General features: G+C 38.7%; 1 protein-coding gene across 1 annotated transcript; it reads right to left on the bottom strand.

Annotated features, from left to right (window-relative positions):
- Positions 1-43,203: 43,203 nt before the first annotated feature.
- On the bottom strand, positions 43,204-48,652 carry LOC111897692 (uncharacterized). The gene is made up of 16 exons (XM_023893640.3): positions 47,776-48,652; positions 47,582-47,668; positions 47,290-47,494; positions 47,062-47,194; positions 46,825-46,917; positions 46,657-46,738; positions 46,503-46,562; positions 46,187-46,239; positions 45,931-46,097; positions 45,559-45,848; positions 44,344-44,646; positions 44,199-44,266; positions 44,063-44,119; positions 43,884-43,977; positions 43,661-43,801; positions 43,204-43,585 (listed from the first exon to the last, which is right to left on the bottom strand). Exons 1-16 carry the CDS (start codon positions 48,379-48,381, stop codon positions 43,505-43,507), a joined length of 2,520 nt encoding a protein of 839 aa, XP_023749408.1. The 5' UTR covers positions 48,382-48,652; the 3' UTR covers positions 43,204-43,504.
- Between the last annotated feature and the right edge of the window lie 23,437 nt (positions 48,653-72,089).

The following is a 72,089-nucleotide window of genomic DNA, read 5'->3' as shown; positions in this document are numbered from 1 at the left end:
TGGTAAATTTTGGACTTGTGTTGAAAGGAATTTTGTAGAGCAGGGGCTGTAGTGTAAATATTGGACTTTATCTGAATTAAATTATGAAGTCAGGAGCCAAACTTGTAAAAATGTGTCAAACTTTCATATGGATCGGGACTTAAGCCGCTTCTTTCCCTCTCCCCCTTCATTTTGAACGCAACCATTCCCAAACCCTAACCCTAGACATCTATAGCAGCCGCCATCCTTATACCTCCCTCCAGCCGCTGCCGTTCGCCACCCTTTCCATCCCGACCAACCAAGACCGCCGACGACACCCTCTTTGGTCGGGGATACCGAAGACCAACGGAGAATCAGCCGATCCAGGAGCGATTACCATCGGGGTCATTCTTCCAGGGGAGGTGCGACCACCACAGTGAAGAAAAAGGTTGAGAATGAGGGAATCATTTTCAGCCAATCATTTAATTATCCTCTAAACATAAAGGACACGGTGGCAAACTTGTAAATATGATATAATAGCCTTCAATCACAAATACGTAAGTGTAGAGAATTAGATAACAGTTGAAATTTATTCTAATCGATCATTTATCATCCAAATTTCTCCTCCAACCTTCAACAATCATCCAGATTTCTTCAATTAAATCATTGATCAACGTCATCCTGTGTTAATCAATCATCGATCTTCGTCAATAACACATTTATCAACACCATTCAACAGTTGATAACAAAAATTCGTTTTTTGCTCTTTCAATCCAACCTTCAATTCTGCTTGAATACGAACATATCTTCAACATCTACAATAAATTATACTCTCAGCATCATTAGAACAACATCATCGATAATCAACAAAAAATTCAATTCGTATCATTCATTCAACATCAATCATCAAATAAAACATCAAAATTAAGGTTAGAAAAAGATCAAATCATTTTTTTGTTTGAAAATTTTCATATATTTCTCTACCAATCTACTATTTTGTAAGATTTAAATAGTTAAAGTATCATATTTATCACATTTTTAAAAAAGTTAACTTGTATGCACTCCAACTGTTTGATGAAATGCATAAACTAAATTATCACGTTATATTTACATATGAATATGTTTTCTCACCTGAATCAATATGTGATTATTAAAACACAAAACAAATATGCAAGTCTGTATGTTATTCATATATGAATAACATATAAAAATTATATATATTTCTGAAAACACCTTGTAATATTCATATATGAATATACTGTGCAATATTCACATATGAATATATCAACTATTATTCATAAGTGGAAATACGATCTAATATTCTAAAGTGAATATACTATGTACTATTCTCATGTGATATACCATGTAATATTATATAATATTCACATATGAAAATATCATATAATATTCATAAGTAAATATACCATCTAACATTTACAAGTGAATATACTATGTAATATTCACAAGTGAATGCATCGTCTAATATTTAAATATGAATATACTATGTTTATTATATGCTATATTCACATATGAATGATACTAATTTGTAAAAAAAAATTAATCATACTTTTTATTCATAAGTGAATAACGATGTACTGTAGTAAGGAGCGTATTCGTTTTTATTCACTTATGATATATATGTCTATTTATAGAGAATAAAAAATTATGAATTTTGATATATTTAAAATTATTTTTCGATAAAAATAATTCCTTAAAAAATAAAAAAATAAAGATTAGCATAGTTTAAGGAAACATGTTTTGTTGGAAAACACATGTGCATTATTTTCCCATTTCTGCCGGTACGTTGGAGGCTTTTGCAGCAAAAATAAATGATTGGCTGAGAATGATTCCTCTATTCTCAACCTTTTTTATTTTCTCAATTGAACTTACCTATATATATATATATATATATATATATATATATATATATATATATATATATATATATATATATATATATTATGCACACTAGTATGTCTTGGAATAGACAAAATGGGAACCTACTTAGCAAGGGTAACTGCTTAAATGGAAATAAGAATGGAGAAGTTAGATTAAGAACACTTAATAATTTCATCATCTTTACGGATGCATTGTCCAAATTCCTAAGCCCTGCAAACAAAATTGAACATTTCCTTTGTCTCTCTTGAAGTAATGTATTGTGAAGATCCGTTCACTTAACGGAGGATAGAAGAAAAATATGAGACATCATGAAATTAGATATTTTTAACAATCACCATAACATACAACCTTAGTTATTAAATAGGGGAAATGACACAAATGTCCTACGATGTTTCTAGGGTTGATCAATTTAGTCCCAAAAATAATTTTGTTGTTTTATGAGAGAACAGACTCATTTTTTTCTGGTCGATTACGTCTTTTTTCAAGTTTTGAAGGGGTAAGACGGTTACCCCTATTCCAGCTCATATATTGTGCTCCGTGTGTATTGCCTCTCATCTCAACCTAGAAAAGTTCTTCTTGGAGCTTGGGCACCTCACTAAATCGTTATCACATCTTAGTGGTCTTTTATTGATCTTAATGGATGTCTGTTTATCTTAATCATTGTTTGTTGGACTCAATGTCCGGGCCTCTAAACGGGTTTTGGATGTGGATCATTACCTTGATTATGACATTAGATCGTTGGGGGCCTAGAGGGAGGGGATTTGCTTTGATGATAAAGAATTAGGGTTGGAAATCTTAAAGCATAAGCATTTCATATCTTGATACATAAATTTTGGTTTGATTTTAACTTGATTATTTAATTTCATTCAAAAGTTTACTTCGGATTTAGTCACTGGAATTCTCAAGCCCAACGTTACTATTTTAACATGTATTCAGAGTAGAAAATAGATGCTTGGCTTAGTGGATTTTAGAAGGTCATGTTACTTAGTGATTATTCCTTGTTTTTTGTTTTAATATAATTGTATATTCTCGTATATTAAAAATATTCAACTTGGATGAGCTTTTGGGACCTAATTTATGCGACAATTATTTTTAAAATATCAAATGTTATTAAAAGATAACGTACTTAACCCTACCTCGTATTTGTAACTTATAAACATGTGATACATACTTGCTCTAGAGGGTAGGGAGCAGTATCTTGGAGTTACTAGGATGTGACAACCCAAAAATTTCCGTTAGTTTTAACGTCGAAATTAATTACGTCAAAAATTAGCCAAATTTATCCCGAAAATATTTTTGACCGGATTTAAACCCGTTGGAATATTTTAAATAATATTCGTCAAGCGAACCAAAATTAAGGCGGTATAATTTTAAAATTTGCCGTGATAAACGATAGTCGTGAAAAACCCTGTTCGCGGTTGGTGTCAGGTGAACCCCCAACCAGGCCATAAACTCCACCCTATATAAGGGTTGAGTGGTTTTCATTCCTACCTTTTTCTCACCTTAGACATTTTCTCTCTCTACTTTCTCTCTCTACAAACCGGGTTTTGGTCAAAAATCGCCCCTTAGAGCTTCAAATCGGTAAGTTAACCTCCCTAGCTTGTTGTTTATCTCATCTAGCTTGCAAATTCGTGGCTTAAACATCCAGAAACCCCAAGAACAAGAGTTTACGGTCTTGGGAGCATCCCGAAACCGTAAACCCCTTGGAAGAGGGTTTTGGTGCCCAAAAACCCTTCCAAACCACTCCTAGAGCTTAGATACGACTTGTGGACTTGCACACACGAACTTAGAACACCAAAACCTTGCATTTTGGGGAGTAAACATGATTTTACGGTCTAAGAGCATCCTTAGACCGTAAACCCATCTTCAAGGGCCATAAACCCCTTTTTGAGTGTTAAACTACACCTTAAACACCTCCAAAGGCTTCCATGAGTGCCTAGAGCCTTGTAATCCTTCGTTTGATGCACTTAAAACATGATTCATGGACTAACATGAGTTTACTGCTGTAAACTCATGTGTTTAAGGTAGTAAACTCCCCAAAGAACACCTCCTTAGACCGTAAACACCTTTCCAAGGTGTTTAAGTGCCTTTAACACCTTCCTATGCTCATATAAGTGACCAGAAACTTGCGTGCATGAGTTAGAGCCACCAAACAACAAATGAAATGGACAAACATGAGTTTACGACTGTAAACTCATGTGTTTATGGCCGTAAACTCCCAAGGGAGTGGTCCAAGGACCGTAAACTCCAAAAGGTGTCCATTTCAAGTCCTAATCATTTCTTTAGCCCTTGATTCGACTCTAGCATGATTCTATGAGTGAGATAAGACCTTTAAACATCCCATGACACCACTACCATGAGTTTACGGTCGTAAATTCGTGGGGGAAATGGTCTTGAAACCGTAAACACTCATAAGGGCCATCATTTGAAGAGTAAACTCCAATGTGAGTCCATACACACCTTATATGCAACCCTCGGTACTCTTAGCACTTGTAGCAAAGTGTTTTTATATAGTGGGACTTCATTTCTTGCTTAATTAGCTATTAAATGACTAATTAGATACTTAAATGTATCATTACATTTTAAATAGGATTCGCGTGTGTGGTCAAGTCCTCACTTGACACTTAGCATCGTATACCGGCACCTTCGTCCGATCCACTTACAACAGGTGAGTTCATACCCCTGAATTAACCTTTTAAACGTTTTTACATGCTTTTATAGGGGGGGGGGGAATACAAGTTAAAACATGCTAGTTATCATATCAATCATATGTGATTGATAACCCGCATGCACAAGGATTTATTACACTGTCAGCTGTTTTACCAAGTATGGTACTATAAATGGTTTTCCAAAACGTCTTTACTTGTTTAAATCTTTTCTCAAATTGACTCTCGCGCTGTATGTTTTACTTCAAAACCAGTTACAACAGTATTTGAAACAAAGGTTTTCCTTTACTTATATTGTATTATCAAAGTTATATTCAAAACTTGTTTATGAAAGATTTTCAAGGATTTCTAAAGGTCTTCAAACTTATTTTACAAAAGGATACCAAGTCATGATTTTCTTAAGTGTAAAGGCTTTCCAAAGTTTTCATCAAAGTTTTCTTCCATGCTTCTATGCTTATACTTCGTTAAATGCTACTACTTCGTTAAGTAATTCTACTTCGTTAAACGCTTTTACTTCGTTAAGTACTTATACTTCGTTAAATGCTACTACTTCGTTAAGTACTTCTACTTCGTTAAACGCTTCTACTTCGTTAACTACTTCTACTTCGTTAAATGCTACTACTTCGTTAAGTGCTTCTACTTCGCTAAACGCTTCTACTTCGTTAAATGCATGCCTGTACTTGTATAATTATATAAATAATGTTTAAAGGACTTAGGAAGGCTAGTTCGCCCTATTTCCTTTTCCTCGTTTGGATGTGGTCTGGTGGGATAGGATATCCGTCCGAAGGTCGTTTAATCATTAATTATATATCATGTATACATGTATAGACATAAAGGTTTACATCGATTAGTTCATTTCCCCTTGGGTAGCAAGGGCATCCTCCCACTCGTCACTCATAGATCAGAGACACTATTAACTATTATAGGAATAGTTAGGAAGCTCTATTCACTCTTTCTAGCACGAGAATTCCAAAGGAGTCAGTTCAGTTGTGAGTCTCTATCGTTAGTCCAACACTTACATCAGAATTCACTATACGAGAGGCATCTTCAAGACACGGATCTCCCCGTTGTCGAGTTGGTAACCAGAGTCTCCTGTAGGGAGAGCGGGCATTGTGTGTATAGATCTATACGGGATTGACACCCCCGCACCCTGAATGCTAGCTACAGTCCACGGCCTACCAAGCCAAGGGGTGACAAATGTCAGATTCATTCCGACGCTTGCAGGGCGTCAAGTACTCTAGTGTCAATCAGTATGGTTACGAGTAGCTCCATGTTTACCTTATAATTCATGGCCTTAAGGTAACGAGAATTAACACTGTATTTCTGAAACAACACTCTTAGGATCACTCTTTGTTTTAGACCTTGCTAGCTGTATCTTTCATTTGATACTGTCTGGGGTCTGTGTTTCTTTGTTTTAGACCTTGCTAGTTGTATCCTTCATTTGATACTATCTGGGGTCTGTGTTTCTTTGTTTTAAACCTTGCTAGCTGTATCTTTCATTTGATACTGTTCGGGGTCTGTGTTTCTTTGTTTTAGACCTTTGCTAGCTGTATCTTTCATTTGATACTGTCTGGGGTTTGTGTTTCTTTGTTTTAGACCTTGCTAGCCATATCGTACATTTGATACCGTCTGGGGTCTGTGTTTCCTTATGTTAGACTGAGCTAGGAGTATCATTCAGTCGATACTCTCCTGGAGTCTATGATTTCTTTTGTCTTAGTCAGCAGTATTTTCTGCTGAGGCATATGTTATTTTTCCCTAATGTTTATACTAGTGATATTCTCCTACTTCCTTTAAAATCAAATACCGTATTTTGGTAATGATAGTATTTCAGGGAAAATTTCTCTCTAAAAACATAACACTGTCGAGTCTTGGTAGAAGATTGCTTTTAATTAGAAAATATGGGATTTTCTGGAAAGGACTCTAATACACTGTAGACTCTAAACTACTACTTTTTATAAAGTTATTTTTGAATAAAATGCTTACTTACACAAATGACACTAAATACTTATGAACTCACCAGCATTTATAAAAATGCTGATACTTGCTTTCAAAATAACTTGTATTCTCAGGTCAGCATTAGATAGGTACATCCCAGGAGCTTTTGTGGAGACAGCCTAGTACCGAGCTGCACCTATATTATTACTTGTATTACTTCGATGTTGCTTTGAAATGTAACTTATGTAAAACTATTACTATTAATGCAATGGTTGTTGTACTTTGATTACTATACTGCACATGTTGTGATACTTGACATGACGTCATCCACCCCAGAACGTTTCCGCCGTTCCGGTTTTGGGGTGTGACACTAGAGGTACCTCTTTCCCATTTTACCATGACTCCCTCCTCTCAAATGACCAATTAAGAACAACCCTCATATAAGTTGCTTGGTTGATGTAATAAATTGTGTTATATTGATATTTTAAATGTATTGAAAATAGCTTGTTTGCCACTTATAGTGTTAAAAACATTCACAATTATCGACCTATGTTTTGCATAAAGCAACCGACACATCATTTTTTAACCAACTTTAACCACTTAAATGCACTTTAATGGTAAATCTCTTTCAAAAATCCCCTATCCTAATAAATAAGTATCTATATTGCCACGTGGCTTCTCCTTACGCCCCTTTCCACCTTATTTTCCCGCCCGGTCTATTAAAGTGATATTTCGAAATTATCGTTCTGGCCTTTTATGTTCTTGAATTTCATATTTCATATTTCAATAAATCACGAAAAATCAGTAATCTATCTTGTAAATCTTCAATCAGCCTCAAATCTCGGTCATTTGGTTCGCTCTTATTTGGATTTCAAAATCCCTCCTTCACTCCCTTTCGGTTGCAAAATAAATAGAATCACCTTGTAAAATCATCCTCACATTTAAATCCCAAGATTCTCAATTCCGGAGGTGCAAGCTTCTTCTAATTCCTCCAAACACTAACTTTGTGCCTGTCTTTAACGATGTGTGTGTGTTTCCTGTATCATCCTCACATTCTAACTTATTGCAGTTTTGTAAAAGCTTATTTTTTGATTGTTTAAAACCCTAGGTTTGTGTATTCTGATTCAGAAAAACATGGGATCATAGGGATATGTTCTTGGGAGATTTTTTATTGTCTCCTTCAGGCTTTAGTGTTCTATGGTTTATGTGTTTCAGCCAATTGTTTTCAAAATGTTTTTTTTATATCGAGATATAGCTGGTCTCTATTTTAACTTTTTAATTTGACAATATCATCGAATGTTTGCAGAGATAAAATGAGGGAACATGATCCTAACCATCTAAGGAGGATGGGCAATCCTCCATGACACTTCACAATGGATTCATTGCTATAAATATACTATTGAAGGGTTAAGTCCTGTTGGTAGGGGTGCCAAAGTGATGTTCTACTTCAATTCATCCCCCACTGCATCTTCTTTACATTCTCCATATCTATTGTCCTCATCAGGAAGAAGACATCCTTGATATACACCTAAGGAAAAAAGTGAGCAGTTGCATACTAGATGTTTGGTGAAATGACTAAGTGAAGTTATCCTTCATGTTTTGCCCCTATCTCCAAACTAATAAAATCATGGTTGAAACATATCTCTACAGATTAGAAACCAAGATCTTTCCAAGGTAACTTTTACAATTTATGTATATTTTTATTTTTAATAAAGCGGTATGCGGTGATGATGGATTAGTGAGTTAATTTTTGTAAAAAAGAAAGTCATCACTTGGGTAGGTTAAAGTAAGATTTTGTAGATCAAATCGTCGCCCTCTCTTCTCTCTGTTAATCCTTGGAAGCTTCAAGGGGTATATTAGAGCTACAATGGTGAAACACATTTTCTGATCATCATCACTTCAAGTTTAGGTAATGTAAACAATTATAAAAGATATTATCATTCATTGTAATATAAAAGACTTGATCTTGATTTAACTATTGTATCTATTGTGACTAAAATGCAGATGGCTATTGAAAGTGATGAGATTAAAACTTAATCTTGAAGATCGATTAGATCTTAAACAGGTAAAATAAAGATTAAAAAGCAAGAACACGAAAACAATAAACAACTCAAGAATGAATCAAACGTGTCGAATGATTATAAAACAACCCTCAAAAGAGCTCGATCAAGAACATCAACTGTAGAGGGTTAAAAGGTTTACAGGAACGATGAAGAAAATCAAAGCTATCGTAATTCTCTCTATTGTATTCTAGATCGTTAACCTAATATGCATGCAAGCATATTCTTATATAGTAAACCTAACAGCTCACGGTTGGACAGGCCCAAACCGGAGTACAAAATAATTGGACTTTTAACCGAGCCCAATGACGCAATACTAAACGAATCTGCAACCCAACAATCTCCCCCTTTGCGTCAATTGGAGCGAGATCTTCACTTTTTACTTGGGACAATAGCAGCGGCAGGTACCTTCTTCTTTACAGTCTGAAACAGACGAGAGATAAGAGCAAGTATCGTTTGTCTGAATCTGATGTACCATTGAATCATATCGTTGAAGTATTTGATATCATCCGCTGTGTTCTCTTTACACCGATGGATGATCGACAACACATGCTCTAGAGAAGCAGTGGTATAAAGATGTTTATCCGCTAAGGCAAAGAGACATTTCTGTCCTTCTGCTCTAGTGAACATGATCGAATTACGCCTCGGGTCAATCTTGCCCATCTTCATCTGATTGAGATCACTGGCCGATCCAACAGGAGAGATCTTCAGTTTCTTCTTGAAGACTGTGGCTATCTCCTGATCCATCAAGGCGACCTCCATGATGTAACAAACTATCATCCTTTTGAGATGGTCTATAATCGGACCATATTCAGCTTCATTCGTCAAAAGGATGTTATGCAGAACGATCCAATCATGGGGGTTGAGGTTCGGTAGATCTGCTAAGGATATAAGATGTTCGGTTCTTGCAGACCCTCTGATCACCCTGAACCGAACGTTGATGAATCTCCCTTCGGTATATGGCTTCAAAACCCGAACATTAACGATCTTCTGAGCGCTCCATGTTTGGTACTGTGGTTGAGCAGCCTTCAGATAGAATTCGATTAACTCCCGATCAACCTCAGGATTAGGATGAGGGACTTCAAAAATGTTGGAGAAGGCGTGGAAGATAAACGCCTTTCGGGTCAAGGGCATATCAAACTGCGAATCGACAGAATTGTAGCAGTCGAAGGAGATCACCGGTTCGAGCCATATGATGCTTGGAGTATCGATAGCCTCCTTTATCATTCTCTCTCGAGTCCAAGCAGGGAAAAGAGTCTTCTTGCTCTCGAGGAGATCGTGGGCTTCTTTCTTCTTGCGTTCGGCTTCTTCAGCTTCTCGCGCCACACGAATGTTGTCATTTTCAACATTGTGACTATTTTTGCGTTTCAGCAAGTCAGCAATGGTTTCTTTATCATCTTCATCTTCTTCCTCAGCTATCTTCTTTCCTTTATCCTTCACACCCGAACCCGAAGTTTGACCAGTAGGAGGAGGTTCGGTTGTGTGAGCAGCTTTTGAGGAAAGAGGTGGTTTCGATCTGGACTTCACTTCTCCCCCTTGTTTCGGATTGGACATGAAACTAGGTAGCCCTTCAATTTTGCTGAGAAGGTCCAGGGCAGGAGCAAGTTTTTCAGCAAGGGTTCGCCTCACCGAATGATTGAGAATCGGATCGTGTGCTTCCAGGATGTTGGATAGGGCAGAGTGTACATCCGAAACACATGTTTTGATAACCTCCCGTTCGGATCGAAGAGCTTCAATCTGTTGTTGAGAATTGGAAAGCTGAGCGCTCTTGACCTTGAGGGCGGTGGTTTTACTAGCAAGAACGTACATTAACGAGTTTTCGGCAGCAAGATCCTCTTGAAGTTTAGAGAGGCGCTCGTCAATGGAGGCACGAAGGGCCGAGTTGTCGTCGCTGATGGATTGGCGAAGGGTAGCGAACGACTTCAACTCCGTTGAGACGAACGTGGCCAATTGTTGAACGATTGGTTCCAACGTTGTCTTTGTTGCATCTGCGCTCTCCTGTAAGGACTTTAACAGGGAAGAGGCTTCAGAGAATAGTTTATCGACTTTTGCGGTCGCTGCCTCACAAGCTTTTGTGGAGGAAACAATTGCTGCAGTGGCAGAGGCAACAAAATCATGTTGAGCCCTTGAAAAGGCATCAACGATCTTCTGAAGAGCGGCTTCAGAGAGAGAGGATTGTGAGTTGGAGGATGAAGCAATAAGCATATCAACCTTCTCATGCAGCTCCTTAAGATGTTTCTTTGTTACTGGAGCTTCCTCATCGTCGTCGCTTTGGACCTGAAACGGACTAAAGTAGACCGAATTGAAGGTCATATTTTCCCCTCCAAGGAAAGGGTTATCTCCATCAGAGGCATGATCTGGAGATGTTGGGGGTGGTGAAGCTGGGGGTGTTGTGGTATGTGTAGGTTCAGGTTGAGTGTTGGTGGGGGTAGTTTCGGGTGGTGGTTGAGTGTGGATAGGTTCGGTTGATGGTTGAGTTTCGGTTGTATGAGGAGGTTCGGTTACAGGTGGTGTTTCGGTTGCATCGGTATGAACCCTCGTATCAGATACGTTGGTTGTAACCTTTGCAGTTGTTGTTGTTGTTGTATCAGTGAAAATGGGTGGTGGTATAGGGAAAGAGGTTTTAGAAATGGTGGTAGAGGGGTTTATGGTGGGAATGGAAGTAGGGATTGTTTGAGTATGAGAGGGAATTGGTGAGACATGGATTTCCATGTCTGGGGTAGGTGATCGGGGTGGGGTGTTGCCTCTTGGAGGGGTTTTGCCTCTTTGAGAGCCGTCCGAATCCGAACTCTCACCTTCTGATTCACTCGAAGAGGAAGCTATTATGAGCTTGCGCTTCCGTTGAGTCTTCCGCCTCTTCGGCTGCGGGGATTGTGCAACTTTGGTTGGTTTCCGCTTCCTGGGAGAAGGACCTTTAGCCCCTTTGGTCACTTGCTTCCCTTTATCTGCCTTTTTGCCTCTATGAACAGGCTTATCAGCCTCATGGATGGATTTGAGCATTTCCTGTGTGAGTGCCCTAGGTCCAGACGCCTTGAACTCCTTAATAGTCCTGATGATCCTGTTGTCAGATGGAACATCGCCGTACATGGTCTCCGGAATTGAGCCAATGAAAGAGAACTTGGATGCATCTGAGACGATAATCTTCGTGGTATGAAAAGTACCGATCGAAGACATCGATGCACCGGCAGCAGTGGGGACATCGAACTTATCCATCGCCCACTTGGTGATGAGAGTCCAGAGCCGTGCATACGACACCTCAGAATGTCGTGAAGAAGAAGAGAGGCTCTGGATGAGTTGTTACCAGAGAACAACCCCATAGTCAAGATTGACACCGTTGTAGACGCCATACATGATCGACAAGAAGAGTCGACTGGAGCCGTCGGATCCTGAGCTCCGTTTAGATAAGCCCTTGAAGAGGACCATGAACATGCCGTTCCACTGTGGCGGCAAGCATGATTTTTTAAATTTCGCGACGGAGGTGAGCGCCTCCGTGTACCCCATATTGTAAAACATATTGTAGAGATGCCCAATCGGAATCGTCTCCGGATTAATCCTTGAAGGGTCAGCAGCAAACCCTAGCAATGCGCCAAATCATTGCCTTGAAATGGAGGTCTTGTGATCAGAAACCTCGAAGAAAACCCTATCGACTGCTTTATCGTAATGTTCAGTCGCATACACCTGCGATAGGAGCTCCATGGGCACAGACTCAACCCTAGAAAGTGCAGGAGCGATTGGTGAGTACTTCAGGCACTCGATGATCGGAAACATGTAGGAATCGTACGCCTGAGGGGTTAGGTCAATCACCAAACACTGCTGAGGGCGAATGGGAAGGATGTGTGAGGTGGCATGGACTGAGGATGATTCTGCCATTGTTGAAGTTGGGAAGAAGAAGATGAACAGTAAAGGCTTTAGGGAATGTTTGCTCTCTTGGAAATTCGGATGCAGTAAAGAGGTAAATGGGAGAGGAGACTGCCTTTTATAGTGGGTGAAAGGAGAGAGAAAAATCTGTTCAAATCTTCGATCGAAATACGAAAGGGTTTCCCGGAATGATAGATGCGTGACAGTTAAGGCATGCGATGATCATGTAGGAGAGAGAGTGTCAGATTCCTTGTAACACGCCGCCCAACAAGCGCCGTTTATGAAGAAACCGTTTCAAATCCACACGCGCCTTTATGTGCCAGAGAGGAACCGCTTGAAATTCGCACACGCGTCCATTATGTCAGTTAAAGAATGGGCGTTTCAAATTCGCATGCGTCCCTTTTTACCGCCGTTTGAAATTCAATCCATTTATCTTCCGCCTAAGTCAGCAACCCTTTCATCTTATCCGTGTAACGGCATCTTTTGAAGGATACTCCCACGTGGATGATTTTTGACCACGTCTTAATAATTAACCACCAATGCAATAAGACAACCTGTAATTATTAGTACAAGAATTTCGGAAATCAAAGATTTTCGTGCTAAGAGTGTAAAGAGAAAAGAAATAAAGCAACTCTGTTTAGGAATAAATGTGATGTCAATAATGACACAAAACAAATGATCCCGGGCACGAATCTCTTCCTTCAAGGTCAAGAGAGACCTTAAAGTGTTGATGTGGTTTCCCGTTGAATGACGATCAAACATTTATTAATAAATGTTGAAAGGCTTCTTTTAATTAGGCTACTTAAGGGTGGCTTTCGCTTTGATGCAACAATTCTAATCTTGAAATAAGAAAGAAAGTGAACAAAGTACTTGTGAGACCGGTGTAGTCTGTTGAACAAGTAGGTAGAAATTAATTTTAAAGTGGCTTGGAAGATATGAAATCTCAACACAAAAAATGTAAAAGTGGATCCCAAGGGAAGAAATGTTATGGTGTTTAACAATTTCATAGGAATGACACAAAATAAAAATTTGAGATTTCATCAAGATACATCCGTCAATTCTTTGGTGAAAACTTGAGCAAATTAATTGTTCACCGTCAATTCAGATTTGGTTTTGAATTTTGGGTTTCACTCAGCTCGTAGTGGCACGGAACTAAGATCATAAACACAGTTGTTGTGTAACCATAAACCTCAGTGGTAATATCTGAGAGTCTCAAGGGTTACGTTGATGAAACGAATGTAATGGAGAAATGTAATGGAGATGATGTAAGAAATTAAAGTACCTCAGCTGCAAAAATAAGGACCAAGCAGAAAACTCTTATCTCATATGAGAAGAGAGTGAGGTAGCTCACGATTAGAATAAATGTGGCAGCCTAATTGGGAAGACAAGGTTTGTTTATACCAGGTCATTAAGGCTATTATTCAAAATCTTATGAGGCTTGGGACACATACAACAGCATGCTTCTAGGGACACTTAACTAATCCATCAATTTTTATCCCCATAGACGAACAAACACACACAAAAAAAAATAAAAAAATATATTTTTGGAATTTTTGATATATAAAAAAATAAAATAAAATAAATAAAAAAGTAAGCAAGAAAAAAAAAAATAAGACTTAGAAAGATTAAAAAAAACTTTGGAAAAAATTAGTAACCGAACCCGAACGTTCGGTTGGTTTCGGTTGAGAACAATTTTGAAAAACCGAACCCGAGCATTCGGTTTGTTTCGGTTTTGGAAAATTTTGAAAAACCAAACCCGAACCTTCGGTAGGTTTCGGTTTTGGAAAATTTTGAAAAACCGAACCCGAACCTTCGGTAGGTTTCGGTTTTGGAAAATTTTGAAAACCAAGGAATTGAGGCTAGTAATAAGAAAATACTTTTGACAATAAGATAAATGACTTTGTACATGAAATTTACAAGCAAGAAAACTACCTTTGTGGTGATGAGTGAGTCAGAGGATTTAACCGAACCTGAACGTTCGGTCAATTTCGCTTCTTACGTTTGAGGTTGAGAGGTAGTTTGAGGTACTGACTCTGATTCCATCATACCTAGCCCTTGTAGAATTCTGTTGAATGATGCTTCAGGAAGAGCTTTGGTAAAGACGTCAGTCAGTTGATCAGTGGTTCGAACAAAGTGTACTTCAACGTTTCCATCTTCCACATGATCTTTGATGAAGTGATACCGCAGTGCTATGTGTTTGGTTTTGGAGTGTTGCACTGGGTTATGACAGATCCTAATGGCACTTTCAGAGTCACAATATAGTGGGATCTTCTTCATATTGAGTCCATAGTCTCGAAGTTGACTCTGGATCCAAATCACTTGAGAGGTACAGGATGCAGCGGCTATGTATTCAGCTTCGACAGTAGACAACGACACGCACGTTTGTTTCTTTGATTGCCAGCTAACCAACTTCCCGTCAAGGAATTAACAGCCGCCAGTGGTGCTTTTTCTGTCGAGTCCACATCCTCCAAGGTCTGCATCTGAGTAGGCTTGAACGAAGAAGCCTGAGTTGGAAGGATACCATAGACCTAAGGAGGCAGTTCGCTTGAGATATCGTAAAATGTTCTTCACTGCAAGCATGTGAGGTTCGCGTGGGTTTACCTGAAATCTAGCACAGTAACACACAGAAAACATGATGTCAGGCCTGCTAGCTGTGAGATACATCAGTGAGCCTATCATTTGACGATAGAGCGTGATATCAACAGCCGGTTTGTCCAGGGATGGAGTTAGCTTGGTGCCGAATGCCATTGGGACTTTGACTTTGGAATCTCCCATCATACCAAACTTTGCTAGGAGAGTCTTCGTGTAAGCTTCCTGATTAATAAAGATGCCTTCGGGTCCCTGTCTAATATTTAAGCCAAGGAAAAAGTTAATAGGACCCATTGAGCTCATTTCAAATTTAGTCTCCATCAGCTTTCTGAATTCAGCTGTTAAGCTGGGATTCGTTGAGCCAAAGATGATATCATCGACGTAAATTTGAACGATCATAAGGTGGTTACCTTCCTTTTTGCGAAAGAAGGTTGGGTCAACTGAACCTTGTTTGAATTTAGACATCTTTAAGAATTTAGTTAGCGTTTCATACCAGGCTCTCGGAGCTTGTTTCAATCCGTATACAGCTTTATCCAGAATGTAGCAATGATTTGGATATTTTTCATTCACGAACCCAGGAGGTTGCTCCACATACACTGTTTCTTCGAGTTCTCCATTAAGAAATGCGCACTTGACGTCCATTTGGAAAACTTCAAAGTTTTTGTGGGCAACATAGGCAAGGAATATTCTGACAGATTCAAGCCTAGCTACAGGAGCGAAAGTCTCTTCATAATCAATCCCTTCCTCTTGACAATATCCTTTCACTACTAGACGAGCTTTGTTCCTTATGACGTTTCCTTCCTTGTCCATTTTGTTCCTAAAGACCCATTTGAGACCAACAACCGAGGCTTCTGGAGGAGTTGGAATGAGACGCCAGACTTTGTTCCTTTCAAATTCGTTCAGTTCGTCTTGCATTGCTTGAACCCAATCGGAGTGATCAAGAGCAGTGTTAACTATCTTCGGTTCAACTTTTGATACGAATGAGTTAAACATGCAAAATTCAACTTTGGAAAATAAGGATGTCTGTTTTGCCTTGAGTTGTGATCGGGTTAGAACCTTTTCAGAAACATCACCAACAACTTGAGAGATAGGATGATCTCTGGTCCATTTGGTGAGGGGAGGGTAGTTTGGATCAAAGGTTGGATCCAGTTCAGCATTGATCATTTCTTCTGGCTCGGATTGGCTTTCGTAGTCGAATGACATATCAACTTGCTCCCCCTCAATAGATGAGCTTTCAGGAATACTTTGAGAAACTTGAGATTCAGAGGTTTCTTGTGGTGCTGGGCTTTCAGGCGTTGATGCACCTTCGGATGGTGAAGCACTTTCGGTTGGTGAAGTGCTTTCGGTTGGCAAAGTGCTTGGCTCCCCCTCAACTTGTGAGCTTGGCTGGGATGATGATGGTGGATTCTCCCCCTCGACTGAAGCATTGGGTGATGGAGGTTCGTCAGAGTTTGATCCTCCTTCATTTATTCTCCTGGCAGCTTCTTCGACAATTTGCCTCAAGTGATCTACTTTATTATCTGAGGCGCCTGCTTCTGAGAGAGTAGCTTTCTCTGGTTCGTCGAATAGCTCCAGAACCTTCTCGTATAGATTAGCGATCGAGACCGTAACCTGGCCAGTTTGAGGAAAGATTTCCCCTGCAGTGTTTTCATTGGCCTTTAGCCTTTTGACATAGCTTTCATCGAAGGTCACGTAGTAAGTCTCTTCAATTTTCTTTGAACGCTTGTTTAAAACCCTGTACGTTTTAGAAGTGAGAGAATAGCCCAGAAAGATTCCCTCGTCGGCTTTGACATCGAACTTGTTGCGGTGTTCCTTAGAGTTAAAGATGAAACACCGTGAACCGAACACGTGGAAAAATTTCACATTGGGCTTCCTGTTGTTGAGAATTTCATAAGGTGTGAGCGTGAACCGTTTGTTGAGATATGACCTGTTCTGTGTAAAACAAGCAGCAGAAATAGCATCAGCCCAAAAATAAAGAGGTAAGGAAGCGAAACTTAGCATGGTTCGTGCAGCTTCACACAAAGATCGGTTTCGTCTTTCAACAATTCCGTTCTGTTGAGGTGTGTAGGGAGCTGAGAAGTTATGGCTTATCCCCTTTTCTGTCAGGAATTCTTCAAATTCTCTATTTTTGAATTCCAGACCATTGTCGCTCCTGATGTTGCGAACGACCTTCTTCAGCTGTACTTCAATCTGCTTGATAAACACCTTTAGCTTGTGAGTCGCTTCAGATTTAAGCTTTAGAAAGAACACCCATGTAAAACGCGAAAAGTCATCAACAATAACAAGAATATACTTGCTACCACCAATGCTTTCGATTGATGAAGGACCACACAAATCAACATGAAGTAATTCAAGTGGTTCAACAACTTTAGTGTTAATTATAGATGGATGACTTTGACGACTCTGCTTCCCCATTTCGCATGCAGCACACAAATGATCTCTATCATACTTGAGCAGTGGAAGACCTCGAACATGACCTCCAGTGACAAGTTTGTTGATGTATTTAAAGTTGAGATGAGAGAGTCTTCGGTGCCACAACCAGCTTTCGTCAGATTGTGCTTTTGATAACAGACATATAGCTGGGTTTCCTTTTATAGGTTTGAGGTTTAGAGGAAACATTTCACCCTTACGCTCCGATTTGAGAATAACTTTCTTTGTCTTCTTCTCAATAATTTCAGAACCTTCATCGTCGAATGAGACTTTGAGACCGGTACCTCCAACGAGCTGAGATACACTGATGAGGTTGTGTTGTAGTCCTTCCACGTATGCCACCTTCCTTATAGTGAAATCACCATTGGTAATCATTCCATAGCCTTTTATGGTACCGAAGGAGTTATTTCCAAATTTGACGTTTCCACCATTTGAAAGAGACCGGTATTCCCTGAGCTCTTCTTTCCTCCCTGTCATGTGATGCGAGCAGCCACTATCAATGTACCATTCTTCGTCAAACTACTCATCACTGATAACCTGCAAAAGTTAAGCAGATTTAGGAACCCAAAGTTTCTTGGGTCCACGTGAGCCTTTCACAGGTACAGGAATAGTAAGAGAGATGTTAACAAGATATGTTCGTTTTATTAGTGTTGTTTCATCTTTCTTTTTTATGGTAAAAACTTTGATTTTATTAGGATTAGGTGTGTTCGGTTTAGACTCAGATTTAGACACTGAAACCTTCTGTTTCCCTTTTTGTTCAGCTGAAGATTGAGATTTTTGAGAAGGAACAGAATGGAATTTAGAACGAGGTGGAGAGGAATTGGAAGAATTAGAAGAATTAGATGAGTGAGAATGAGAAGGCTTAGATTGAGATGACTTCTTGGCTGGAGACTCTAGGTGACCCTTTTGTTTTTGATCATTGGTGGGACTGACCTTAGAGTTTTGATCTCTTTTGATTTCAGAACTGAGCCTTTGCTTTCGGTTGGTTTCGTTCTCTGAACCGAACCTTTGCTTTTGGTTGGAGTTATTCTTAGAACCGAACCTTTGCTTTCGGTTGGTTTCGTTCTCTGAACCGAAACTTTGCTTTCGGTTGGTTTCGTTCTCTGAACCGAACCTTTGCTTTCGGTTGGAATTATTCTCAGAACCGAACCTTTGCTTTCGGTTATTGTGGCTCTCGTGCATTTCACCAGGATTTTTCTCATACTTCAGGTTCTTGTCTTGATGTGAAAAATAAGCATTCTGGGATTGCCAGAACTTTTTTCTTTCAGAGAGATTCTTCCTGTATCTCTGATTCCTTTGACGTTTCTGATTTCTCATCTACTTCGGTTGATGATGGATGTTGGCTTTCATTTTTGGTTTCTCTTTGGTTGGTTCACTTTCAATTGAGGAAGTTTCACTAGATGGAGTATCTTCTTTTGCCGGACTTCCATTTTCCTGAGGAATGTCAGTATCTTCTTTTGCCGGACTTCCATTTTCCTAAGGAATGTCTTTCGTACCACTAGTACTTGGCACATCAAAATTATCTGGCTTGTTCAAGGGTTCTGGTATGTATCTACCTTTACTTTTCCATGAGGTCCTTTCTGATAACCCTACCGTTTCATCAGCATTATCGATTGGAGCGGACCAGAAAAACTCATCGCAGCCATCAGCATTGTCTTCGTTTACAATTGCTGTGAGTTCAGCAGTCTGATGTTCGATTACTCCTGTGACCTTGTATACTTGATTTGGAGAGGTCCTAACCTTTTGATACACAACGGCCTTCTCCGCTAGGATCGAGGACTTTTGTTGGGACAATCGAGCGAACTCCACTGAATTTTCTGAAATTAGATTCTTGTGGTTTTCAGGTTCGCTTTTCACAAATTCTGAGCAGTCAACCGTGTCCTCTACAGAAATTTCACTCATATTGTCATCCTCATTGAGCTCAGATGCATTGTCAACATCAATTTTGTTTTCTGAGCTCAAGTTGGAGTTTAAGGAGTCAAATTTTTGTATGGTTTCGGTTCTCAGTTTCAGTCTATCATTTTCATCCAAAAGGTTTTTAAGCATGTCCTTATGGTCCTTGGATTTAATGAAAGATTCTATTTTGTCCAGTCCATACATATAGGTCGGATTAACGTCCTCAGATGATATCACACTCTCACAATTATACGCTTCAGCATCAATTTCATCCTCCTTAAACTCAAGGAAGGGCAAAATCATGCGATGAATCTTTTGTCCTATTTCACAATCCAAATGAAGCTGAGTAATATTAGAGTAAAGACGTTTAGCAATCAGACAAAAAACATTTCGCTGTTTCAACAACTTTAAATTGTCTCTTTGTAAATAAATGTTTTCATCTTTTATTTTGACTAATTCCGACTCCTTCAATTCGATCCACATGCGCCGTTCCTCACTCTTCGAAGACACCCTGCTTAATTGATCAGTTAGGTTAGAATTGGTGACCCGAGTTTGAGTTAAACTACTATCTAGATGAGAAATTCTTGAATTAACACTTTTTAGTTCTTTTTCATATGAGCACTGTGGAACTTTAAATGAAACAAAAACCGATTGTACCTTCTTGATCAGTTCATCGAGCTCGTTGAACTGCATGCTGAACGGTTTGGTTGTAAAGCACATATCCTGCTGCTCCTTCGGTTCATTGCTTCCACCATCAGTGTTGTATCCCCTCATCTGAGATACGTCAGACACCATCAAGCACCTTCCTCCACTGCTTTCCTCTTTTGCCACACAAGCTTTTCCATGAGACGGCTTCCTCACTTCATCGTCTTCAGAATCGGTTGACCAAACCTCCACGCCACCGAACTCGTCATCAACAACTGAACCCTGCACAATTAGAGCATTCATAGAAGGGTTAGCGGTAGATTTCTTCTTCCTTATCTCATCAAGCTTTTTCTGCAGCAAAACTTCCTCATCCTTTTCAGCCATCTTTTTGAGGACACAATCCTTTGCATAGTGGTTCTTTCCCCCATAATAGTAGCAGCTTACTCCAGAATCACCTTCTGCCTTCGGTTCCTTCTTAGACTCTTCAACCTTCGGTTCATCTTTAACCTTTTCTGAGCTGTAACTCCCCTGCCAGTTTCGGTTTTTGTTGTTGGGGAATCTCTTCTTGATGAACCTCTTGGGGTTAGACACCATCATAGCATAATCTTCAGACGTGAGGTCATAATCCTCCAAGTTGAGGTCTTCGTCCTCCATTACAGCTTTACTTTTGGACAGGAGGGCCAACGAACCTAGGCTTGAAACCACATTCTTTTCCTGCAACACAATCTTCTCCTGAGATTTGAGAATACCCACCAGTTTCGCCAATGAATATGATTTAAATTGCTCGTGGGCTTTTACAGTGGACACAACTGCCCTCCACTCTGATCTGAGACCATTTAAGAACGTAAAATTCTGCTCAATAAGCTTCCTTTCAATGTCATGTTTGATCATCTTGCTAAGAAGATGATTGAAGCGGTCGAACGTTTGGGTCACGGATTCATCGGCACCTTGCCTGAATTCACCAAACTCAGACAAGAGTAAGGTTTGAATTGAGTGTTCAAGATCCTCGTCTGTAGAGTACAATTCACGTAGCTTGTCCCAAATCTACTTTGCCGTCGTGCATGAACTCACCAGCCTAAAAGTGTCGGACTGAAGGGCGAATCTGATCAATCTTAGCGCCTTGATATTGCACTGGAATTTATCTTTTTCATCTTGCGCAATATCTTTAACATCCTTCAGAAGATCATTATACTCCTTTTGAGTTTTAATAATCCTTGAAGTTGCAGAGTGAGAAAACGGTCCATTAACAATTGCTTCCCAGATGAGGTATCCATTATCCTCAGATCCTATAACATAGTCTTCAAAGTGATGCGCCCAGACTTCATAATCGTGGGTGTATAGGATGGGAATCTTCGTTGTTGATCCGATGCTGTTTGAAATATTGATGGGATTCGATTGCGACTCGTCCATAATGATCGAATAACCTGTTCAAAGATCAGACTTGTAATAAATCAGATTAGGGCAAAACAATAAATATCAAGATACGTCAATAATGAGATGACGGCTCAATAAATATCAGTAATTGCGAAAAACCCTAATTGAAACCTTTTTCACATAAAAGAAGTGTATCGATTACACAGCCTCCTGCTCTGATACCAATTGATGAGATTAAAACTTAATCTTGAAGATCGATTAGATCTTAAACAGGTAAAATAAAGATTAAACAGCAAGAACACGAAAACAATAAACAACTCAAGAATGAATCAAACGTGTCGAATGATTATAAAACAACCCTCAGAAGAGCTCGATCAAGAACATCAACTGTAGAGGGTTAAAAGGTTTACAGGAACGATGAAGAAAATCAAATCTATCGTAATTCTCTCTATTGTATTCTAGATCGTTAACCTAATATGCATGCAAGCATATTCTTATATAGTAAACCTAACAGCTCACGGTAGGACAGGCCCAAACCGGAGTACAAAATAATTGGACTTTTAACTGAGCCCAATGACGCAATACTAAACGAATCTGCAACCCAACAAAAAGTAATACATTTAAGTTTTTGAGTAGGTGGAGTGGCTTCGTACAAATTTCAAATAAAATGAAATATAGTTTGAAAGCATTATACTAATTAAAGCATACTAAATAAATCATCTTTTTGATCCGATTGAAATTGTTGAGTTTTTAGTAATTTGAAATATTAATAATCTGGGTATTACATACAATTAATGATTAATTTTTCCAAACACTGCCTAAAGGTTTGTTTTCTTTGCAAATTTGTTTTATTTTTATCTATTTTTGATTATTGATATGTTTGTGTATGAATGCATGCATCTATGTCGAGACAATATATAATTTGGTTCGGTTGGAATTGATAACAGAGACTTTGAATTGGACCATAGACTTTCAATGCGAAGTGTTTACATATTTTAGTTAAATTTGTAACATCCATAAATATTACGCCAAATTTAAACATTTTCAATCATAAATAAAAAAACCGTGAAGCATCGTTTACAAAATGTTTTCAAATCATTTTCCATCAGAGTGTCCCAAAAAATCATAACATAAGGACGAGGAGCGGTACGGTCACGCCTTCGCTTTTCCATGGACTCCTGAAGTACCTGAAACAACAAACTGAAAACTGTAAGCCCGAGGGCTTAGTGAGCTACCCCCAAAATACCAATACCACACTGACAATACCATATCAGTAATAATCAACCAATCATCATGCATACCAGTCCATCAGCCTGATTGGACCACCCTACCGGGCCTACAGTCTGTCTGAATCTATCCCGAGCCTTCGGCATGACTGGTCCGCCACGTGGGCCTACAGTCTCCCCGGACCGCTCAAAGGATATGTTGGCCTTCAGCACAAAGCAGGACCGCCTCAACCCAACCAACAAGCAAATAACCATGTGCGCATAACTATCATATACTGGCATATACAAACATCAAGCATATCTATCTCACTAATCATAATCATAGAATTCTCCTGTAACTAGAGTACCAACCTATCAGGTCACTAACACACCAATCCCTACGGATCATAAAAGCATAACATACTATCTACCTCGATTCCGAACTAACAAATCATAACCACTGAAACGACCCAAAAATACGACCCAAAAATTTTTGTTTTTAATATAATCAAAACTGTAATCAGAGCATCATATAATAAAACCATACGTGATGTATTCCAAAACATAATAAAATACTGTACGGAAAAACTGTATCATACTACATCAGATCAAAACATCTAAATCAATCCCAGGCTAAAGCTGAGGCGGTGGTGTGTGCGATGCCATCATCCCGAGCTCTTCCCTTTGCTTGCAGAAGTACCTGAAACCCAAACTGAAACTGTAAGCACGAAGCTTAGTGAGCTCCCCCAAATTACCACATACCATACAATAATATATCAAGCACATACGAGGCCTTGCCCCCTCCATCGGACCGAAGTCCGAAGCTGACTGACGAGGACCTTATCCCCTACATCGAACCGAAGTCCGAAGCTGACATCGGACCGGAGTCCGAAGCTAACTGGGACCTTGTCCCCTACATCGAACCGAAGTCCGAAGCTGACATCGGACCGAAGTCCGAAGCTAACTGGGACCTTGTCCCCTACATCGGACCAAAGTCCGAAGCTGACATCGGACCGGAGCCCGAAGCTGACTGATCATAGCATAACATATCACTAACATGAACACACATACCCTTGTTCGAGCCACGAAGGCATCAAACATGCTAACTACTGCATCGGATAACATCCGGATACTACTGCTAGCTAAACGGGTCGGCATTGTGGCCTTAGACCCGTTCCTACTGAAAGGAAACTCACCTCGTAATCTGGCGGCTGAGTGTGTGTCTCTGAAAGCTACCGGCTGCTGCTCCTGAATCTCCTCGGCTACAAGCCCATGAACACACTCAATCAAATACTAAACACTGCACTTGGGGTAAAATGACTCTTTTACCCTTGGCCAAAGTCAACTTACTTTTGGGGCTGACTCGCCGAGTTGGGCCATCCAACTCGCCGAGTCCTATTCTCACTTCTCAGTTCTACATGCTGCTACTCGTCGAGTGTGGCATCGACTCGACGAGTACCCTCTTGATCCAAGAACTCTGACAATCTTCATCCGACTCGCCGAGCCGTATGAACAAACTCGACGAGTTGTTCATGATCCTAAGAAGATTGCCTTGGACTCGCCGAGTTGTATGAACAACTCGCCGAGTCCCTCCATCACTGAGTCTACCCTCAACTCGCTGAGTCCACACTCTAACTCACTGGATTCACTCGACACTGGTCAAAATGAAGGACTCGGGAACTCGCGACCCAACTCGCCGAGTCGTTCTTCCCGACTCGCCGAGTTGCCGCCATGCAACTGATTTTTACTCGATTTTGTTTGAATCCAACACATACAATAGATAGATCTGAGTCCCATAAGCTGCTTTACCACGTAAAGTTTCCAACTTTACGTGCACAACCTCATGAATAAGGGAAATAAGGCTAAAAGATGCATAAAATGGGTAGATCTATGATTATTATGCAAAGTAACTCCAAAAAGACAGTAGATCTGGGCTCTACAACACCCCAATATTCAGATCCAAAGGTATTTCGACTTATTAAGACATTCATGCAAACATAAGGCTTTGAACAACAACAAATAACTCTTAGAAGAGCTCTAATGGAAGATTAAAACATATGACAAGAAGGGAACTCCGAAAATACCTCAATAAACTCAGATTTGCCCTTGGATCTTTGCAATACAACTCGTTTCCTTGCTTCTTTCTTCTTCTCCTTCTTCACACCTTCACAAAATGGCACCAAATCACTTATAAGCTCTCAAGGGGGATTAGGGTTTCTCACTGAGTTCACAGGGTGAGGGAGGCGAGAATGGGGCTATAGGATGGTTTAAATAGTGGGCAACCCGGGGATTTAGGGTTTCATCCAGACGGATGGACTCGCCGAGTCCAGGATATGGACTCGCCGAGTCCCCGGCTCACGCGTGCTCTCAGCCGCGACCCCACTCGGCGAGTCAGGCTATGAACTCGCCGAGTTCCTCTTGCAAAACTCACAACAATTACCAATAGATTAACATACCGGGAACGGGTCGTTACAATTCTCCCCCACTTGACTCAGACTTCGTCCTCGAAGTCTGCTACGGCTGGATCTGCAAATAACTCTGGGTAGTGCTCTCTCATCTCCTCCTCAGCCTCCCACGTCCACTCAGACCCCTTCCGGTGCTGCCACTGCACCTTTACTAACTGAATTTCCTTGTTCCTCAAGGTCTTGGTCTTCCGGTCCAAAATCGCGACCGGTCTCTCAATATAATTCAGGCTACTATCAACCTGAATATCCTCTAGGGGAACGACTGCAGATTCATCCACCAAACACTTCCTCAACTGAGACACATGGAAAGTGTTGTGGATCTGACTAAGCTCTTCAGGAAGATCTAACCGATAAGCAACCCGACCCACCCGGGCCAAAACCCTGAAAGGACCAATAAATCTGGGGCCCAACTTGCCCCTCTTCCGGAACCTGATGACACCCTTCCAAGGTGAGACCTTCAGAAGGACCATATCTCCCACCTGGAACTCCAAGTCCGAACGCCTCCTATCGGCGTAGCTCTTCTGCCGACTCTGAGCCGTTTGTAGTCTACTACGGACCTGCTGGATCAACTCAGTCGTCTTGAGCACCACCTCTGTGCTCCCAATGACTCGCTGACCGACCTCGCCCCAACAAATCGGGGTCCTACACTTCCTCCCATATAGCATCTCGAAGGGAGGTCGGTCAATGCTCGCATGGTAACTGTTGTTATACGAGAACTCCGCTAACGGAAGGTACGTATCCCAACTGCCACCGAAATCTAGAACGCATGCCCTGAGCATATCCTCTAGAGTCTGAATCGTCCTCTCGCTCTGCCCGTCTGTCTGAGGGTGGAAAGCGGTGCTGAAATGGAGACGAGTACCCATCTCGTCGTGGAATCGCTTCCAAAATCTGGATGTGAAACGGACATCTCGGTCAGACACCACTGATACCGGCACTCCATGACGTGCTACGATCTCACGCACATAGATATCGGCTAACTTCTCCGCCGATATACTCTCCTGGATCGGGATAAAATGAGCACTCTTCGTCAACCGGTCCACTACTACCCATATCGAGTCCACTCCACGTGCGGTCCGGGGAAGCTTGGTGACAAAATCCATGGTAATGTCCTCCCATTTCCACACGGGAATGTCTAACGGCTGCATCCTGCCGTGAGGCCTCTGGTGCTCCGCCTTGACCTTCCGGCAGGTCAGGCATCTCTCGACGTACCAGGCGACGTCCCGCTTCATGCAGGGCCACCAATAATCGTGTCGAAGATCCCGGTACATCTTTGTCGCTCCTGGGTGGATCGAAAATCGAGACTTATGAGCCTCGTCCATCAATACCTGCCGTACCCCACCCCAGTACGGTACCCATACCCTACCATGAAGTGTCAACAAACCCCGACTGTCGTACTCAAATGAAGCTACTCGGCCTACTATCCTTTCACACTTCTGCCTCTCCTCCTTGAGGCCCTCCATCTGAGCCTCCTTGATCCGCTCCAACAGTGGAGTGATCACTGTCATCCTCATACACAGATCCCTGATAGGGGCCGCCGGCACCTTGCGGCTTAGGGCGTCGGCCACCACGTTGGCCTTCCCTGGATGATAAAGGATCTCACAGTCATAGTCCTTCAGCACGTCCAACCACCTCCTTTGCCTCATATTCAAACTCGGCTGATCCATAAGATACCTCAAACTCTTATGATCCGTGTATATGGTACAACGGACCCCATAAAGGTAATGCCTCCAAATCTTGAGGGCAAACACTACTGCCCCCAGCTCCAAATCATGTGTAGGATAATTAGCCTCGTGAGGCTTCAACTGTCTCGAGGCATAAGCTATCACATGGCCTCGCTGCATCAGAACTGCTCCCAAACCTGTGATCGAGGCATCACAATAGACTACAAAGTCCTCTACTCCCTCTGGCAAGGTAAGGATCGGGGCCTCGCACAATCTCTGCCTGAGGGTCTCGAATGCTGTCTGCTACTCCGGACCCCAACGAAATACCACTGATTTCCTGGTCAGTCGGGTGAGCGGCACTGCTATCTTGGAGAAATCCTGAATAAATCTCCGATAATACCCTGCCAACCCTAGGAAGCTCCGAATCTCAGATGGAGACTTCGGGACCTCCCACTGCATCACGGCCTCTATCTTGGCCGGATCGACCAGAATACCCTTCTGGTTGACGAGGTGACCAAGGAACTGCACCTCGCGCAACCAGAACTCACATTTGGAGAACTTTGCGAAAAGTCTCTCCCTCCTCAAAACCTCTAGCACCTCCCGCAGGTGCTCCTCGTGCTGCTCCTGCGTCTTGGAATACACCAAGATGTCATCTATGAACACTATCACTGACCGATCCAGCATCGGCCTACACACGCGGTTCATGAGATCCATGAACGCGGCTGGGGCATTGGTGAGCCCAAATGGCATCACCACAAACTCATAATGACCATACCTGGTCCTGAAAGCAGTCTTCTGCACATCCTCATCTCTAACCCGCATCTGATGATATCCGGAGCGTAGATCGATCTTGGAGAACCAAGACGCTCCCTGAAGCTGATCAAACAAATCATCTATCCTCGGGAGTGGGTAACGGTTCTTCACCGTTACCTTATTCAGCTCCCGGTAATCAATACACATACGATGCGACCCATCCTTCTTTCTCACAAACAGGATTGGCGCTCCCCAAGGCGAACTGCTCGGCCGAATGAAACCCTTGTCTAACAGCTCCTGCAGCTGTGTAGACAACTCCTGCATCTCAGGGGGAGCTAGTCGATACGGTGCCTTGGCTATTGGAGCCGCACCAGGGACGAGGTCGATCCGGAACTCGACCTGTCTCTCAGGAGGTACCCCCGGCAAATCCTCAGGAAACACATCCGGGTAGTCTCGAACAATAGGAACATCATCCACTGTCGACTTGCCCTTCTCCCGGGCATCCAAAACGTAGGCTACAAAACCGGCGCAACCCTGCTGAACATAGCGTCTCGCCCTTGCGGCGGAACAAAAGGTCGGTCCTCGCTGTGGCCTTTCGCCCTGAATCACCAACTCTCCCCCACTGGGAGTGCGAACCCTCACTAACTGAAGCTCGCAATCAATCACTGCCCCATTGGGGCTTAGCCAATCCATACCCACAATAACCTTATTCCCTCGCAGGGGAATAGGTACCAAATCCACTGAGAACTGCTCATCAAATAACTGAAGAGAACACCCTCTGTGCACTCTGCCGACCCTCACGGTCCTATCATCCGCTATCTCAACCTCTAATGGACAATCCAGCTCTCCTGGAGCTCTACTGAACCTCTTGCTAAGCGCAAGAGATACGAATGATCGGGTAGCCCCCGAATCGAATAATACCAAAGCAGAAATGCCGTTCACAGAGAACGACCCTGAATAAAACATACAACCATAAGCAGCATTTAATCAATAATAATAAAGAGATAAAAGGGAAAATACATACCCGTCACCACATCAGGAGTCGCTCGCGCCTCCTCTGCTGTCATCTGAAACGCCCTACTCTTCGCCACTGGCGCATCAGCTCGGCCCTGCCGGCCATCTGTAATCCTCAAGGTAGCAGGGGCAAGTGCAGCCACCTTCCCTGCCGAAGCTAAACTCGGACACTGGGACTTTTTATGTCCCCTCTGATTGCACTGAAAGCAAATCAGATCTGACGCAGCAACGGTAGTAGCAGGAGCCGTACAATCCCTACTCAAATGTCCAACCCGACCGCACTTGAAGCAGCCGGAACTCCCTGCCTTGCACGCTCCCTCGTGCATCTTCCCACACCTACCACATCGACCGTAGCTCGGCTGTCCCCTAGACTTATGATCTGAAACCCTGGGCTTTTTGCCCGAACCTCCCGAACCCGAAACCGCCTCCGGTTTCCTCTTCTTCTCCATCTCGAGATCAATCTCCCTCTCCCGAGCTCTAGCAATCATATCTTCCAGCGTTTTACAGCTGGACCGGCTCACAAACTGGCGGATATCGCTCCGCAACATCTCATGATAACGGGCCTTCTTCATTTCCTCATCAGCTACATACTGAGGAACGAGAAGAGCCCTCTCCCTGAACTTGGCGGTGATCTCCGCCACTGTCTCTGTAGTCTGGGTGAGGTCCTGAAACTCCCTAGCTAGCTGTTGCACCTCAATGACCGGTGCAAACTCCGCCCTGAACCTGGTAGAGAAATCAGCCCAGGTCATAGCGTCCAATGCTGCATCATCACCAATAGCATGTCCGACCTCCTCCCACCAATCTCGTGCCCTGTCCTTCAGAAGACAGGACGCCAATCTGACCTTGTCCCCCTCGGGACATCTGCTAGAACGGAAAGCGTTGGCCACATCTGCCAACCATCTGGTGCTCGCTATGGGGTCCCGTGCCCCACGATAGTCCGGGGCTCCACATGCCCTGAACTCCCTGAAGGTAAGGGTGCGCGACCCCATCATGGCCGCCACCTCGGCACGGAAGGTGCCCAGTCTCTCATCCATCAGCTCTAGAATCCCCTCCTTGATCGAACCGAAGATCACAGGAGTCTGCTCTATAATGATGCGCGTAATCTCTGAAGAAAGAAACTCTCGGGTCTGCTCATCCATGCGCTCATCCCCCGAGCCTGAACCTGATCCCTCCCCGGCACCTCCGCTGCCGGCTGCTGGTCTCGAACGCAAAACCACCATTCTGAAACACATCACAATCACATCAGAAAACAGAAAGATCTTGAGGGATCATTGACACTACAACTAGCTTCCTGGTCTTGTCTCAGCCTTTCTTGATTCGAGTACGGATCCTCTGCTTCCAGTAGTACGGGCCCATACTACCTTCCACATCTATCCGTACTTTCTTCAAGAACTGCCCCGACTCTACCAAGTCACTTCTACTACTACTGATCTCTGCTACTCTCATCCTAGGCTTGCCCCGGGGAACCTCAGACTTAACTCACTAGTCCTCAGCTGCTGCAGGTCTCCTTATGATGCTAATTAACCATCACCTGAACACCATCACATGTGACGAAGATCAGATAATCCTTCAAGTAAAAGACCCGTCCCTATAACGGTTGGACTCAAACGAGAGCTGCGCAATAGGGTCAGTTCCAGCACTCTGGGATTATTCAACCCTGATCACATGTGGTGTATCGTGTTCACCTAATGGCTAACTTCCATCACTCAGAATTCCCACAAAGCACGAAGCAGGCAGCATTCGGATAAAGGAAACATACTCAAGCAAAACTATTCTCAAAATGAGAAACTGATCTAGCATACAGTGCTAAGCTCATACTATCAGGCATAACCTAAACAGGCTATCCTACTGCTGTTTACTCAATACTAGCATGCAATACTCATAAAGCTGTAACACATAAGGCAGGCACATAAGGCATCCTCCTAGATCCTTAGTCCTATACTAGCATGCTATTCAACTGAAACTGAAACTGAACAAATAACTTGTATGGATAATTTGGGAGTACTTACTTGAGCTCGGCTGATCGCATGCATCACACCCTTATCTTGTTTAAAAATTTCTTTCTTTCTAAGTGCTTTCAAAATTCTTTTAGAAAACATTTTACTTTTAGAAATCTTTTTATTTCCCCTTAGTTTGAGTCCAGATACACCCGGAAGTGTATCCGAATCCCTCAAACCAGGGCTCTGATACCAACTTGAAACGACCCAAAAATACGACCCAAAAATTTTTGTTTTTAATATAATCAAAACTGTAATCAGAGCATCATATAATAAAACCATACGTGATGTATTCCAAAACATAATAAAATACTGTACGGAAAAACTGTATCATACTACATCAGATCAAAACATCTAAATCAATCCCAGGCTAAAGCTGAGGCGGTGGTGTGTGCGATGCCATCATCCCGAGCTCTTCCCTTTGCTTGCAGAAGTACCTGAAACCCAAACTGAAACTGTAAGCACGAAGCTTAGTGAGCTCCCCCAAATTACCACATACCATACAATAATATATCAAGCACATACGAGGCCTTGCCCCCTCCATCGGACCGAAGTCCGAAGCTGACTGACGAGGACCTTATCCCCTACATCGAACCGAAGTCCGAAGCTGACATCGGACCGAAGTCCGAAGCTAACTGGGACCTTGTCCCCTACATCGAACCGAAGTCCGAAGCTGACATCGGACCGAAGTCCGAAGCTAACTGGGACCTTGTCCCCTACATCGGACCAAAGTCCGAAGCTGACATCGGACCGGAGCCCGAAGCTGACTGATCATAGCATAACATATCACTAACATGAACACACATACCCTTGTTCGAGCCACGAAGGCATCAAACATGCTAACTACTGCATCGGATAACATCCGGATACTACTGCTAGCTAAACGGGTCGGCATTGTGGCCTTAGACCCGTTCCTACTGAAAGGAAACTCACCTCGTAATCTGGCGGCTGAGTGTGTGTCTCTGAAAGCTACCGGCTGCTGCTCCTGAATCTCCTCGGCTACAAGCCCATGAACACACTCAATCAAATACTAAACACTGCACTTGGGGTAAAATGACTCTTTTACCCTTGGCCAAAGTCAACTTACTTTTGGGGCTGACTCGCCGAGTTGGGCCATCCAACTCGCCGAGTCCTATTCTCACTTCTCAGTTCTACATGCTGCTACTCGTCGAGTGTGGCATCGACTCGACGAGTACCCTCTTGATCCAAGAACTCTGACAATCTTCATCCGACTCGCCGAGCCGTATGAACAAACTCGACGAGTTGTTCATGATCCTAAGAAGATTGCCTTGGACTCGCCGAGTTGTATGAACAACTCGCCGAGTCCCTCCATCACTGAGTCTACCCTCAACTCGCTGAGTCCACACTCTAACTCACTGGATTCACTCGACACTGGTCAAAATGAAGGACTCGGGAACTCGCGACCCAACTCGCCGAGTCGTTCTTCCCGACTCGCCGAGTTGCCGCCATGCAACTGATTTTTACTCGATTTTGTTTGAATCCAACACATACAATAGATAGATCTGAGTCCCATAAGCTGCTTTACCACGTAAAGTTTCCAACTTTACGTGCACAACCTCATGAATAAGGGAAATAAGGCTAAAAGATGCATAAAATGGGTAGATCTATGATTATTATGCAAAGTAACTCCAAAAAGACAGTAGATCTGGGCTCTACAACACCCCAATATTCAGATCCAAAGGTATTTCGACTTATTAAGACATTCATGCAAACATAAGGCTTTGAACAACAACAAATAACTCTTAGAAGAGCTCTAATGGAAGATTAAAACATATGACAAGAAGGGAACTCCGAAAATACCTCAATAAACTCAGATTTGCCCTTGGATCTTTGCAATACAACTCGTTTCCTTGCTTCTTTCTTCTTCTCCTTCTTCACACCTTCACAAAATGGCACCAAATCACTTATAAGCTCTCAAGGGGGATTAGGGTTTCTCACTGAGTTCACAGGGTGAGGGAGGCGAGAATGGGGCTATAGGATGGTTTAAATAGTGGGCAACCCGGGGATTTAGGGTTTCATCCAGACGGATGGACTCGCCGAGTCCAGGATATGGACTCGCCGAGTCCCCGGCTCACGCGTGCTCTCAGCCGCGACCCCACTCGGCGAGTCAGGCTATGAACTCGCCGAGTTCCTCTTGCAAAACTCACAACAATTACCAATAGATTAACATACCGGGAACGGGTCGTTACAACCACATGCAACATACCATAACAATAACAACTAAAGGGCCGACCTTGGTGCCATAGACCCTATCGATATAGTGAGGATAACTTACCTCGCAGATGTCGACACAAAAGGTAAACTCCAACTCTCGAATCACTTGACACAGGTTCCACCACCTATCATCATAGTACATCATACTCATAAGTCCTTAACCTTACAAGGTACTCCATAAACTGTTGGATTAATGTCTAAGTCCATAACTATAATTCGTAAGACTTGACCCGACCCGACATGGTCCATTTGGGTTGCATGGCATCATGCATTTGGATAGACTATAATGAGAGAAATAACACTTAAGGTTGGTTAATATATTATAAGTTCTAATATATTAATAAGGTTATTTAATTAGTATTGATCAAGAATTAATTTGGAATTAGTTAAGTGATCAAAGGGAGGCTAATTAAATATATGGGTTGATTGTGTAAATCATTCATTATTATATATGTGGGCTTGTGATTTAAGATTCCTTATGTTGGACTAAGTCCATGGGATGACCCATGGATACTCCATGGAGGTTAAAATCCATGGAGCATAAGGAATGGGTAAAGTTATGAGTTACATGGTGTAACCCTAATAGCCACCAAATAAAAGAATCCCATGGCTCAAGAAATCATGCACTAGTGTGTGTGTGTGTATGAGGGCTAGACGATTTCAAGGAGTGTTCCATTTCTCTCAAGTCATTCCATGTGCACTTGATGTTGTGTGAACCATTTGAGGTGTCACACTTGGGGCACTAGGCACTCAAGCTTCATGAAGACAAGATACATCAAATAAAAGGTATGTATTCTATCCATTTGATTACCCAAGTATCAAGTATTGTATGCTAGATAGGGTAATACCTTGGAAGTTCATAATTGCATGTATAATAGAGAAAACATAGATCCAAGGTATTTAGGGTTGCATGTACACTTAGGAGTGTTAGAATGCTCAAAACCCAACAATGATATCAGAGCCTAGGCTTGCTTTCTTGTTATACTTGCAAAATTGGCTGAAAAATCGAGTTTTTATGTTGTCTGCTCAGCAGACTCGCTGAGTCCAAGACAAAATGCATCCAACTCGCTGAGTTGGTTCGTGCACTCGACGAGTTGGACCCCAAACAACATATATTCGATTGTTTTGGCTGGAATTGGACTAGGAACATTACCCTAAGATGTTTTTGGACTTATAAACTTGTTTTTGATGTGGTAATGTTCATGCTAATCCAATTTCAAAGATAATTGTCAATAGATTCATGTTTTGTATTAGTTTAAAGCTTAGACTAATTACATGAAAAAGTTTGATTTGAATTATCTTGTTCTTATGAGTTGCTTAGATTAATAGGAAGTTATGTGAAATTTTTGTTTTCAATCCAAATTAATCTAAGAGTTGATTCTAAAATGTGTTTTTGTAACTTGTCCTCAAGTTATATGAAAAGTCACATTTAAGTTTCATAAAGCTCATAAAATTTGGCAATTGTTACAAAAAAAAATGAAGAGTCTTGTCTACAAGTTATGGAGGTTCAAGAGTCACCTCATTAAGTAATAAAATATAACCTTAATTAATTCCATAACTTATAAAATAAAGAAAAGTTACATTCTTTTATTAGTTTAAAGTCTTCCATAACTTGTCCTCAAGTTATGGAACTTGAAGACTGTTTTAACTAAAACTACTTTAAACACATAAGTTATGGAATTAATTAGTTTTGAATAGTTTCAAAACTTGCCCTCATGTTTTGGAATTTGGAAAAGTTTTCTTTTATGAATACTTTAATTCCAAGTTAGCTCTTAGAATTTTAAAAGTTAAAATTCAACCCTTATACTTTATAATATTATAAGTTATTAATATTTATATATATGTATAAGAGTAAAGTCAGACTTACCGTTAGTAGGCCACATTCACGAAGCTGGTCTATAAGGGGGGTATAAGGTTACTGCCTATAAAATGGCAGTTTAATGGGTGTCCAAACTGCTTACCCAGCAGTTCCTACAACTGAGATGACAACTCCTGCATCTCTGGTGGTGCTAGTCGGTACGACGCCTTAGCGATAGGGGCTGCACCTGGCACTAGGTCAATCCTGAACTCAACATGCCTCTCCGGAGGCACTCCAGGTAACTCCTCTAGAAACACATCAGCAAACTCCCTCACCACTGGAACCTCAGAAACTGAGAGCTGCTCTCTAACCCGCGTATCTATGACATACACCAAATAACCGGCACACCCGTGTTGAATATACTGCCGAGCCCTGGCTGCCGAACAAAACCCTGATCCCAACCTGGTGCCCTCACCATAAACTACCAGTTCTCCCCCACTTGGGGTTCGAACCACCATTTGCTGCCCCTCACAGTCGATCATGGCACCAAAACGGCTAAGCCAATCCATCCTTATAATCACGCATACATCCCTCATGGGAATAGGAATCAAATCTATCGGGAAGGGCACCCCAAAAATCTCCAACTCACATCCCTGGAAGACCGAAGAAGCAGAGACCCCGTGCTTGTTGGCGATCGAAACTCGCAACGGACACTCAAGATCATCTATCAGCACACTGAACCCTCTAGAGAAGGTTTGAGATACAAACGATCGACTCGCCCTCGAGTCAAATAATACCAAAACGGGCAAAGGATTCACTAAAAACGTACCTAATCACAGGTACAATCAATAAGCATAACACGGATACAATAACTGAGACAAAGAATAGAAAACGTACCAGCAACCACATCCGGTGTTGACTTGGCCTCCTCGGCCGTGAGCTGGAAGGCGCGACCCTGAGCCTTCGGAGGCTCCACCTTGACTGGCTTCCCATCTCCAATCCTCCCAGCAGCTGGCACGGAACCCTGCGCCGGCATGGCGGCGAGCTGCGGACAATTGGTCTTCACATGACCAACCTGATGACAATGGTAACAAATCCTCATATCTGCTGGAGGGGCGGACTGACGGCAGTCCCTGGTATAGCCCCTCCTTGCCACATTTGTGGCACCCACCTCCTGCTCGACAAACCCCTGAATGAGCCTTGCCACACTTTCCACAAGTGTGGCTCTGATGACCCCCGGACCATGTATCAACGGTTTTAGACCGTTTAGGCGCCGGCTGAGACAGTGCTGGTGCCTGATGCTGCCCCTTCAACTGCAGCTCTATCTCCAACTCACGCTATCGCGCGGCTTCCTGAAGGTCCAGGAGGGTATCACATCGCTGAGTAGACACAAACTGTCGAATATCAGTCTTGAGCATACTCAGATAACGAGTCATCTGAGACTGCTCTGAAGCAAACTCCGGGCAAAACATAGCCTCTCCGTGAACATACGGGTAATCTCCATCACAGACTCCCCATCCTGTCTCAATGTCCAAAACTCCTACGCAAGCCGTTCCCGCTCAATGCGTGGAACATATCGGGTGCGGAACATATCTCTAAACTGCTCCCAAGTAACAGTAGCCCATTGATCATCGGTATACGACCCAGTCGTCAGCCTCCACTAGTCCTTTGCCCCAAGCCTCAGCAGGTTCAGGGCACACCTGACCTTTTGGTCAGCAGGACATGAGCACGTGAAGAAACAACCCTCCACATCAGATAACCACCTCATAGCCCTAATCTCATCCTGTGTACCATCAAACATTGGGGGCTTTGTATTATCGAAGTCTCGGTACTGGAAAGCCCTGCCGACTCCTCCTCCAACCCCTGCCGCGGTTACAGCCGAAGTGGCTGCAGCGGCAACTGTCTCCGCTAGAGTTGCATATCGCTCATCAAAATACTCAACCATCACGGTCTTAATCGACCCAAACATCTCTGGCAGCTGCGCTCGGAACGCGGCAACAATCTCGTCGTGCATGATCTCCCTGATCCTGGCATCCAACTCCTCGGTCCCTATCTGAACCACGGGCTCAGGTGCTACCAGCACCTCCAACCCTCTGTCTCCTGACCCCGACCCCGATCCTGATCCTAATCCTGATCCGGATCCCGAAGCAACACGTCTCGTCACCATGATACTGGAATATATATATATATATATATATATATATATATATATATATATATATATATATATATACAAGTCATCAGATAAAAATCATAATGTCGGGAGACTAAAACCCCAAAAACCCTAGGGGTTGTGATTTCCTTGCTACGCGTATGGGTCATATGCTTTCAGTAGTACGGGCCCATACTACCTTCCACACCTACTCATATTTGTCTCAAGTATCATCACAACGTCCTAACAATATCATCAACATAAGAATGCGCCCAACCCTCACTTCTAGGGGAATACCAAATATCTCGCATCTAGCCTCATCACTTATCACAACTCTCACATCCATGAAACTTCCATCATCCCCTGCAGCGACGGTGCACGCTAGCTGCACGTAACGTTGGACCCCATAGACTTTCGAATATCTAATCCTACACTAAGGTCGAATCAGATATCTACAGTTATGATGTCAATTCCATATACAAGAAACCCTAGGCTAATAGGCATCATATAATCAGGCAAGGCTATCATGCGATTCCTGAAGATCCCTAGCCTAGCACTAGCATGCTGTTCTAACATATCAGAATATCAAATAACCGTATGGTATTTTGGGGTTCACTTACAGGCTCTGGCTGATCGTACCCTCTGCATCCTCCATCCTTATTTTGAAAACCATTTTAAAACTTATGTTCCGAAAATCTCCTTGATTTGAGACTGGATTCACATGATTGTTCCTCCAATTCACTCAAACCAAGGCTCTGATACCAACTTATAACATCCATAAATTTTATGCCAAATTTAAACTTTTTCAATCATAAATAAAAAACCGTGAAGCATCGTTTACAAAATGTTTTCAAATTATTTTCCATCAGAGTGTCCCAAAAAATCATAACATAAGGATGAGGAGCGGTACGGTCACGTCTTCGCCTTTCCATGGACTCCTGAAGTACCTAAAACAATAAACTGAAAATTGTAAGCCCGAGGGCTTAGTGAGTTACCCCCAAAATACCAATACCACACTGACAATACCATATCAGTAATAATCAACCAATCATCATGCATGCTGGGCCATCGGCCTCATTGGACCGCCCTATCGGGCCTACAGTCTGTCTGAATCTATCCCGAGCCTTCAGCATGACTGGTCCGCCACATGGGCCTACAGTCTCCCCGGACCGCTCATAGGGTATGTTGGCCTTCAGCACAAAGCAGGACCGCCTCAACCCAACCAACAAGCAAATAACCATGTGCGCATAACTATCATATACTGGCATATACAAACATCAAGCATATCTATCTCACTAATCATAATCATAGAATTCTCCTGTAACTAGAGTACCGACCTATCAGGTCACTAACACACCAATCCCTACGGATCATAAAAGCATAACATACTGTCTACCTCGATTCCGAACTAACAAATCATAACCACATGCAACATACCATAACAATAACAACTAAAGGGCCGACCTTGGTGCCGTACACCCTATCGATATAGTGAGGATAACTCACCTCGCAGATGTCGACACGAAAGGTAAAATCCAACTCTCGGATCACTTGACACAGGTTCCACCACCTATCATCATAGTGCATCATACTCATAAGTCCTTAACCTTACAAGGTACTCCATAAACCACTAGTCAACCCCTGGTCAAAGTCAAAGTCCTCAATCAAGGTCAACAATCCATGTTGACCTTAACTCGCCGAGTACCCTTGGCTACTCGTCGAGTTCCGTGAAGTACATTCCAACTCGCCGAGTCATCAGAGTGACTCGTCGAGTTCCTTTGATCCTCGATCAAACTTAAGGTCACACGTCGAGTTCCCTCCTTGCAACTCGACAGATGCACACGCATACATAATCTAGGGAAAACTCATCCGACTCGTCGAGTTGTTCTTCAACTCGTCGAGTCTTATGGTGATCTTCATCGGACTCGCCGAGTTGTTCATCCAACTCGTCGAGTTCATGGCCATCTTCATATGACTCGTCGAGTCACCTTGCGACTCGCCAAGTCCATTCAGTTCCTTTTTTCCATACAGACTTGATTTGAGCCATGCAGCGGCCCCAAATCACAGATCCAAGCTTCTAAGGCATACTTATCACATAAAGTTGCAAACTTTACGTGCATGCATGGCTATAAAGGCTCTAAATGTCTATTTTAAGTTCATAATGAAGCTTCAAGTCTAAGAGGGACCTCAATCACAACCAATATAGCAACTTTATGATTCTAGCATCTAAGGAGGGTCCAGATCTGAAGTTACAACCTCAAATCTAGCCCATAGCTCATCCTTTCAACTTAATACTTCACCAAAAACCCTAAAACTCAACAATAGAAGAGATTCACAAGAAGAAAGGCGATTTGGTTACCTCCAGAAGATGATGACTGAGATAAGAGCTGATTTCCACACTCCACATGCTCCAATACCCTTCTCCTCTAAGCCTTCTCTCTCCAAAATCCTCTTTTCAAGCTTCAATCACACAATGACACACACACACACACGTATTAGGGTTTTAAGGGCTCTCAAAGACTGCAAGGAGGCCAAAAGAGGATGAGGCTCCTTTAAATAGGGGTGCAAACCCCGGGATTTAGGGTTTCATCTGCCAGCTCCTACTCGTCGGGTCCTGAAGTGGACTCGTCGAGTAGGTCACTTAACACGCGGTCTCACCCCGCTGCTACTCGACGAGTAGGTCGACCGACTCATCGAGTAGGGCTTCATCCAATAATTCTTATGTAATTAATACCTGAGAATCGGGACGTTACAAAATTTTGTTTTCAATCTGAGCATAGGTATGTAGTATTTCTACCAAGAGTGTATGTAATGATTAGATTTATATGTAATGCATTTTTTCATAAACTACAAATTTTACAATTAAATATCATACTTTGAATGTCAACATTCTTACCTTATGTTTTTATAAACATGTTTTAAATTATGATCTACTGTTTTTGTGAACTAACAATACTTTATTTTTGATTTGCTTATCTTTGGTAGTAAGTTGCAATTTCTTGCATATAACCCTCTTACATATTTTTATGTGCGTCTGCTGTTTTGAGAAATGTATGATCACTAGTTCAAGAATGTGTATTGATACTTACAAGAAATTTAATAGATGAACTTTCTTATTTCATTCCAGGAAGATGTTCAAGAGCAGTAAGTCACATGGTTGACACATAATACACTAAATGAATCTGAATGAATCTGAGAAGACTTGGCTGAATCAGGCTACTGAGCCCATTTCTGCTTAAAATTCAGGTATTTATTTATTTTTATAAAACACCTCTGTCAAATGCTTATTATTTTCATGCTTAGAATTCAGTTTTAGTTCATTATGCAATCACTTTAGCATATTTCCTTTAAATAATTACAACTAACTTTTTTTTTATCTTTTCAATGTTACACAACAAGTTGGTTATTATTAAATACCTTTTATCATCTTGGCAAAAAAAAAAAAACTTTTTCAAAGATGTGTATAATTGGTTAGTATTTTTCAACAGGTTTAACACAAATTCCATAAATATTGGTAAAAGAAAATATATTGTCTATATTAGTGAAAAGAGTATAGTACGTTACTATTAGTTGTAAAGAAAAGTAAGTACATTGCTATAATGAGTTTAACTTTTGCTATTATCATTAAAATACGTAAGTAAGACATGACCAATTGTATCTGTATAAATAAAAACAACATACTTTCATTTCGTCTCTTTTATAGTGACCATTTATGTAAAATTCATTAAACAGATACTATTTATTACAAGGAAAGGACCATTTTTGTAAACTCCAATAAATAGAGACTATTTTTGTAACTATTATAAAATAGGGACCATTTTTTGTGAATGATAAACTTAAAAAACATTTAAATTCTCATCATTTATTAATGAAAGTACCTACTGATACCCACATATCCAAAACGATTACACAAGTTTCATATTTTCTTAATTGTATTTCTTTGCTTTAAGTTTATTTTCCAATTTACATTGTTATTTATTGCATTTAACCCATGATTGATATAAATACAAGAAATAACAATGTACTTTTGTTTGTGTACAACATGCATCGGTTTGATTCTGGTCCTGTTGTTTCTTAAATTAATTTTGATAATGTGGTTCTTTTTTGCTAATGTGGATTTGACATTAGACAAGGCTAAAGACTAAGAACTTTGGAGAACTTTTGATTGACTTTGTACCCACGATTGTTGGAGGACAATGCTCTGATAGGAAGAACAATTATGATTTGAAGCAGGTATGGGAAATAGAAGTTGTATATTAGCCAAATGGTGAGATAATGAGGTTAAGAAGTTGGAGCACGATGCTATCATTTTTATCTAAAATCTAGGTAACAAAGTCACCACCGCTCACACCCAAATCTATATAGACAAAAATTTGGAGGTTTGTATTTTATCTTTTTTTATTGGTGTTAATTATATGATTATTCTATTCTATTTCTTATTCCTTTGCTATCTCTTTTCAATAACATTGTTACCGTCATTAATTTGTGCAAATAAAAAAATAAAGAATTCTAAATATATATCTTCTTTTAACTGTTGATTAAGATGTTTGACAGATTATGTTATTATTTCTACTCGTATTGCTAAACTTGGATACAAGTATGTAAATATATGTATGTAACTACATTATTATCGGTTTTAGTTTCTCTATCTTTATACTAGGTGTGAAACTCGTATACTACATGAGTTGATTAAAAATAAAATTTAAAAATGAAAGTATAAACATTAATCATTTTTTAAAATAAAATTTTGAAATAAATACAAACAAATAATGAACAATTAATTCAATTTATATTAATAAAAAACTATTGATATATTTTAAATAATTGTGTTCAATATCCCAATAGGAAAACAACCCTTGGTGGGTAAATTAAAGGTTTTTACTTATATAATTTTTTGTACAAAAACTTACATATATATTTTTAATTTGTATTTACCTAAACACGTCCTTATAATTTATTCTTTTGAAATGTATTTATAAACCAAACATAATTTAATTTTGATATACACAAAAAATTTGAACAAAATATATAACATAAAAAATTAAAATGTAATTATGATATTTGTTCCTCGATTAATTTAATTGGACTATTAATAGCCCAAAATAAGCAAAAATGATTATACCACGTATTGATTCTAATATATAATGTCATATCTAAAATTAAGATTCTAGGAGCATCTATTAGTCAAAAGGTTGGTAATTTATAAACTTCTAAAAACATATTCAAATGATTTTAGAAATTCTAATAGATTTCAAAAACGATAAAGATTTAAAAATTAACTATTACTAATAAGTTTTTTATTTATATATAATTGACTTCTCTTGGGTACTATTAAATATAATTATATTTGTTTTTGAGAATTATCATATAATAACAAATCTATAAAATCAAATAAACAATATATTTCTAAGTAATAAATAGATAAATATAAACAAAGACTAACAAAGAGAAAGATAAAAGAAGAGATCGAGGGTTTACTCAATTCGTGATCACTCATCAATATGTTTACATATTTTTTAGCGTTTCTAAATGAGATTTGCACAAGTTAGGTTGATTGATTTTCTTTTTGCGAAAATTGGGTTGAAAAAAACTGACAAAGACAACAACAATTTCTATTAATCTCATCAAATTACTGCGTAATTAAATACTTACAAATCACAAAGTTAATAAAAAAATACAATATTACAAATCATAAGTTTTATAAATTAATAATATATTATTTTATTATATAATTAATTTTTTAATTTTATTCAAAATTAACACACGTGGATTCCACGGGTTTTAACCTAGTCCTTTCTAATAAATGAAGGTTTTTTTGCCACGTGTCATCTTCTCCTCCATTTTGACACTTGTGATTTTGTGAGAATTTTAAAAATTTTATTTTCCACTTGTCATTTTTTAGGGATTTCTATTTTCTTAAAATAAAATTCCATAAAATTATAATGAGTTTTATAAGGAAATAAAATTATCCTATTAATTTGGTAATAAATTCTCATAAATACTAAAAACGATTTAATTTCTTTTGCAAATTTTGAGAAGATTACATTCTGTTATGTAAAATATTTCATATTTATATATTGATATTAAATTTTTATTTTCAATAAACACATATAATACACGGGTCTCACGCCTAATATATATATATATATATATATATATATATATATATATATATATATATATATATATATATATATATATATATAGTAACTAACTTATCCTCATATATCTAAAGTAATATATATATATATATATATATATATATATATATATATATATATATATATATATAACCCTCTCATTTAATTTTTTTTTCTGTTAATTCAGATCATAATTTAACACAAATATTTTTAATAAGTAATATTACAATATATTTATACTTAAATAGTTAAAAATTATTTCAATACGGCACTATTAATTAAAAGAATATATTTCAATACAACTATGATATAAAATATGAAAAAAATAATAATACATTATAGTTATAAAAATTAAAAGAGCATTGAAACTGCACATGCCAACTTATTTCAAAAAAAAAAAAAAAAAAAAAAAAAAAAAAAAACTTTACTATGGCATGTTTATTTGTAGTGCTTTGGAGTAAGAAAGGAAAATCTAGGAGAGAAAACATGGGTCTTTCAGATTATATAAAAACCGTTATCACCATACAAAAACTCCAAAACAATATATATATATAGATCTTCCAAAATTGCCCATTTTAATTGGACTATAACAAAACCAAAAAACCAAAAAACCAAAAAAAAAAAAAAAAAAAAAAAAAACACCACCACCATCTTCTGTACCAATATAAGGGAATAATAATATTTGCTACCACTATAATTTTCCATATAATAATAACAATAATATCACCCCAAAAAACTTCACTATCTATCCACCAACCAACAACTGCCACCTGTTCATTCCTTCTGAACAGGTTTGTAAAGCATCGAGGTTCCTTGAAACACCATCAGCTGATACTTCCTTCTATACTGCTTCAACTGCATCATTCAATTCATACAAGTATAAATATAAATATAAATTATAATATTATATTTAACAATAATACAACAGACCTCTGAATCAGGCATTTTCTGAAACCCGAACTTATTAATCCATATGGATTCAGCCTCATCAGCGGCAGGAAGTGCTAGAATTTTCACATTCAGTGAAGCTAAAAGTTGTTCGATGCAAGAAAACAGAGCTTGAAAATAACCCTACATATACAAAACCAACATTTTAAATTAATAAAATAAATATAATATAATATATATACTCATCAAATTTATGCTCTCTCACCAATCCTTGACATTCGCTGCTTGTTGCCACTAAAGGTAATTCGGCTACTTCCTCCCCAAATATACGAAAAATGCCAGCAGATACCACTGTTGAGCTGCACATTTTTATAATTTTATAGATTTTTATAAAAAAAGACATATAAGTTTTTAAAAAACAATAAGAGATGGCTATGGTCTCACTTGACTGTCAATATAGCACAGTACATCCCTCCATAATCCTGTTGTTTTAAGCTTCTTCTGTAATTTGTAAAAAAAAAAAAAAGATTTTGGTTAATAAAAATACTCACTTAACTAAAAAACCAAATCAATGGATTACCCATAAACCATGTGGGGAATCAAATCGAGACGGCTGGTGGTGGAATCAGCAATTGGATCAAACCGATCCTATAATTAGTTATTAAAAAAAAAAAACTGTTAATACTAATTTATAATTAAAGGAAAAGGAAGTATTAATTACTGACATGGAAAATGGCAACTGCTTTGGATAGCAAAACTCTTGTGTCATCAGAACCCATTTTGCCACATAAAAGCCTCCATCTGATGTCCAGGTCAGCACTGGGTTCTAGGCCTTGTTCTGCTTGCTTCTTTTTTATAGCACCCATGGAAGCTTCCGGAAGCATCTTTTGACCACCAGCCACTAGGCTCTCCAAAGATGCATGAATCTCATTGCAATTGGAACAACAAAACCATTCTCCTTTTGGCAATGCTTTAAGGTTGTCCATCTTATGATCCTTCAAGCACCCAACATGGTACTCTTTCTCACACTACACAAAAAAAATCAACTTGTTATAGAAAAACACCATATGAGCAAATTATACAAGATAAAGAGTAAATTACATTTGTGGTCCCTAGGTATAGCTGATTATTTCAATTCCGTCCCCAAAATGTTTTCTAGTGTAATTTTGGTCCCTTACTTGAGGTTCTTGTAACATTTTTGGTCCTTGTTCAAAGTAAACTTACTACCTTTGCGACCAAAATTGGAAAAACTAGCTATACTCCAGGACCAAATAGTCATTTTACTTCGAATTAGGACCAAAAAACATTAACATTACAAAGAACCTCAAATAAAGAGCAAAATTGCAAAATCAGCTACCCTCAGGGACTAAAAATAATCATTTTCTTAGAACATAGACCAAAAACAATACAAGAACCTCAAATAATGACCAAATTAGCAAGAGAAATACCAAATTTGAAAAAAATAAGCTAATGCTCAATGACCAAAATATTCATTTTACTTAGAACAGGGACCAATAAGGTTAAAAGTAAGGACCAAAAGTGCAAGAAAATACTTATTATGAGCAAAATTGCAAAAGTAAGCTATAACCAGCCAACTAAAATATTCATTTTACTTGGAACAGGGACCAAAAAGGTTACAAGAACCTCAAGTAAGGACCACAATCACAAGAGAATTGTTTTTGGGACCAAAATTGCAAAAAAAATTGTTTTTGGGACCAAAAATGCAAAATTCAGCTACACCCTGGGAACAGAGACCAAAAACTTTACAAGAACCTCAAATAAGAACCAAAATCATGAATTTGAAGTTGTTTCATATGGGTCAGGGACCATATTTGCAACAAAATGCAAACTTAAAGGTGATACTAAATTTGGAGTGAACTTGCAATTTTGGTAAAACACAGGGACCAAAATAGTAATTTACTATAGATAATAAACAATACCTGATCACATATGATGACAGTTCTAGGACCGAATCCAGTCTTGCTAAAATCATGTGCCCTGCATAAAACACAAGCAGGAGCTCCTTTTTTAGCAGGAACACCAGGTTCCCCAGGCTCAAAATTTTCAACAACACGAATGCAACGTTTTATTTCTTCAATTGAATCAATGGCTGAGATTCTTCCAGCAGCAACTGCATTTTCATTTCTTTCAACAAATTTTTCCTTTTGGAACATGTTTTGGCAGTATTTGCAGTACCATGTACCATTTGGAACAGCCTCCGAGATGCACTCTGCAAGTTGGAAAAAAAATTCATAATTCGCAAATTCAACAAAATGTAAGAAAAGATTTTTAAGAAATAAAGAAAATCAGACCAGTGTGAAAGGCTCTTGGGCAATTATCACAGCATAAAAGTTCGCCTCCATCTGCACAGATGGAGCAGAGGTCATCGTTGTCATCTGCTGAGAATTTTCTGTGTTTTGAGAGTTTGATTGAGAGTTCATGGAGAGAGATTCCGTTTGATGTGTATATGTGTAAGTAACTGTTGAAAAGGAAGTACATGTGGCGAGATTAGATTGGATGATTGATAGAATAGTGGAATATAGTAAAAGGGTAAAATGGGAAACTCACGGTTTGCGACGTGAAGCCCAACCAGCGTGAGCTTCAAACTGTGAGGGGCTGACCTGATTGTCAAGTAAAGGAAGTTAGTAAAGTGATTCCAAAGAGTAAGTTTGGTTAGATAAAAGGGTAAAATGGTAAAAGGGTCATGTTTCATTGGCATGTAGGAATGAAATGAGTTGTTCCATTCCATGATGGAATGAAGAAGAACAACTAGTGGCTATGGAATACGATGGAATCAACCATTCCATTCCTTCTCCAATTCCATCATCATACCAATTACCAAACACTACCTAAGATTTACAATTGAATTTGCACCACCAAGTACCTCAGTGTTACAGCAATAGCAAAAGATTCCAGCCCCTTTTTTATAACCCTCCAACAGTTTCTGCCAACCACAAAAAGATGGATTATCAAGAAAGTTGAAATAATAAACATAAATAAGAAAATATATAAATCCCATTTATTAAAATATAAATTACCTCCCCACGAGCAAAATAAGATAAGGCTGTTCCATCGGGTAACACGTCTTCCTCAAAAACCAGTTTGTGCATACGCAAATCTCTACATATAACAAGTAAAACCACATTAATTTATAAAGATCTAGAAAAAGAAAACAAGAGAAAGTAAAAAAGATAAAAACTACTAACTTTCTTGTTAGCCTTCCCTGGCCCTTGCTTCTTCCAGTACTAGTGATGGCTACTCGGGCAGTAGAATGTGGGGCAGATACTGGAGATGCTGACCTGAATATTTCGAGTATACAAATTATAGAATTGAACTACAAAGAAGAAACAGGGTACTTGGCTAAGTGCTACATTTGAGATACAGAAAATAAACAATCCAGTAAAGATTTGTGTGCATTCATTAGAGGAGGAGGTTGAGAATACCTGTCTCTACTATTATTAGGTAGCTTAGGGCTACATTGGGTCTGGATCAGGGGAGGAGGTTGAGACTCTTTCAAATCCATGCAGGAATCACACAAAAGCATTGTTTTACCACTGCCTGATTCAGGTATGGACCCTATATGTCATCAAGAGATGAGGCGTTAAGAGATGATCCTATTTTACATGCAAGTGGTGTACTCTAGATTACTAGAACATAAATGTATGACTCACCTTTGCAATTTAGACAAAATGTAGGTTTCTCTTCAGATGAACAACCTATTGCCTTTAGAATGGTTTCTTCCAATCCTTCCAATGGAGCAGTTTTACAAGTGTTGAGCACCTCTCTTAGGGTGTTGCCATTACCCAAGTAAATGTACTCTGGTGGCCGCTTATTTGCACTTCCAGCATGCAACTCAAACTGATTAGGAGTGACAACCTACAGTTTAAGATATTAGTAATCAGCATTCAGAATATTTCTCTAAAGCTATAAACAAGAAAATAGAAATGCATGTAACGAACTCACTTCCTTTCCACCGCATGCTTCACAGAAACACAAAATTCCAGCTCCGTTGATTACACCTGGAAGACCTTTTTCTGAATTCCCTCTCACCTGATGAACAACAGTATGATTGATAAGCCGCGATGAAATGGCAACAAAATGACTAGAATTAGGATAGAAGAGGCTTGATTTTCAGTTTATCAGATGTGAATGTTTACCTTTGCGCCACGAACATACCTAACTGGTAATCCTTCGAGCAAACCGGTTTCAAGAAGCTCCTTCAGCTTTGTTGGAAATCTCTTCAGCACAATCTTCTTTGACATTTTTATTTCTAATTTTTTGTCATTGTTGCCATTTGATGGAGTAACAATGGAACTAATCACATTCCCATCCTTCTCTGCGATTTTATCATCCTCGTTGCCGTCTGACTTCCCCGGTTTCAAATCAGAACTAATTATCGTCGACTTTACTGAGCCATCCATTGGCTCTGATTTTACTTCGTTCATTGGTTCAATAACCGCTCGACCGGGATCAACAACGTCACTTTTCGATTCTTCCTCATCCGTATTCGAAATCGTTTCGGCCACTAATTTCTCTGAACAAACCTCGATTTTCTCCTCTTTTCCTTTACCTAGATCGGCAGTTTTTGATTTCTTATTGATAGGTGAAGGCTCCGGCGACATCTGCGCCCTCCGAGCGCGCGTCCGACCACAGAATCCATAATTTTCCGACTGAGATTTCATTGCGAACGCAAATTCTCGTTTCAAACCAGGGCGAATCGATGATAAAAACACGTATTCTTCACCGTCTGTTCCGTTTGCCATTGTAACAGAAAATAATTACAAATTTAAGAATAGAAATAGCAAATCTTTCGGAGAGATTTGTTTTACAGCTGTATTCACAGCGAAAACCCTAAAATTTTCGATTAAAGGCCAAAAACACCGATTTCTATGGAAGAATCGATGAACACGAAATACTATTTTTGGTATTTGGGATTTTAGATTCGATTCTGAATTATAATTTTGTAAGGGTTTGTGTGTAGATAGAAAGGGGATTGAAGCTAGAGGGGAGAGAGATATTTAGAGGGATGCATGCTTGTTCATACACCCTTCGGGTGAAAATAGGAAGCCCCACCAGAAACTTCTTGCGAAGGACGATACTACCCTTTTATTTCTCTTTCAGTCCCTTGAGATTTGGTTTATTTGCTATTGTTTTACTATTAAGTTATGAGTTGCACCCTTAAATTTCATCTCGACCCAAGTTTAGTCCTCTATTTTATAAATGATATCTTTTGCTTTTGGAGCATTTCTTTGTACATAATCTAAAAAATTAACAAGTTAAATGAGTTAAGTAATGGATCAAAATAAGTTAAAATAATTTAGAATGTAATTCATAAGTATATTTTTATTATTTGTTTTATGTCTTACTGGGTTAATCCATGGCCTTTAATCGTTAGGACAAACTTCAAATATTAGATAGACACGGTTAAACTTGTTTTATAATTTCCATGTTATTGTTTTCATTTTACAAATGGTTTTTTTAATCTTTAGATAGTGTTAATCAATTTTATATAGATCCTGATTCAATTAGTTATTAGATATTTGAAATTATATATTTGAAATTATATGCATATAACTATCAAAATGTATGTTATTATATCTATCATTATGTTATTTATATTATGGACATAATAGTTAGATAGTACAAATACCCTTGTGTTATAAGTTGATGCATTTTTCTTTTATATTTCTACCCATACTACGAAAGGAAGTTGGGAGATATATGTGTTGTCTCTACATTTTTATATGGAGGTTATGTATTTCAACAAGAGATTTTATTTGTATTTGACATTTTAGTTGTTACCTTTTTACTTTAAAATATTCTTTTTATTGTTATAATGTTATTGTCATCGTATTTTATTTTATTATGTATATTGCTGGCAAAAAAATAACCTCAAATGTTATGGCCTTATATTATTATTTTTTCATATTGAAACATGTATGCAAGAATCAAATGAAAACGATAATAATAATAATAATAATAATAATAATAATAATAATAATAATAATAATAATAATAATAATGCAACCAACCAATTTAATTCAATCTAAAGATAATGTTGCAATCAAGTAGAGTAAGAGATTATCAATATCTCACATTCTCACTCACTGGCCAATAAGCCTAATAGCTACATAGCAAGAAACAACTAATGTATCCGACATAAATCAAGTTACTAAATGGTACACCTATGAAGTTTGTTGGACCAACCTTTTATATCTAAAATGCTTATGATATGCACATTTAACCCGAATGATATTTAGGGTTATATTTGAACTTATCGATCATAGCTTAATAGTTAATACCGAATATTCACAATGTTTGTGTAAGCTTAAGATTCCGTGTTAATCTTCTTCAATATTTACAAAAATAAAAACAACACAAATGATACCTATTTTTGTTTCACCTTATATTATCAAAAAGTATAAATACAACCCTAAACAAAAGAAAACTATTCATTCTAGTCCTCAAATAATAAACAAAAGAGGGGACGAGTCCTTGTGGCAATGTGGCTTGTGGAAAGAAGCAGTGGAGCCTAGGGGCACTTTAGTCGTTTAACAACTAAAGTGTGGAGTGGCCCTTTTTAACTAATTTAATTAATTTTTGTTTACTTTATTTATATCAAAGTATTCGAGAAGCGCGAAGGAGTGTCTCGCGCTTTACTGCCAATTTGTTGTCATCTCCACTGATGGGCCTCCACGTGGAATGTGAAGTGCTGTTTAGGTCTTTCCATTTTTTTAGAGTAATTTTTATTAAATGCATAAAACGGTGTTGTCATATATTGAGAGTTTGGGTGGCCTGTGGAGGAATACGGGAGTTTGGGTAGCCTGTGTTTTCGTCCGTTACATTTTGGGCTATCTTTAAAAAAAAAAATTGGTTTGTTCCTTGCTTATAAACTCAAACACAAAATAGCCCAAAGTTTTTAAAATAATAAAATATTTTTAGGTAATACAAAACTTTAAACCCTACTGCTCAAATACTTTAATGGAAAAAAGAATGTAGAACTAGAAGCTCATTTTTTGTTGCTTAAAAATCAGAAAGGGAAATACATGAAACACAAGACACTCTCGTCCCTGCTCCCTTGTCTATTGTCTTTGTTGTCATCTTCTTCTTGCCAATTAGGTTTATTTAATTGGAAACTTATGGTTAATAGTTAGTTACACAGCTCCGACAACCTCTCTCTCCACCTACGAGAACAAAACAAGTAAGATTTAAGCAAGTATTTTTGGGTTATTTCGGTTATTTCTCAATTTCTTGAAAACTTGAAGAAACTATAAATTAACAATTAGATTTGACTATTGGGGTTAGCACTTAATTATTACAGTATTTTTTTTAAAGATTAAGTTTTTTTGTTGAATCTTGAAGTTAGTTATTCCTTGTTGGAGAAGTTTGTAGTTATTGTTAAAATTAGAATTTGAAGTATAAGATGGAAATGAAATTGATGTTTTGTGAAATGAAATTGATGTTTTGTGATTTCTCTATGAAATGTATATTCTTTATAACTACAACCTAGACATTTTGTAATTATGAACTTACGACTAATAGTTAGTTATTAATTGTTGTTGAAACTTGAAATCAAGTTTTTAGTTGAATCATTAAAATTAAGTTTTTAGTTGAATTGTTGAAATCCTTTCAAAAATGCATTTTTATGAAAAAACAATTAGATTTGGTGATAACCAACTTCATTAAAATAAGACAGGATTCACCAAGTGTAAGATTCAACTACTGGAATTGCAAATATATGTAGTCACTCTAAATTGAAAAAACCAGAACTCGTTTAACCTAGACCCGCAAAACCGAACCCCTTTAACTCGAACTTGAAAAAAAATCATATTATATATTATGCGGTAAAAATATTGTGCTACCCCTAAACTTTTGTTATGGCTCCCCCACTACCTCTGTCAGTTTTCCATTAAGGAAAGCAGACTACACATTCATTTGTTATATTTCATAATAACATGAAGAAGTTATGGAAAGTAATATTCTAATAGAATTAATCTTAGCTATTGATGAAAAGGTTTCCTCATAATCAATTCCTTGAGTTTAAATGTAACCCTTCACAACCAACTTAGTTTTGCATGTGTGCACTTTCACTTCCATGTAGGTCTTATTCTCGAAGATCCATTTGCCAGGCGTAGGATTAACCAAATTTCAAACTTGGTTATCACACATTGATTAAATTTCACTTTCCATACTCCTTCCATTTTGCATGAAAGGACTATGGGAAGACCATATAAAATGTATGAAAGACCATAAGAGGACGAAGGCAGCTGTATGAAAGATTGGAGGAGGACCATAACAACTATTTGAAATACTATTGGAGGACCATGTCAGATGTATGAAAGAATATGGGATAACCGTAGCAAGAAAAACTATAGAAGGACTGCAACAACTGAAGTGATTGTAAGATTGTGGGATGACCATATCATTCACATGGGAACTCTAGATACATACTAAAAAAAATACCATTATGTTTGGAAGATAGTTGAGGATGGAGAAATCATCGTGAGTAAAGTATCATTTGAGGAGAATCATGTTGATCCTTTCACAAAGGCATTTTCAAGAAGCAAGCATGATGATCATGCTAGGACCATTGACATGAGACTTGAAATGTTGTAATAGTTTAGTTATTAGTTTGATTTATTTTGAAACATATAAAAATTTGAATTGTAACCGTTTTGATGTTTATTTTGTAGTGGTGTAATAAAGAGTTTGTCTTGCTATCAAAATTGTGTCCTTTTATTTCCATGTTTCACTTTTGCATGTTTCGAACCCACTTTCGTAATATTAAATTAATTTTATTCAAACCTCTACAGTCAATCACACTCTAGGAAGTAAGTGAGTGATTTAAGACTGTCATGAGTATTAGTTACTCGCCCATATAAATTGGACACTGCATTAAGATTGCACTAACACTTACGAGCACTTGAAATTAAGATTTAAGTATTGGAACAACCTACACTCAGGTGTTGTTTGTTTTTTTCTAATAAACCACTTCAGACCACTTATTGTTGCGCCGCGCAACACTTGATCATTCGCATCTGTTTGTTTTTCATAATACTCCTGACTTAAAAATTGTTGCGCGTATGTTGCGTGGCGCAACAGTAGACCAACTGCTTCAAACCTCTTCACACCTTACTTTAACTTACTGCAGCGGTCTGCAAACGTTAAAAAACAAACATACTTTTTATTAAATGTTGCAGCCGTTTGGTCCACATCTTCTGCTACAGAGGGTTGCGGAGGCGGTTCGCATACTTCAGACATTTTCACTTCGAAAAAACAAACAGCACCTTAGAGATTGCTTCATAGATCTAGCCACAAGTAATTCTAAGATGATAATATCTTTTATTCTTCAAACCAAGATACATATGGGTTTTTGTTTGAAAATTTTGTTATGTAATTGGTATGCTCCAATGTTATCCATGTTTGGTAGTCATAAATGGTATGTTCATGTATGATTAAACGAGTAGACTGAAACTATGCAATCAAAGTTTATTTGTTCTTTCTCGTAATTAGGAAGTGATATCTATAGGCCTCTCATTGATTTGGTGTTGACATCTGAAATGTTTAATCGAGCCCTAACTAAATTGACGTATTTGATTTAGAAGTCAAATGTAATAATCAGGTATCTTTATTGGTAAATAGAATTCTGAATATTAAGATTGACCATTATTCATGTCTCATATTCATGCATATATCTAGAACAAATGAATAATCAATCACTTATCTAAGGACTAAATTGTTTATTCTTATCAGAATTTGACAATTACACTAGATGACTACTCTTCGTTAATTGTTAAGAACTATTAGACCTCTTAAGTTAATGGCTTGTCTGAGTTGGAGACTGCTGAAAATAATGGTAAATGTCATGAACTATATGGTAATATTTTTAATAATAACATAGTCCTTTTAGGTTGGTCTTGTAATACAAATAGCTATATAAGGAAATGGAGAAAAATAAGTTATTAATTTATTATGTAATTAATAAATTAATTGGAAATTAGTTAAATTGTTTTAATTAATTAAAAAGCTTGAATTTTAATCAAACCCTAGATATTGATTGGAATATTCCAGAAGCTTTTGGTAAAGGGTGGGAGATGATTTTAATATCCATGTGATATGGATAAGGCAAATTCTGAATAAGGTAAGGATTATCTTAAGAGTTTGAATCCCTTAACTATTTATCTGCTGCCTATAAATAGACATCTAGGGATCAACCCTGTTGATTCCTTCTCCCAAACCGTCCACACACTTTCTTTCTTTCTCTTTCTCTCTCTCTCTCTCTCCCTCTCTCTCTCTTTCACACACACACACACACCCTCTCTCTCTCTCACATACTCTCTCTCTTACTTATCTTTACAAAAATTAAAACCCCTTTCCTAGGGTTATAAATTTTCGAAAACCCTACACTAGGGTTAATCCTTATTAGTTTTTCTGGAGTTGTGGGTCTGATTACACTAGAAGGATTATACTTTGGGTCCTTTATCCATAACAAGAGCTGGCAGTTACAAGATCGCAATCAAAGCAACAAGAGGTTAGTTTTATGCCTTCTTTAATTCGTATTATAAAACTAGGTAGTTATAACCAATAAAAGTTAGATCTTAGGCTGCATGTACACATATGAATTTTGTTTGTTTCCACTGCCTTGATTATGTGTATAGATGCATAGAAAACCCAACACCTTTTACTGTTATTACGACATTTGTTTCATCTTCAAAAACTTGCATCATGTAAAGTGTACCTTGTTTCTTCCATTTAGGGACAACTAGGTTCACCTTTGCCCCGTTCCACCGATGATCACCAAAATTAACAGGGTGACGCTCGTGAAATGATGCACCTAAATCCATTATACAAGACTCTATTAAGTTTCCTACACAAAAAATAAGTGTATCATCGTCAATGGAGTTCATTGCAATATTCACCTCCTTTTTGCCTTTATATGCTTGAGGGTTTAGGCACTGATTTATGAAGTGGCCACTCTCCTTGCAATTCCAACATGTAATATTTTTCCTAATCTTCGACTGACCCTTTTCCTTTTTTTGATCTTCCTCTATTGTTACCACCCACGTGCTCTACACACTGCCAAATCATTGATCAATGTAGCACATGGTTTCAGGTATGTTTATTAATTATTTAAGGAAATTAAGAAAGTAGGTTTCGGGATGAAGTTAAATTCGCGACGTAAGTGTTGGTCACAACACGTGTCAACTGTGTTGGGTGCCAAGCTCTCCATGTGGTGATTACTTGAAGGCTTACCCCTTTTATGACATGTGGATTTTATAAGCCTTGTGACTTATGGGTTATAACACCTCTATATATAAATAGTAGAGTCATATTCATTGTATAGTTGAGAGCTTCCACTTTGTATAGCCTTAATTGTTGTAGAGAGTAGATTAGTTTGCATGAGTATTGTAGATGAGCAAACACATGCTTCTACAAATTTGGTTCCACATTTATCTATACAATTGTGCTTAAACATTACATATTTCTTGTCGGTTATGCACTTCTACATATTTCGCATGTCAAACCCAAATTTATTGTCCTCACAATTGGTATGAGAGTCAAATCATCAAGATTCAAGTGATTAGTTCATGGAATGGTTCTTGTTTTGACAACATTCATAAGATTCCATATTTTTTGGCGAGTCTCTTAATTATTTGAAATCGTGTTAATATTTCATTATCGTTTTCCGGTTTGATCTATTTCGCTTCAAGCAAAATTTTTTGATCCAAATCTTTCCGTCTAACCCAATATTGAATTGATCATTTTGATCCAATTTTATTCGTACAAAATATCGATCCATATTTTTGATCTTTTACTGTTTACCGATCCGTTTTTTTGGTCCAAATGTTTTCATATGTTCACTGTTCATTCGATCCACATTCAAGCCTATATTCGTTATTGATTCTTCACTATTCATCGAATCACACAATTTGAGACCAAAATTTAATCAACTATTGTTCATTCAAGCCGAATTCACAAGATTAATTAAATTTTGAGCCCAATTTCATTCCAATTGATCTTTTGTTGGATTTGATTTATCCTGTCCCGTCTATTTGCTGCGTTTCTTTCCATTTGATTAATGATATCTGTATTCTCGATTATACGATTATCAATGTTCAAAACGCTTTTGGGTGATCACTTGATTCATATGCTTCTATTCATCGGTCTTAATTCACGAAAAGTTCACTTTATTTGAGCTGATTTATCTTTCTCACGATTGAGTATCATCAATTGAATACACGAAATTCTCGTTGGATCATAAATCATGCACATCAATTGCATGTATTCTCATTATTACGACACGCATATGAATCTCGTAAGTTATAAAATTGTTCTCCACATCTGATTGTTATCGTTCTTCCGTAAAATTGTTTCATGACATTTTGGTTATTCATTTACACGTCATTCAATCAGTGAACTGAAGTTCATGAAATTGATTTGTCATCGTATTTGTCTCTTGGATTGAGAATCGATTTTACATTTGGTTTGACCGTTTCTTCCTTATCGTGAACAAATCATATCAATCAAAGATTATTTTGGAGATTAATGATGGTTAATTGTTGGTGTTGGTAAACATTTGATGAATTTGGTGAAGAAATGTGAAGAGCGTGAGATGAATTTAATTGAGATTGGTTTGATCTGAAAATTTGAAGGGAAATTGAAATTTTGTTGTTTGTCTGAAGTTTTTCTGGTAAAAAATTCAAAGGGATTGAATTCATGTGGAATGAAATTCTAAACGAAGCTACCTGTCAATTGGATTTGAATGGTCAAACTATAAAAGTCAAAATTGGAAATTTTGATTTGATTTCAACAACTGTATTCGAGCATAGAAGAATCAATATTGCTTTCGATGTTTGCTGGAACTTGAATTTGGTTGAGCAACTCAGATGTTGAAGTGTATGTTTGTTGAAAACGACCACATTGTTGAAATCGAGAAGTCGAAATGGTATTACAAGATTCGAGCCTTGTTTTTCCAACTGATTTCAACATGGCCATCTATATATAATCTATATTTAAGAGAAGTTGTAGTGCTTTCAATGTCAATCAGTCAAAAATACAGAAAACATGATTAGGGCATTCGAAAGACCATCAGGGTATACCAAGCACGAGCCGGTTTGTGGTTTACGTGGACCACGACCACGATCGTGCACACCATCCTGGCCGGTCGTGGTCGACCGTGGTCATGGTATTTCGTGTTCCCGACGACGAAGTGAAACAGCCAATCGTATTTCTTTTGTTTCTTTTTGAACGGTCAATTTTTTTTTATTATTTTTTTTCAAAAACTTATTACATATATAAATAAAATTCCCACACTTCTACTTATATATTTCATTAAATTTCACTCTCATTCTAAAGAAAAAAAAAACATGGAAGATTTGTAAGTGTTAAATTTTTTTGACTCGGATGATGACGAAGAATTCATCTCGACCTTCTTCAATCTTGTACAACACATTCACGATGAAGAAAGTTCGAATGTTGCTCGTACAAGGGCGGTCGTCAATCGTGATCGTCAAGCCGCACACGACTTATTGGTACGTGATTACTTCGCCGATAACTATCTTTACAATGAAGACGCATTCGAACGTCGTTTCCATCTAAATAAGGCGATATTTTTACGTATTAGTAACGCTTTAGAAGCTCGTTATGATTTTTTTCAAACAAAAACCCGACACTAGAGGAATAATGAGTTTTAGTAGTATACAAAAGTGTGCGGTTGCGCTTAGGTATTTGGGATACGGTATAACATTTGATGCATCTGACAAATACTTAAAAGTATCCGAGAGAACTGCAATTGATTGTGTAGGTTTTGCGCATGTGTATATGAGGTTTTTCATCAGCAATATTTGCGTAAACCAACTTCATGTGATATTGAGAGATTATATTCGGCTCATGAAGAGAGACATGGATTTTTGGGTATGCTTGACAGTCTAGATTGTACGCGTGTGACTTGGGAAAAATGTCCAAATGCATGGTGTGGTCAATTCACTCGAGGAGATATAAGTGAACCAAGTATAATCCTAGAAGTTGTCGCATCTCAGGATTCATGGATATGACATTCTTTTTTTGGAGTTGCGGGGCCTAACAACGACATTAACGTTCTTGGTCAGTCTCCACTTTTTAACGATCTTTGGACCAGCAAAGCACCTGATATGATGTTCACAGTGAACGGATGTTCACAGTGAACGGACATTCGTACAAATACGGTTACTATCTTGGTGATGAGATATATCTGGATTATTCTACAATTATGAAGACATATTCAGTTCCCCGAAGTGAAAAGATAAAGTTGTTCACAAAGAGACAGGAATCAGCGATGAAGGATATCGAGAGGGCATTTAGAGTCCTCAAGCAGACGTGACGTGTAGTGAAATACGCTACACGACTTTGGGATAATGATAGAATCAAACGAATGGTCCTAGCATGTGTTATAATGCATAATATGATCATTTAAGATCGGGGTCGAACGATTTGCACGTATGATCCGGATGACTTCGTCGTCCCGCTTGAAGAGTTCGTACCAGGAACGAATGAATTTTTTTTCACGAGTTGTTGAAATTAATAACAACGAAACGTGTTTCAATCTTCGAGAAGATGTCGCAGATCATTTGTACGAACTCAATATGAACGAAGATTAGTTTTTTTTTTTAATTAGGTTATTTAAGTAATGTAGTTTGAAGTTGTATTTTTATTTTTAATGTTTTTTTTAAGTTTTTGTATTTTAATTAATGTAATTTGGTACTTTAAATTAATGAAAATTAGTATTTAAAAAATATATGATTTTTTATGTATTTTTTATTTAAATTTAATTAAAAAAATGAGGTAGAGTGGTGTGTTTGGTGGTAGGTATCTCATGGTTAGTGGTAGGGAATGTGGTGTTGATGTGATGCCCACCACTATAGTGGTTAGTGGTGGGTATAACAGATGACCTAAAGGTTGTTCGATAATAGCACTTCGACGTTGGAATGTCATCGAGATTTTTTTTCTTTTTTCTTTTCAATATTGGATAATTTTGATGTCGAAAATCTATCTCAATGGGGAAATGGTTTGATATCAAAATCAAGATTTCGATGGAGAAGGATCTACGAGTCGAAGGGATACCTCAGAGAATTTTTTGGTGCTTGTATCACAGTTGTTGCATTTGTATATGGGGAGATAAAAGGGGGAAAGATGATAGTAATGTTATAAATTTGGTCCGCCAATCTTTTAGAGAATTGACAAATTTGGATTCATAATAAAAAAAACACTTACCAAAAGGCTTCTAGCCTAACGGTATATGTCACACCCCAAAACCGAAACGGCAGAAACGTTCTGGAGTGGATGACGTCATGTCAAGTATCACAACATATGCAATATAGTAATCAAGTACAACAACCATTGCATTAATAGTAATAGTTTTACATAAGTTACATTTCATAGAGACATCAAAGTAATACATAACTAATATAGACGCAGCTCGATTCTAGGCTGACTTCGCAAAAGCTCCCGGGGTGTACCTGTCTATCGCTTACCTAAAAATACAAGTTATTTTGAGAGCGAGTATCAGCATTTTTATAATTGCTGGTGAGTTCATAAGTATTTAGTGTCATTTGTGTAAGTAAGCATTTTTATTCAAAATAACTTTATGAAAAGTAGTAGTTTAGAGTCTAAGGTGTATTAGCGTCCTTTCCAGAAAATCCTATATTTTCTAAATAAAAGCAGTCTTCTACCAAGACTCGACAGAGTTATGTTTTAAAGAGTAATATTCCCCAAAATACTATCATTATCAAAAGACGGTATTTACTTTAAAGGAATAATGAGAAAATCATAAGTAAAACACCAGGGGAAAAAATAACATATGCCTCAGCAGTAATACTGCTGATTAAGGCAAAAGAAATCATAAACTCCATGAGAATATCGAATGAAAGATACGCCTGACTCAGTCTAACAAAAGGAAGCACAGACTTCAGACAGTATCGAATGAACGATACAGCTAGCAAAGTCTAAAACAAGATAATACAGACTCTAGACAGTGTCAAATGAACGACACAGCTAGCAAAGTCTAAGACAAGGAAATACAGACTCCAGACAGTGTCAAATGAACGACACAGCTAGCAAAGTCTAAAACAAGGAAATACAGACTCCAGATAGTGTCAAATGAACGACACAACTAACAAAGTCTAAAACAAGGAAATACAGACTCCAGACAGTGTCAAATGAACGACACAGCTAGCAAAGTCTAAAACAAGAAAATACAGTGATAAATCGTGTTACCTTAAGTCCATGAATTATAAGGTAAACATGGAGATACTCGTAACTATACTGATTGACAGTAGAGAACTTGACGCCCTGCAAGCGTCGGAATGAATGTGACATTTGTCACCCCTTGGCTTGGTAGGCCGGGGACTGTAGCTAGCAGTCAGGGTGTGGGAGTGTCAGTCCCGTATAGATCTATACACACAATGCCTGCTCTCCCTACAGGAGACTCTGGCTACCAACTCGACAACGGGGAGATCCGTGTCTTGAAGATGCATCTCGTATTCTGAATTCTATTGTAAGTACTGGAATAATGATATAGACTCACGAATGAACTGACTCCTTTGGAATTCTCGTACTAGAAAGAGTAAATAGAGTCTCCTAACTATTCCTATAATAGTTACTAGTGTCTCTGGTCTATGAACGGTGACTGGAAGGATGCCCTTGCTACCCAAGGGAAATGAACTGGTTGATAGAAACCTTTTATGTCTATACATGTATATATAATATATAACTAATGTTTGAATGACCTTCGGACGGATAACCGATACCCACGAGACCACATCCCAACGAGGAAAAGGAAATAGGGCGAACTAGCCTTTCTAAGTCTTTCAAACATTATTTATATAACTATACAAATACAGGCATGCATTTAACGAAAGATCTATGAATGATGAATGAAAGAATGCCCTTGCTACCCAAGGGAAGTGAACGGTTCGATGAAAACCTTTATGTCTATACATGTATACATGATATACAACTAATGTTTAAATGACCTTCGGACGGATAACCGATACCCACCAGACCACATCCCAACGAGGAAAAGAAAATAGGGCGAACTAGCCTTCCTAAGTCTTTTAAACCTTATTTATATAACTATACAAATACAGGCATGCATTTAATGAGATAAAAGCATAGAAGAAAACTTTGATGAAAACTTTGGAAAAACCTTTACACATAAGAAATTTATGACTTGATGTCAGTTTGTAAAAAAAGTTTTGAAAATCTTGGAAATCCTTTGAAAAACCTTTCATAACAGCTTTGGAAATGATTTTTATAAAACAGACTAAGTGAAGAAAACCTTTAGAAAACTTTTAACAAGAGTTGCGAAAATCTATTTTTGCTATACAGTTATTAATCACATGTTATTTATCTAATAACTGTATAGATCAACTTGTATTCCCTCCTATAAAAGCAGTTAAAACCATTTAAAAAGGTTAATTCAGGGGTATGAACTCACATGCTGTAAGTGGATCGGATGGAGGTGCCGGTTGGGTGCTCGGTGTCAAGTAAAGACTTGAACACGTTTAGTGACCTATTAACATATGATGACATATGTTTACATATAATTAGTAATTATAATACCAATTAAACACGTATAAGCATCCTAGTGTGTGGAAAACACTTTGGTCAAGTGCTAGGAGGCTAGTGGGTTGAAATAAGGGGGTGTATGGCCTAGTTAGGGAGTTTACTCTTCAAGAGTAAACTCTTTATGGAGTTTTCGGCCATAAGACCATATCCCCATGAGTTTACAGCCATAAATTCATGGGTGGTGTGCTCTTGGATGCAAATAGGTCTTATATCACTTGTAGGGTTAGGCTAGGTTCACTTTTAGGGCTTAAGAAGGGTTTAAGGCTCCAAATAGACCATTTAAGGGAGTTCACGGCTGTAAACCTAGAGTTTACGGCCGTAAACTCTCACTTGGTCATTTCCTTTATGAATTAAGGTCTTAAATGCAAGAATATAGGGTTCTATGTATTATTCCAAGTCAAATGGGGAAGTTAGGGCATCATTTGGCTTCAATATGGGAGTTTACGGCCCATGGACCAAACCTTGGGGGGTTTACTGCCGTAAAATCCTAGGTCCTTGGTTTCTTTGATGTTTAAATCCCCTACTTCATTTGTGGTTGATTCTAGAGATTTACTCAAGCCTTAGGAGGTGTTTAAGGGCAAATTTAACACCTTAAAAGGTGTTCACGACCCATGAAGAGGGGTTTACGGTCCAAGAGTGTTCTTGGGCCGTAAACTCATGTTTACTCTCCATATGATAAGGTTTTGGTGTTCTAAGCTCATATGTGTAAGTCCACAAGTCGTATCTAAGCCCTAGGAGTGTTTTAGAAGGGTTTTGGGGCTTCAAAACCCCACTTATAGGTGTTTGCGGTCCAAGAGTGTTCTTGGGCCGTAAACACATGATTTTGTGGCTTTTGGATGATTTAAACACGAATTTGCATGCATATCAAGCTACACAACAAGATAGGATAGATTACTTACGATTATGGAGCTCGAAAGAGGCCTTTTTGGATCGAAATCGGCTTGTAGAGAGAGAGTAGAGAGAGGGTGGAAAGTTTCCAAATGGAGTCCACTCACCCTTATATAGGGTTTGATTTTGTGGCTCGGTGGAAATCTACCCGATACTGACGTTAAACGGGGCTTTTGGTCGCACCCGATTAAATGGTCACAATTTGACTTGGTTGAAACTAAAAAATTTCAAGGGAATATTGAGGGTGTTTCTAATTTGTTTCAACCCTTATGAAGTCATAATAAAGTCCTAATTTAATTAACCTATTCCAAAAGGTTAACGGACAGTTTAATAACGCGAGGCTTATTAACGGAAAAAAAAGGTTAAAATGACGGAATAAATTTTGGGTTGTCACAGTATACGGTGTTGTCCTTCCTCTTTGAGATTGAGGGTTCAAGTCTTGTACTAGACATAAGTGGAATTTAGGATTAGTTTAAAAGTAGAGTAGATTTGTCGTTTCAAAAAATAAAAATATAAAAATAAAACCTATGCAACTTTTGGCTTTCTTCCACGATATGTAGCATCAAGATTATTCCACTTGTCAAGGGGGAGAATAGAAACATTTTACCCATTCGCGCACATTCTCATGACCAATTAAAAGGTTATGATACTATTTTGATCACATTTATCAAAGTGGCAATTTTTGGTGAAGCTCAAAATTTTTTTATTGAAGTCAAGTTTTGTTGGTGTCTCGATAAGCATATTGGAAATGATTTATTGCAATGATTACGAGTGTTATTGTTTTGATTTCGGTTCTTCTTAATTGAGTTTAATTGAGAATCAACATTTTGGTGGGTTTCATGACATCTTTGGGTGTTCATATTTTGGGCGAAAAATCTTCATAGTTGAATCTTGAAGACCATGGGTCCACAACCTCCTAGTTGGATTACCCTGTCCCACAACCTCCCGGTTGGATTGCCCTAAAGATCGCACACTGGGTCCATAACCTCCTAGTTGGATTACCCTAGCCCACAACCTCCCGGTTGGATTGCCCTGAAGATTGCATACTAGGTCCACAACCTCTCGGTTGGATTACCCTGGTCCACAACCTCCTGGTTGGATTGCCCTAAAGATCACATACTGGGTCCACAATCTCCTGGTTGGATTACCCCAGCCCACAACCTCCCGGTTGGATTGCCCCGAGTTTGTTGACTGCCCGCACAAAGCAGTACAGTCTCAACCCAACCATACTATGTCGACATATACATAACAAATAACATATATACAACAACTAATCACATAACCAGTCAATAGACTAACATGCAAATCTACAGATCACTACTGCATATTGCATCATATATACTAGGATACCGATCTAACAGATCACTACCACATAACATCATCCACAATACTAGGATACATAATCTAGTGGGCCGACATTGGTGCCTTCGACCCATGAGTGTAGTGAGGAAAACTCACTTAAATGAAGAAACCTGAGAAACACTACAACACGCTACCTGCTACACGACTTGCTCATGCGGATCCACTAACACAGAAACTAGATAAAATCTTAATCACTAGTCAAAACCTTCAAGTTTGACCTAAAGTTAAACTTGGTAAAAAAGTCAACGGTCAACGGAGTCAACAAAAGTCAAAGTCCAAGGCCGCTTGAGTACGCCTTGCGTACTCAACTTACGCCCTACGTACATGGGACGACTTAGTACGCATAGCATATGAAAATTACGCCCATCATACTCGAGATGGTTCCTTCCTTTCCATTGAGCACTTTATCTCTTAAGACCTTTTGTTCAGAGCTAAGATCTAAGTCTAAATGATGCCCTAAATCATAAAGTTTCCAAGTTTATGATGTTGTATGGCTAGAAATGGTCCAAATCCAAAACCATAACTTATCATAACATTCTAAACTTCATAATACATGCATAGATAGAAGAACAACTCCAAGATCATATTTTTATGACTTACCCTCTTATACACCTGAAAATGCACGTCACAAGACTAGGAAGAACCCACATCCAAATGGACCAATTCATGGGACAAAATGAGGTAGGAGAACTTCTAGATCCAATGTTGCTTCAAGCTTCTAAGCACAATCCCTACCTTCCTCTTCCTTCAAAGGCACACAAGAACACCTTCTTTTGATCACAAAGCTCCAACTAGGTTTAGGGTTTCACTGGAGAACATTTAAGGGGCGGAGGTTAAGAATGGAAAGGTTTTGAGTGAGTTAAGGAACTTAAATAGGGCTCCAAGCCCCCCAAATTAGAGTTTGGCACCTGAGTGCCTACGCCCTACATATTCCTAGTACTCCCAAAGTACTAGGTTAACCCTTCATGATCACTCCAAGCTAGTACGCCCAACGTACACCCTGTACGCCCAACGTACTAGGCTTTACCCAAAAACCTCCTAACTTCCGAAGGCCATAACTTCTTCGTTCTAACTCCGAATTCGACGATCCTTATATCCTCGGAAAGGTTTTGAGGATCTTTAGAACCCTATCTAATTATTTTTGGCTTAAAAACAAATCTAACTAAAATCCTTAATTAAAATAAAAGGCATGAAACATTACTTTTACCATTTTGCCCTTGGGCTACAAAACACTAACCGAACTCTTGGATCACATAATCTACATTATCCACCTCCTACTGGGTTAAACCCTCTTTTTAACCAAAGCCCGAAGCCTTATGATACTCGATTTTCGAGTCTTAGTCACGAATTATGAAATGACTCGAAACAGGATGTTACAACTCTCCCCCACTTAAACTAGATTTTTGTCCTAGAAATCTGTCTCAATTATGATTTCTAAAAAACACCCAAATATTCCATAAACTCCCTCTAATCATTTTGAAATCAAGGCATCTTATAAATAAAATTCGAGAGACCACTTGGAGATCCCCAACTGCCAACAGGCAACCCAATAACTTGGAAATGATCAAACACAATAATTTTCTTTCTCTCCTTAATTGCATGACCCAGCTTCTAGAGAAACCACACAAAACCAAAACTCTCAATACTACAACCACAAACCATCCTCATCACTATACTTCCCCAAATCGGGAAACCATCTGTATGTTCTCAGAAACCTTACCCTAAGACTGATGATTATCCATTGTCAAACCTACTCCTAGTCCCTGACTAGAGACACCACCAAAACGTGTTGAAAGGATAATCAAAACATTCTGATCGCGAATTCCACCCAAAAACTTTAAATATACTCTTGACTTCCTGACAAGTCATCACCAACCCGCTGCCCCCACAGGCATAAGGATGGTCATTCCAAGAATTCACACATTGCATTGAAATCCATCATCATCTAAGGTGTTCCTCCACCTGACAAATAACTCGAGATTTTAGAACCAACTCCTCATACTAGAAACCAAACTCCTAATAGATAGCCCACAAGAAGATGGGGTCAACCATAATCTATATAACTTTTCCAGACCACATGATCCAAACCAGCTGGTCACTGAGTCTCCTGACTCCCAAGAACAACACACTGTCATCCAACCATGCCAATAAGACTAACGATCTGAGACCTAAGAGTCTCAACCAAATGATTATCGGGTCTAAAGGTACTCAACTATCAACCCACTGTCATATAGAAAACCCATTAAACATTCCTTTCGACGCTAACCAAAGACAACCTAGGACATACCCTTTTATCACACACAATTCCTTGCACAAGATAGGCTGTTACCAATGCAAAATCATACGAAAATGTGGTCGCACCCAACCGAAGAATGAGATAGGCGGTTGTACTCTTGCTCCAACTCCAGGGCAACAACCAATTAAGAACCGTACAATTGAATTCGGACCAGGTGTTCTCATGATATCTTACTCGGTCCATATACACCTCCCTATTACCATATTTGATAAGCTACCACAATACACATTCCCAAATGGAAGCACATAACCATCTCTAGATCTACTTCATTCCTTCTTCCTCACAACCTTACCCAAAGGTGAAGTGTCAGTAGATCTTGATGTGCACGAAAGTACCCACTAATTTTATAATTTATAACCTAACTAACTAACTAACTAAAATGCACCTAGGCAGTGTACCTAGTCAAATTATATAATAGTTTGGTAAGCCGGGTGTCGATCACAGGGAACGGTGTTGACTAATTAATTTATTTACTACTAAACTAACATAATTACTAATGAGCTAAAAAGGGTTTTTTATCTGATTTTACAAGATCAGACTAACTTAATTCTGTGACAAAAACTCAATCAATAAACAAAACACTTCTGTTAGCTCGAATCCGCTTTCACTCAATGGTTATACATTAGCTAAGACTATTACTGTTGGTTACCAATTAAAGAAGTATTAGCAATTTAGTTCTAAATCTACTAATTATTAATCAATTCATGTAAATCTATGTATGGTCACACAATAGTTAACACAAAATCAATTATTAAATAAGATTGGAGCCATGAAAGATTGATTAATCAAACACAATTACAGTCATAATATGAGTTCTCTAACACATCTTAATTCAATGATTCAATTACTTATCTAAGATTGGTTTAATCTTAGCTCTAATAAACTAGTGTTCACTATATTATTAGGTATTCAAATTCATGCAGATTTGTGTTCACTAACTACATAGAACAAGAATTTAAAGCAATCAAATGATTAATTAAAACATGCTAGGTAAAATCAATCAACACAAGTGTATCACCAACAAGTAAAGTCATGTCTAATGCATTAAAACCATGAGTTCCAGCTTCATCTAGCTAACAGAAGCAACTAGATTTAGCTGGACATACTAACAACTAAACAAACAAAAACTATAATCAAAGACATGTTTAAGTGTACCAATCTATAAACCAAACTATAAACTTCTGTGCCTCGGCCTCGGTTGTGGTTCAGGTTGGTCGGTCGATTGCTCATCACCATCATCATTATCATTCAGAATCCCCCAATGTGTTCCATAATTCTTGACCACCTTCATTGTCTCTAAATACCCCATAGTAAACTCGTTCCCCTCCATACATGTCAAAGAACGAGTGATGCCGGGAACAATGAGGCCATAACACTGGGCCAAACGCGTAACAAAGTGCCCTCCACAAATGGGGCTCCCGGGACGGGCACTCGTTGCATACTCCGCCAAGTAGCGGGTGATGTGTGTAAAACCAACTAGTTTTAATCCTACTTTAATTATCAAATAACACACAAAAGGCAGTGAACCTATCAATTGTGGTATAGTTCAAGCAAGTAGGGTATCGAACACAGGGAACGGCAAATTAAATTAAAAACTAATTCTATCTAAATTACTTTAGCAATTAATGGTTTTTCTCTAGTTTTACAAGACTAGAAACTTATTAAACAAAACTAATGCAAGGCTAGAAAAGAACAAATCAACTAGATTCAATAATGGGAAAGAAACTTCTGTTTAGTTCAACTCGGTTAACTTTATGGTTGCTTTTAAGGTAATAGTGCAATGGATTAATTCTTTCGTTGGTTACCGATTCAAGTGATTAAGTTGTGTTCACTACCCTAATCCTTAGCAAATAAACTAATTCAAACAGTGGCCAATTGCTTAACTTAATTATATTTACTAGATTAATTATTCGGGTTAAGTTAGACTTGCAATAGCTAATTAATTTGTTACTTTTAATTAACCTCTTGTTCAATGGTCATCTTACAAGCTCGCATATGAATTTACTCAATTTACTTATTAATCCTAGTTTCATATTCATTAATCCTAGACATATGATTTGGTGGTCACTTATCATATGAGGTTGATAATTAATAGATGTTCATGCTAATTAACTATCTTCCTATTAACAGAAAATAAATTATCATTCATACACAAGGTTCTTTAGCAAGCTAGAATAACAATTAATCACCAACTTAGAATTAATCCTACCAATCAATCAAACCATATTGTCAACTTTGTATCCCCAAACAGAAGTATAAAGAAATTAGTTCATAACTAAGGTGAATAACAGCAAACAAATAAGTTCAAGTTGCTTAATCATATTGACAAAACAAAAGAATTAAATAGAATGAGGAAATTACGCCTTAATTACTCCCGGAATTGGATCTAGCTTCTTTGGTCGACTTCTAGGGTTCTTCTGGCTTCTTATTCGCAGCTTAAGGCCTCTGAAACTTTCCAGAATTCTTTTTTCTCGATCTGTGGAATTATCTTTAAATAAGCGGTTCGACTCGTCGAGTCAAGTGGTGACTCGTCGAGTCCCTCTCACATTCTACGTAACCTGATAACTTTCTTGACTTCCGAATGCTTATCTTTCTGAATCCGCGACCGGACTCGTCGAGTCAAATGGTGACTCGACGAGTAGAAGCCTTATTTTGGCTGTTTTCTTTCTTCTTTCCACTCTTGAGCTCTCAACCGCTTCTCTTGCTTCCTTTCGCTTCCTTTCGCTTCCGAGCTTCATCTTTGGACTGAAAAACACAATTTAACACTTTTAAGTACCTTTTGTCCATAATATGCGATAATTTAGCCAATATATGAATAAAAAACTATACTTAATACACACTAAATATGCACATATCAAAATACCCCACACTTGTCTTTTGCTTGCCCTCAAGCAAAACTGAATTTTAACACATTAGAATTACATATAATAACTCCAATCCAACCCAGCCATTATGCCAAGACCGCAACGCATGCATTTGTGTCTAAAATTTTTCCTAAAGAACCCCCCATATTCCAAATACTCACAATCCTCATAAACATTCACCCACTCACCCCGAACTATGCTCATTTTATGCAACCCTCCGAATCCATCCTCACAAAACCTCTTTAACCTCAAGGTATTTTTAATCGAGCAACCCAAGCATACATATTCTAGAAAATTACAATTTATCCGATACCACTATGGAATTCTTTGAATTCTTCACTTCTTTGAACATTTCATCTTTAATTTCTTTGAATTCACCACCTTGTTGTTTGATTTTTGGTATCTTCAAGTTTTTGAATCTTTGGAATTTTGATCTTTTGATCTTCATACTTAACTTTTCTTGTAATTTTTTTCTCTCTTTTCTTGTATTTCTCACTTTTTTTTTCTCTTTTTTTTTTTTTTTTTTTTTTTTTTTTTTTTTTTTTCACTCAAATCCTACATGCTTAAGCAGGGGCGCTCAATTTCAACCTTTATTGGCTAATGATAAAAATTTTCCTGGATACATTTCAGGTTTAGGCTGCTAAACATATTGCATCCCTCAGGCTGAGCGAGGTCGTGTTTTTGTCTCATGATTTCACTAAAATAAGGAGGCCACAAATGCACTAAAACGTATATAGGCTCAACTAAACATTTGGGTTGTCATGCAATTATTAACACAATTCTAACATGAAATCCTATTTTTTTACCAAAATTTCCTAAATTAGATCCTAAATAATACTTTGGTATGCAAAATTTTTTAAAATTGACTAGTATGTAACCAACCCCCTACCCCACACTTATGTGATGCAATGCCCTCATTGCAAACTATGCATGATAAAGAACAATAAAAATAAGGAGGGAATCGGAACAAACTCCCCTGGGGTAGCAGTGGATAGGTTGATCACTCTCATTTAAGCTCCATCTTCAATAAACTTCATACATGGAAACAATCTCATCCATGTATCGTGTGGGTCGCTCTAAACATGCGAAAATCGGCATAAGATCTTCAAGAATGGATATGGAAATGGAAGGATGCAAGTGGTATAAGTAGTAGCATCAAGTCAGCAGTCCATCGGTGTAAAAGATGATCGACTCGTCGAGTCTTATGATGGACTCGTCGAGTACTAGCGCGCCTTCTCAGAATTTGTAGAAATACAAGGCGACTCGGCGAGTCTGCTTAGTGCACTCGTCGAGTAGGCCACTGAACGAAAAATTTTGGTATTTTGCAACAGTTTGAGTCCATAACAACTTCATTAACGCTTCCTCACATGCAGAATCAATCGCTCACACTCCCTAGAACCGGACTTGACACTTTGACGTTAAAAACTCGCTTCCTTGACTCGCTCTCACACGAAAAACAACCATGCTTTACATCTCTAACCCATCCTAAGCAATCAAGCATAATTCAATTCCTGAAAAATACTAAAGCAAACAACCATTAATCATAAAATCTTAAAGCATACACACCAAATAAAAATTTAAAACAAAACAAATTAAAATTGTTTGATTAAAAACACAAAAACATCAATCTTCATCTTCCTCATCATCATTAGCGGCTCCACTTCCCCCGGCCCCGCTTTGTCTAGCAGCAATCCTCTCATCCCACAATGGAATATATGGATAATTCCCACTATCAATATGTGGGATATTGAAGTGGTCAAAAAGTCGAATGTGGGATTGATTGCTAAAATTCAGCCCCCTTGCCAATTGGTCTTGCATCCGCCTCATCTCTACATTGTACCAATCCATTGGTACATCTTCACTTTCGACCGGAATCACCGGCGGCTCATCCTCCATATCCCGTTCTCTTCTCGGTCTCACCCTCCTTCCCGATGCATCAGGACCTACAACCGGATCATCATTTGGGATGGCATAATGGCCACCACCATAGTCTTCAATAATTCGGGCCCTGCGGAAAAGAATAGGATTAAATGGGGGTGTCGGGATCAAAGTCATGAGGTTCCAGGCACCACGGTTCATCAACCCGAATGAATTAGCCAAACGGGTGACAAACATGCCTCCATTGATGCGCGATGTTTTGCGATCTTTGACCGCACCCGCTGAGAGGTATGAAGCAATACACCATGGAATGTTGCAAAAGACGCCGGGTGTGATAATGCTCCATAAGTAGAAAACATCAAGGTTGGAGACCTTGTCATCGTCTTTCCTCTGGTTGATGGTGGAGGAAATAAGGCGGTGAATGAGGCGGTGGGTCGGGGATCGGATGCTCCCTTCTTGCGCGGACTTCGGGATGTAGACTTTGTTTCCTATGGTATTCCACCAACCCGTGCTCGTGACTCCATCGGGGAACGCCATATGAGTGTTTGCCAAGAAAGCCCGAAAGATGTTTGTTGACACCAACGGTTGATCATAGATCCCTAGCCGGCAAGCAAGATCCACCACCGAGCATTGACGATACTCGCCCCCAAGACAAAATGTAAAGCTCGTCGGGTGATACACATCCACTCCCCCATGAAAAGATACTGTGGAAAAGAACTCTAAACATAGCTCCAAATAAACCGGTTCTTGAATGCGGAAGACCCGGCTCCACCCATCACACACCATGCTGTTGCCTTCATGTTGAAACTCCTTCAAAAGGTAAGGAGCTAGTTCTTCTTCATAGCGAACGCTCTGCAGCCATTCCCAATCAATTCTGTTCGGTACATACACCTCCTTCTTCTTAATGTCGGAGAGCTTCTTCTTCCACTTCCTCATTGTTGAAGTGGATTCGATTTGCGGGAAGTTTAACCATGGAAACTCCCCTTGGCTACCAGTTGAAGATTGTCCTCTTCTGAACATGATTTCTGCATAGTAAACACACAAAACCCAGAAATACAGAAAATAATTAAAAACTGGAAGGTTTCTGTAAATCGACTGGACTCGTCGAGTCCATGCCTGACTCGACGAGTCACGTAACCTGCACGAGTCAGTCGACGGGTTGCATGAAATTGGACCTTAAAACTTGTAATTTCTGTCAAGGGTTTTTGTTCAAGGACTACCTACTAAGTACTAAGGTCAAACTAAGCATTCAAAACAACAATATTCATGAAAAATCGAAACCCTAGAATTTCATTATTTTTCAAAAACGGGTTTTTCACATGCAATTGCAGGCATAGATGGCCTTATACTCTCATTTTCTTTAGAAATCAAGAAGAAAGTTGTTACCTTTTGAGTTTAAACCTTGAGAAATTGAAGAAGATTGGAAGATTTCTTTGAATGCTTGAGAGTGTTTGCGAATGGGGGTACCCGGCGAGTGTGATGTTGAAATTGAATTTTTAGGGTTAAAACCCTATTTACCAGATGTAAAAGTAATTTCGAAATTAATAATTTTTTTTTTTTTTTTTTTTTTTTTTTTTTT

The sequence above is a fragment of the Lactuca sativa genome, chromosome 6 (genome assembly GCF_002870075.4).
Source record: "Lactuca sativa cultivar Salinas chromosome 6, Lsat_Salinas_v11, whole genome shotgun sequence".
Classification (NCBI taxonomy): domain Eukaryota; kingdom Viridiplantae; phylum Streptophyta; class Magnoliopsida; order Asterales; family Asteraceae; genus Lactuca; species Lactuca sativa.
This window is presented reverse-complemented; position numbering and strand designations above follow the sequence as displayed.

Excerpts from the sequence above, each read along its gene's own strand:
- LOC111897692 (XM_023893640.3), bottom strand. The coding sequence starts at position 48,381 with ATGGCAAACGGAACAGACGGTGAAGAATACGTGTTTTTATCATCGATT. Across the intron at positions 44,647-45,558 it reads CTGTCATCATATGTGATCAG|TGTGAGAAAGAGTACCATGT; the intron begins GTATTGTTTATT and ends TTTTTTGTGTAG. Across the intron at positions 43,586-43,660 it reads AGAAAATGCCTGATTCAGAG|TTGAAGCAGTATAGAAGGAA; the intron begins GTCTGTTGTATT and ends TGAATGATGCAG.